This window comes from Ochotona princeps, unplaced genomic scaffold (genome assembly GCF_030435755.1).
Source record: "Ochotona princeps isolate mOchPri1 unplaced genomic scaffold, mOchPri1.hap1 HAP1_SCAFFOLD_129, whole genome shotgun sequence".
Lineage (NCBI taxonomy): Eukaryota > Metazoa > Chordata > Mammalia > Lagomorpha > Ochotonidae > Ochotona > Ochotona princeps.
This window is the reverse complement of record NW_026699562.1, coordinates 12,317-79,954: the sequence shown is the minus strand read 5'-3', so window position 1 is coordinate 79,954 and position 67,638 is coordinate 12,317. Positions and strand designations below refer to the sequence as shown.

Below are 67,638 nucleotides of genomic sequence, written 5' to 3'. Positions count from 1 at the left end.
TGAGGAAGAGACCCCCCCAAAACAGCACTCCTTATAGATCAGTGCAATTTCCTAAGGCTCAGGCAACAAGTGACATCGCTAACAGCAATGCTGCTGCAGGGTAACCCCTATAGAAATTCAAAGTACTTTGTAATATGTATGGGTCTTCCTTGCATAAATTCACTTACTTTTCTTTGGTTTCTGTTGATTTTGGTGGCATTCCCAGGAAGTTATTATTGAACCCAAGGCTAATAAGCACATGAAAAGTTGCTCAACATCACTAATTATTAGGTAAACAAAAATCAAAGCCAAAAAGAGATATCACTTCATACTTGTTAGAATGGTTGTTGATAGAAATAAATAGGATCCTTTTTATTTAAAAAAATGTGTTTATTTTATTTGAAAGTCAGAGTTACAGAGAGAAGGAGAGACAGAGATATCTTTCATTTTTGCTGGTTCATTCCCCAAATGGTTGCAAAGGCTGGAAATAAGCTGGTCTGAAGCCAAGAGCCAGGAGTTTCTTCTCAGTCTCCCATGTGGGTGCAAGGGAACAAAAATTTTGGCCCAAATAAAAGGCTCTTTTTTCCCCAAAAAGATTTATTTATTTTTATTGAGAAGGCAAACTTACAGAGAGAAGGGGAGACAAAGATCCTTCCATCCACTGGTTCACGCCTCAAGTAGCCTCAACAACTGGAACTGAGCCTATCGGAAGCCAGGGACTTTTTCCAGGTCTTCCATGTGGGTGCAGGGTCCCAACAGCTGCCCTCGACTGCTTTCCCAGGCCACTATCAGGGAGCTGGATAGGAAGTGGAGCAACTAGAATATAAACCAGCATCCGTATGAGATCCCAGCAGATGCAAGGTGGTGATTTAGCCACTAGCCGATTGTGCTGGGCCCAAGTAGGCTCTTTAAAAAAGTTAATGTAAGTTTTATTCAGGACAGAATATGAGTGGCCTAGGATGGGAGACACGAGTCTAATGATATTTATTTATTATTTGAAAGGTGGATTTCCAGAGAGAAGGAGAAACAAAGATCTTCCACTTGCTGGTTCACTCCTCAAATGGTCACAACAGCTAGAGCTGAGCCGATCTGAAGCTGGGAGCCAGGAAATTCCTGTGGGTTTCCTACATGGGTGCAGGATCCCAAGGCTTTGGGCCATCTTTCACTGCTCTCCCAGGCTATAAGCAGGAGTTGTATGGGGAGTGGATCAGCTAGGACACAAGCTGACATCTATATAGGGTGCTGGTGCCATAGGTAGAAGCTTAGCTTGCTACAACACATGCCAGCTCCCACTCTATTACTTTAGTAACTAACCCCCCATGCTCTGTGTGAACTGCTGTCAGTAGCACGTCTGTCTACCATCTCTGTGGTATGTCCTTTCCCTTGATGCCATATACAAGGGACGTATAGTATGAAACCTCTTCAGATTGGTTTCTTTCAACTCCGCAACATGCACAGTGTTCACCTATGTCTGCACTGCTTCGTGGTGTGGTAATGAATGACGCACCTCAGCTTAGTTACTCCATAGCTATTAACAATCATGTAGATTCCTTAAGTTATTTGCTAATTATGAGGACATAATTCTATGCTGCTCGCTTGTGGGTATAATGATTAGAGCATTGTGAGTGTGATTATGGCTGTTAAACCCAGACTGTTTCCCTTTGGAAGAAGTTACCATTATCCATTCTTGCTTCAACTGCCATTGTATCTTCTTTAAAAAAAGGTTTTAGTCACTTTAAGATGTATAGCGTTATCTCTTGGTTGTCTTTGTTTACCTTTACGTCATGCAGATTGTTGCTGATGAATAATTTGTGTGTCTGTCACTTGTATGTCGTCTTTGTTGAGACGCCTCCCCAGAGTCACCCTTATGCGACGGGCTCAAGCCGGTTTGTTGAGGTTTAGAGCCTCTTTAAGTATTTGCAGATAGGTCTTTCTTCAGATATGTTTCCCGGGTATTTTCTTTCCCAGTCTGTGATCCGTTGCTTGGTTATTTTACCAGGATCTTTAACAGAGTCGAACTTTCTGTTTAATAATGCCTATGCATTATCAGCTGGTCTTCCTTTCATGAACTGGTTTTCGTTATTTTATCTAAAAAGTCATTACCCAAGGTAGATTCTCTTCTATAAAGTTTACAAATTTGCACCTCAAAATTTATATTAATGGATGATTTTGAGTGAGATATTTTTGAGTGAGAGAAGTTTGTGTTTATGGGCCTGGCATGATGGCCTAGTGGCTAAATGCTCATCTTGTATCCACTGGGATCTCATACGGATGCTGGTTTGTATTCTGGATTTTCCATTTCCTATCCAGCTCCCTGCTTGTGGCCTGGGAAAGCAGTAGATGCCAGCCCAAAGCCTTGGGAACCTGCGCTAAGTGGGAGACCCAGAAGAAACTCCTGGCTCTGGCTTCTGATAGGCTCAGCTCCAGCCATTGTGGCTACTTGGGGAGTGAGCCAGTAGATGGAAGATCTTTCTTTCTGTATCTTCTCTCTGTTTATATGGCTTTCCAATATAAAAATGTTTTTAAAATGTTTATGTTTATGCTTTTTCTGCGTGGTTTCCACATGGTGCATTTCCACCCATGATTTTTCTATGGTGATTCATGGAACAAATGTTTTTCTCTACCCAGCGAGTTGTTCTTGTACCTTTGACAAAATTGATTGGTCAAATTTACACAGGTCTATTTTAGGATTCTGCTTTCAATTCGATCTTTCTCTTCAATTGCTCTGTTGAGTGCTCCCATTGGGATGTGAGTTCTTGACCTTTTCCTCATTTTTTTTTTTTTTTTTTGCCAGCTGTTCTAAGTCCAGGAAGATTTGTTGGAATTTGATCAGGATTCACTGACTCTATAAATCAAATCAGAAAGAATTGTCATCCTAACACCCATAATGAGCGCACCAATCCTGAACAAGGCAAATTTCTGCGTTTACTTTAATTTCTTTTCTGTCAATCAATTTTGAAACCTTCTGAATAGGTAAATCTGTATGTGTTTTCTTAGATTTGCACTTAAGGAGTTCAGTTTTTGGAGTGCTGCTCTGAATATATTTTTTTTCTTTTCAAGCACCAATTATCCACCTATTCTGGAGATAGGAAATGCATTTACTCATCTACTTTGTTTCTCACCATTTCCATCTTTCTTGGTCATTTTCTGTTACTCTCTGAATAGCTGATACTGGGTAAACTCTAAAGAACATTGTGTTTCTCTGAGTCTGGAGGCGAGGCTAAGGCAGAGGGCATGATGTGGTGAGGACTTTGCTGCTTGGGAGGATGCCTTGCAGAATCCCAAGGCTGCACCACAGTGGGACACAGCAAATGAGCCCGAGGGAGTTTGCAGAGAAAGTCGCTGTCTTGGTAATCCAGGAATCCAGGAGTCCATGAGGGCTGTTTTCACTTTCTAAAGGTCCTTCCTGCAAATAGCATCAACATGGGAGGGAACCTCAATCAGGAAAAAGGGTACTAAAAGATATGAAAAATTTGCATCATTTCTTTTTTTTAAAGATCTATTTTGATTTTTATTGCAAAGTCAGATATACAGAGAGGAGGAGAGACAGAAAGAAAGATCTTTCGTCCAATGATTCACTCCCCAAGTGACCGCAATGGCTGGAGCTGTGCCGATCCAAAGCCAGGAGCCAGGAGCCTCTTCTGGGTCTCCCACACAGGTACAGGGTCCCAAGGCTTTGGGGCCATCCCCGACTGCCTTCCCAGGCCACAAGCAGGGAGCTGGATGGGAAGTGGAGCTGCCAGGATTAGAACTGGCTTCCATATGGGATCCCGGTGCGTTCAAGGCGAGAACTTTAGCCGCTAGGCTACCGTGCCGGGCCCCCATCATTTCTTTGTAATAGGAATTTTCCATAATCTTACTGAAGACCTTTCATATGAATGTATTTCACATGTGAAAAAATTTGTTTATCTGAGAGGCATTTACAGATGGGGAGAAAAAAACAGAGAAGTCTAGTCCACTCCCTAAATGGCTACGATGGCAGGAGCTGGGTCAGATAGAAGTCAGGAGCCAGGAGCTTCACAGATCTACATTGGTGCAGGGGCACAAGAACATGGGTTATTTCTGGCACATTCCTAAGAGTTAGCAAGGAGCCGGCTACAACCAAGAATGCTGGCGGTGGCTTACCTCGCTGTGTCACAATGCCGGGTCCTTTATTTCAAAGTTTTTGGTGCACAAAAATAAGCTGTTTCCCACGGTTTTCTCAAGGACCTTCTATGACTGCTGATTCGTCTCCTATACAGGAATTCTGAGGGACATTCAAATCACAGTACCATCCCCTCCAACCCAGGTAAGAAAGGGCGAGCACAAACTCAGCCTGAATTTCCAGGGTCCTGGATGCACTTATTGCCCAGGCGCGCCCGGGGAACGGCAGAGGGCGCGAGACCCCATTTCTCGCGGCTCCGCCCCGGGCGGAGCCTCCGCCCCCTCAAACCCAACCCGGCAGACGTCCGGGCCACGTCCGCGGCAGCGCCGGCTTCTTTCACCTCGGGACCCGCTCCGGACCTGGCGGCGGCCTCGCGAGGCGCGGGTGAGGGTGCGCCCCGGCGCGGGCTGCGGGCTGCGCGGGCGGGTGTGTGTGTGTTTTGTTCACGTTCAGGATTTCTCCTGGAAATCCGGTCGAGTTCTTTTTTCAGTGGGGCAGCAGCTTGATGGGCAGGTTTCACCCGTGTCGTGGACAGTGGTGCGCGGTGGAGTCGAGGGCGCTGGGTGAATTCTGTCAGGTTTCCATGTCAAACGCAAACCGAGCTGGAGAATGTTGCCGCTGGCTCCCAGACCTCGGCCGGAGTCCTGCGGGCCGTCTCGGGCTTCCTTCCAAGTTTCCGCGGCCGTTCGGTTCCTTTACGTTTTTCTTACTTTAGTGCCCGTCATATTCCTGTGGATTTTTGTTAAGAAAGCTCCTTTGGGATTCCAGCCTCATCCAGTGGGTTTCCCTACTGGACACTTAGTCTCGCTTTACTTGCTAGTTTTCTATAGGATTCTTTTTTTCTTTTTTGAGAGGCAGAGAACGGATGGATCAAGACAAAGACACTGAGACCGCACTCCCATCTATCTCTTGGTTCACTCTCCTTGCACACAATGGCCAAAGCTGCGCCAGGCCCAGGCTCAGAGCCAGCAGCTTCATCCGGGTCTCGCACGTGGATGGCAGGAACCCAGGGACTCGAGCTGCCACCTGCTGCCTCCCTGGGTGTGCGTGAGCAGGAGCCAGCAGCCCCATCCCGGGCTCCCACAGGGTGGCAGGGACCCAGGGACCCAGCGGCCACCTGCCGCCTCCAGGGTGTGCATGAGCAGAAAGCTTGATCTGGGAGCAGGGCAAGGGTGTGAACCCCGGGTGTTTCCATATGGGACACTACAGTGCAAGTGGCAGCTTGACCGCCAGGACAAATGCCAGCCCTAAGGGAATTCTGAATCCTGTGTGCTGCTATTTTAAAAATCAAGTGAAAGTATTTCTCTACTTGTTTTGTCTAAGAGACTTGTTATATTTGATAACTTCTCCTGACAAGCTTAAGTTGTTTTAAATTTATCTTTAATACATTTCTTATATAGCACCAAATTGCTTGTATGGTTAGAAAATTACATGTTTACACAGAGAGAGAAAGACTTGTTTCAAATTTGGGTGAGATTTTAATAGGCAAAATTTGTTTATACATTTTAGAAGACAGGAACAGGGTGGTTATGTTTTGTCATGCCTAGTGCCCTTTAGGATACAATTTCTGTAGCATTTAAATAATTAGAATTTCTAAGAGGAAGGCAGTGACTACTTTTTTATAAATTAGATATGTTTACTTAAAATATTTCTTCTGTTAAAACAATAACAGTTGAAGGTATTTTATTCTAACTTCCTAGGTGAAATTAATCTGACTATAATTTCACATATGTATCTACATTTTTGAAAGGCAGAGTCACACACACACATAGAAAGATAGAGACAAATAAAATCTTGCATTTGCTGGTTCAGTGTCTACACGTGACAGCCAGAGCTGAGCCAGGCAAGGGCAAGAGTCAGGACCTACCCACGTGAGAGTCAGGAACGCAACACTTTGAGCCATTACTTGCAGTTCCCAGGCTCTGTCTCAGCAGGAAGCTGGATTTGGGGTCAGAGGCAGCAGTCAAACCTAACCCTGCCATACCTGACTGGGACATTCTAATTGGCAGCCTAACTGCTAGGCCAAATGCCTGCTCCTACAGAATTCTTGATCTTATATGCTTCTGCTAATTTCTCATCAATATTGTCTTTTTGAGATGCATGTATGTATTTGTAAGGCAGAGAGAGAGAGAGAGAGAGAGAGAGAGAGAGAGAGATCTTCTATCCACTGGTTTACTTCCTCAATGGCTACAATATCCAGGAATGGGCCTGGCTGCATCTAGGAGCTTTGAACTGCATCTGGGTCTCCTACATGGATGGCAGGACCAAGAACTGGGCCATCTCCCCCTGCTTTTCCAGGTATATTTGCAGGTATATTTGCAGGGAGTTGGAGTGGAAGTGGAACAGCCAGGGCTTACTGGTGCCCATGTGGGATGCCAGTGTGACAGGAGGTAACTTAACCTGTTGCTCCACAATGCAAGTCCTATCCAACAATGTTTTATAAGTGGTGTTTGACTTATTTTAGTTTTTTAGCTTAGTTTGAGAGAATTGTTATATTTGGCATTTCATGAGACAATCCTAAGTGATTTTTAATTAATTTGTACTTAGTAAGAAGTTGTTTGCACATATAAACATTGTTTGAAATATTATATGCCTATAAACACACCCCAAGATGTCTTTCAAATTTGTATGAAGTTGTTCTGAGTAAATTTTGTGAGTCCATTTTGGATGGTGGTGTTTTCTCACTCCAGTTATTAATATTGCATGATACCTAACATCATTTTTTAAAAATTCATTTTTTATTTGAAAGGCAGAAAGAGAGAGAGAGAGAGAGAGAGAGAGAGAGAGAGAGAGAGATTGATTCATGTTCCATTTGCTGTTTCACTTCCCAAATGGCCACAACAGCTGGGCCTGGGTGAGGCTGAAGCCAGGAGCTAGGAACTCCATCTGGATCTCGCATGTGATGGGCAGAAACCCAATTGGTTGGCCGTCAAGGCCTCTCCCCAGGGTTTGCATTAGCATGAAGCCTGAGTCTGTAGCAGAGCAATTGAACCCAGGCACTTAGACATGAGATAGGAGTATTTCAACTGGCATCTTGCACTAGGCCAAACACTCACTTCTCCATTTTTTTTATTTTTAAAAAGATCTATGTTAAAAAATTTTAATTGAAAGAATTACAGAGAGGTGGGGAAAGGAGAAAAAGATCTTTCGCTCACTGGTTCACTCCCTAAGAGGCCACAGCAGCCACATCTGAGCCAATCTGAAGTCAGGAGCCATGAACTTCTCCCACTCCCAAGTGAGTGCAGGGTCCCAAGTCTTTGGGCCATCCTTGACTGTTTTCCCAGGCTACAAGCAGGGAGCTGGATGGGAAGTGAGCAACTGGGATACGAACTGAACCTGTGCCCATATGGGATGCTGCTGCTAGTAAGTGGCTCCAGTAATGGAAACTTTCATCTGATAATTTATGTATTTCCAGTTTCTCTTCTTTTTCAGATATTGAATGTGTATTCATATGCTTAATTAAAATGTTTGGGGCTGTTGCTGTGGTACAGTAAGTTAAGCTACTGCCTATGGTGCCACCAACCTGTAGGGATGCTGGTTCCAGTCCCAGGTGCTCCATTTCAAAATCCAGCTCCCTGTTAATGCCCCTGGGAAAGCAGCAGAATATGGCCCAAGTACATGGGCTGCTGCACTCACTGGGGAAACCAGGAGGAAGTTCCTGGCTTCTGGTTTTGGCCTGCCTCCTCCTTGTCTGGTTGTGGCCATCGGGGAGTGAACCAGCAATTGCAGGATCTCTCTCCCTCCATTTTTAATTATTATTTTATTGTTTAAACTTTATTTTTGATAATTTTTACATATTTGATTAGGGTGCAAAGGGTCAAGGACTAAAGGAAAGTGAGTAAGACCATTGTTTCCACATTCTCTAACCCTAACCCAGCCTCCCAACCATCCCAGGGTCCTCGATGTGGGGCATGCTCCAAGGGCCCTGATCAAGTAGTTTTAATAGTTTATTAGTTCTGTATTGCTGCCAATCTTGCCACTCCAATCATGATGAAATCTCCAGAATCCACTGGCTGACATAGTCCATCTTAGAGTCTCTGTTTGCACAGGTATTCATTGCTAACTCTTGGCTGGGGTAGTTGATCAATTTGTTCTATCCTCCATCCTCTTCTATGGTACCAGGTGTCCTCTGTAGGCTCCAATGTACTGCCAAATCCTCCATTTGCATCTCAATATGCTGTCCACTGCTCCTTCTAAGCCCCTGAGGGAAGTCCAGCTCTGACACATGCATTCCATGGTCAGACCATGAAACCTGAAACTTCCTCCATGGTTGGAGTTTTGAGTCCAGTGGTTCAGTTGGGGGGATTCCCAAAGAAACTTCATCTGAGGTGATCCCAGACCTGATTCTTTTTTTTTTTTTTTTAACTTTGAACAAGATAAAAACCTTTATTTATAAGTATTATATTTCTTTAAAATCAAATAATTTGAATAAAACATGGTAAAATTACAGAAAGCAAAGCCAAATTATGCTAAACCAGAGACATGTCAAGAGAAATAAAGCGATGAACAGTATGTCGAACTGAGGGAAACTCCTGCCAACAGAGTTCTTATTCCAAAACAAACAGGCCCAAAATGTCCACGTTATATGTGGTCTTCTTTCTACCTTTTCACATCATCATGCAGTCATTTATTTAACAAATATAGTATGAAAGAAAGAGGCTGCGTCCATCCAGAAAATACATTAGTAGAGATACTTGTTCAAAGTGACGAAGAATTCTCTTCTAGAAATAGTTTCACATAACCTGAGAAGCAGTGTAGGAAATCCAGGCATATTTTCTAATACAAGCTGTTACTGCAACTCCAAACCACATTCTTATTCCTCTCTCTTACAACGAAGGGGATTACATATAGGAAGGCTCTCCACCCGGATCCCAGTCCATAGGCCAAACCTCAAGAGCTGTTTCTTTTTTGTGACTCAGCCAGCCATATTTTTCCAATTTGATTTGTAAATATTAGGATTATGACAATTGGGAAGAGGAATGGCAAGTAGTTAGTCTACCAAGCACTGTAGATAACAGGAAGGCCTTTGTAGCTTTAAGATTTTAGCTGTAGATGCTAAAATGGGAGGGATTTTGAAATTCCTGGGCATTCAAGTTGATTTGTTTTTCCATGTTATAAGAAAAAGATTGAGATGGTCAACATTTATTTATTGGAGACTTAGCGGCAGAAGCCTCTTTGGTATAGCTGAGTTCTTATGGGGAAGATTCCCCAAGGGTAAAGCTGAAAGACTTGCCACTGTTTCTTCCCACCAGGCGCCTTGTGCTTCTTGATCTTGCGTGAGTCTCGGAGACCCCAGGGTTGCCGTGGAAGGTGTCCCCTGGAGGGGACAGTGCCTGCTGCACTTGTCTCAATTCCCTTGAGCAGATCTTGAAAGTCTTCCGAGAGTTTCTGGGGAATTTCTGGAAGGTTACCCTTGCGGATGTGATGCCACGCCTCCCCGTTGGCTGGTAACGCCCCGGCTCCCGCAGCCACCGCTATTGTTAAGCCCAAGGCAAATATGTCTGCCTTGGGAAGATGTCGATAATCTTCTTGCAAAACCTCATTAGCCAGGAAGCGAATATCTCCTTCTTCTACACTGGGATCACTTATGGATGATACGTGGCCCAGGTCACCAATTTTATATATCACACTGGCAGAGATGAACCAATCAGCTTCATTTTCAATCTCTTCTGGCACGTCAGTAAAATCGCTTTGCACCTTATGACAAATGAAGATATTGCTAGGTTTGATGTCCAGGTGCACCACCCCCGAGTTGTGGATGTATTTAATTCCCACGGAAATCTGCAGAAGGATGTCTCTGAGTGTGGGCTCTTGGAAATGATCACCAGACTTAGTATTTTCAGATATAACGGCTTGCAAACTCCCACCATTGCAGTATTCATTCTGAATGATCATGTAGTCATCTTCTGACCAGGCAGAGTAGTAACGCACTACATGGGGGTGATGGCCTAGCACTGCATGGGCATAGACTTCTCGCAAATCTGAATTTTCATTGGAAGATGCTGTGGATGGCTTGGTAGCACGCTTTATTGCATAGACACATCCATCCAACCTCTTAATGCATTTGTAGACTGTACCAAATGACCCGACTCCAATTTTTTCCACCTCCAAAAATTCCTTTTCATAGCGTGTGTCCATGTTGGTTTCTCTCATGACACATCTCTTGGCAGGTAACCCTTGTTTTAATTTGCCTTCTTCTGGACCAGTTTCCTCAACATCTCCTCGGGTTTTCCTCTTGCCATTGGGTGTAAGCAATAATTTTTTCAAGGACTCTGGAGTGAAGGGATTAATATTGACCAAAGCCAGCAAAGCCATCTCATCCCTGAGGGAAACAGGCGTGTGCCTGAAATGCTTGGAGCCTCTGGAGGAGAGCTTCACTGTTGAAGAAATTGCTGGGGCCCGGCGGCGTGGCCTAGCGGCTAAAGTCCTCGCCTTGAAAGCCCCGGGATCCCATATGGGCGCCGGTTCTAATCCCGGCAGCTCCACTTCCCAGCCAGCTCCCTGCTTGTGGCCTGGGAAAGCAGTTGAGGACGGCCCAAAGCTTTGGGACACTGCACCCGCGTGGGAGACCCGGAAGAGGTTCCTGGTTCCTGGCTTCGGATCGGCGCGCACCGGCCCGTTGCGGCTCACTTGGGGAGTGAAACATCGGATGGAAGATCTTCCTCTCTGTCTCTCCTCCTCTCTGTATATCCGGCTTTCCAATAATAATAAAATCTTTAAAAAAAAAAAAAGAAATTGCTGGAGGCTGGCTCTGCAGGTTTTTCGGAGTGGAGGGGCTCTCAGCATGCAGCATCTTGCTCCTTTTCTCCAGCAGAGCTGGTGTCTCAGGACATGTGGGAGAGGCTGACACTGGAGTCCTCAGAACTGGCCTAGGATGGGTTTGCCTCTTTTCTGAAAGGTGCCAGGGACCCCACTTACGCTCCTCAGGGGTGTCCTGAAGGACTCCGAGTCCTGAACCTCCTCCTTCTCCGGAGACTGGCTCTGGACTCCCTCACCCTCTTCTGCTCCCCTCTGCGCTTTGTTCTCTGTCCCCTGTTCACAAGGGAACAAGCCTAATTTCCCACTTAGCTGTTTGTTACTGCTCTCCACATCCATTTCAGCCTAAGAGCTTTGCAATTGTTACAATATGGGCAGAAGCCAGACCTGATTCTTGTGTGTGTATGCCAGTACAGGGTCTGGCACAGTCCATCTCCCAAATCGGCCTTCGCACACACTGTGTGTTACAATTGCTGGGTCAGTTGTCTCCAGCCCTGTCTGCTACACAAACTAATGGGTGTTGCAGTCAAACCCGATCCTACTCACCACACACTCAGCCCCCACTGAAACCAGTGGGAGTTGTAGCCTCGTCAGAGTGATTCACAATAACCTCCATCAGGCCTGCTCCCTGCTCTGGTTTCCATTTACCTTTGTTTAAAAGTATGATTTTAAAAATATTTATTTATTTTTATTGCAAAGTCAGATATACAGAGAGGAGGAGAGACAGAGAGGAAGATCTGTCCAATGATTCACTCCCCAAGTGACTGCAATGGCTGGAGCTGTGCCAATCCGAAGCCAGGAGCCAGGAACTTCTTCCAGGTCTCCCATGCGGGTGCAGGGTCCCAAGGCTTTGGGGCCATTCCTTGACTGCCTTCCCAGGCCACAAGCAGGGAGCTGGATGGGAAGTGGAGCTGCCGGGATTAGAACTGGCACCTATATGGGATCCCGGGGCAGATACAAGGCGAGGACGTTAGCTACTTAGGCCACGGCGCTGGGCCCTAAATGTATCATTTTCTAAAAAGCACGAACAATGCTGTAGGTTTCAGCACTGTATGCATCATCTTCTGTGATGTGGCATAGTAATGACATTTTCTGTGGGAGGTGCCATAGGTGCAATCTTATCTTTATCCGTTGGGTGTCCTGTGTGTTCCTAAGAGTTTTGACAGCAAAGATGATAACATCTCATGCTTATTGAATTTAGAAATTTTCGGGCCTGGCACAGTAGCCTAGCAGCTCAAGTCCTTGTCTTGCAAACACCAGCATCCCATATGGGCGCCTGTTCTAATCCCGGCAGCCTTACTTCCCATCCAGTTCCCTGCTTGCAGCCTGGGAAAGCAATCAAAGATGGTCCAAAGCCTGGGGACCCACGTGGGAGATCTGGAAGAGGCTGCTGGCTTCAAATTGGCTCAGCTTTGGCCATTGTGTCCACTTGGGGAGTGAATTAGCAGATGGAAGTTGTTTCTCTCTGTCTCTCCTTCTCTCTGTGTATCTGACTTTCCAATTAAAAAATCTTAAAAATAGTTTTCCACTTTTAAGAAATTCAGAAAGTTTATTATACTTGAATTAGTAGAATTAGATGTTTAATATGCTAATGTTAGGAGCTATATAAAATACAGATGTAGTTTATTTTGGGGAGGGGACATCATGGCTTTCCGCTTTTCTACTCTTGCTGTTGATTTCCATTATTAAATGGAAAACATTATTAAACAAATATTATTATTAATCTAAGATGTTCTTGGCCAGTGTCATAGGTTTTTTTTTTAAAGATTTATTTTATTTTTATTACAAAGTCAGATATACTGAGAGGAGGAGAGATAGAGAGGAAGCGGAGCTGCCGGGATTAGAACCAGCGGCCATATGGGATCAAGGCGAGGACCTCAGCCATTAGGCCACGCTGCCGAGCCCCATAGGTTTTTAATTATCAGTAATTCCCTGGAGCTAGAAAAGTTCCTGTTCTTTCTTTGCAGCAAACAACTTCTCCCACTGCTAGAGCAGAACGGTTAATGTGAGCACATTCTATGGCACAACAGTTAATGAGAGCTACTTTATATTTTTTACAATAAAATAAAAGGAGCAATATATTTATTCCAATGTTTTCAATTGTATGCAGGTCTTCTGAATACAGTAATTCCTAGAAGTATTAATTATTCATTATGTATTGTATTACACAACTAAGATATTTCTTTTTTTTTAAAGAGTCATTTATTTTTATTGGTAAGGCGGATATACAGAGAGGAGAGACAGAGAGGAAGATCTTCCGTCTGCTGATTCACTTCCCAAATGGCCGCAGTGGCTGGAGCTGAGCCAATCCAAAGCCAGGAGCAAGGAGCTTCTTCTGGGTGTCAGATGCTGATGCAGGGTGCCAAGGCTTTGGGCCATCCTCGACTGCTTCCCCAGGCCACAGGCAGGGAATTGGGTGGGAAACAGGGATGCTGGGATTAGAATCGGTGCCCATATGGGATTCTGGCGAGTTCAAGGCGAGGGCTTTAACTGCTACACTATCGCGTTGGGCCCATACAACTAAGATATTTCTAAATCACTAGTTTCATTGTCATTGATTACAAGTTCAAGTAAAGTTGCAAACATTTCAGTTTGAGCTTCAGCAATTGTGAGTCTCTGAAAGGTAAGTTATTTTTTCCCTGTAAAATATAACAATGTCTCAAAGCACTCAGACTGCTGACTCAGTTTAAAATGATGTATTTATTCCTATTTGTAAGGCAGAATTATAGGTAGAAGGAGAGAAAGAGAGAGAGAGAGAGAGAGAGAGAGAGAAAGGGAAAAGAGAGAGAGGAGAGGAGAGAGTCAGAAGAGAAAGTCTTCCTTCTACTGGATCACTTGAAATGGCAGCAGCAGCTGTAGGTGGACCCTTCTGAACCAGAAACAGCAGGTCTACCTGGGTCTCCCATGTGTGGCAGTTGACCAAGTACACTGTCCAGGTGTAGACTGGAGCAGAGGTGTTTGTGGATGGTCAATGCCTGGATCCACTGTTGTTTTGTTTTTCATTCCTCTGGTAAGGAAGTGCTGATTCCTTAAGGTATTTGAGTATTACAAATAAAATTGTGGTGTTGCATCAAATACTGTTGTACAAATTTATATCCTTAAATCATTTTAATTGTATTTGATTTAATAATATGGAGAGTTGTTTCTGAGAAGGCCACTGCAGCTCCCTTGCTGGCCTGCCTCCTCCCATGTCCCATCCTTCCTTCCCTCCCTCAGTAGTATTTGCAGTCATAAAATTAATGTACTCTGCAGTCACAGGCTTCATTGGCCATTGATCACGTATTTAATCAGTGAAGTGTAAAAAGACTGCAAGAATACATTTCTGCTGGAGTATAAGCATGGAATAAAAATGACAATCCTATCCCATAGTGACCATCGCATTTCTACCCTTTTCTCTGCATTGTGTATTAGCCACCACACATCAGAGAAAGCAAATGCATTGTCCAAATTTGTAGGGTTGGGGCGGGGTCGGGGTTGGCTCCCATGCTGAGACAGTGTGTTGGTAGACTGTCTCCAGGGTGCTGAGCTCCCGTGTTCCATCATCAACTATTCAGAGTTCCTGTGGTCCACAGCACTCAACGTTGCATTCTAGATTTTACTCATTTTTATATGTATACAGGGTTATCTCCCTTCAATTTAGTTTTCTTCATTAAAAGTGATGTTCAGCTTTATCCTGTATGCTTATTTGACATTCATATGTCTTCTTTGCTGAGGTGTCTGTTCAGATCTTCGCGCATTTCTCACTTGGCTGTTCTGTTATTCTTAAGTGTCAGGGTTTCTTGCTGTAGTTTGGATCTATTGTGGATGGACTGACAGGTTTATCTGAAGAGTTTCTAGCTCAGTGATTACCAGACACTGGAACCTTTACGTGTACAATGGGCTGGCCTCAATGCCACTGTCTGCAAAGCTTTCCAAACGGGTGCCCCTTTGTGTCTCAGCTGCTGCACTCCTTCTTTTGGCTTCTTGCAAAAGGCTCACGTGTCCAGGCCCCTGCTGCCCATACAGGGACCTAGGTGGATGGAGCTCCTGGCGTGGGCCAGCACTGACGGATGCAGCCCTGTAGGGAGTGAACCAGCAGGTGGAAAAATCACTCTATGAAACTCTTTCAGAATAAAAGTAGTAAATCTTTTAAAAAAAATAATAGTTTGAACAATGGCTTGGAATGTCTCTACCTTGTGACCTAGCTATTTGTTCTTGCGTGCAAACCAGCACAGTCCTCCAAACTGTTAAGATGACCCGTTGATGGTCCACACCTTGTTTTACTAGATGAGCTCAAACGTGTTTTTTTTTTTTAAAGATTTATTTATTTTTATTGGAAAGGGGGATATACAGAGAGGAGGAGAGACAGAGAGGAAGATCTTCCATCTGATAGTTCACTCCCCAAGTGAGCGCAATGGTCGATGCTACGCCGATCCAAAGCCAGGAATCTGGAACCTCTTCTGGGTCTCCCACGTGGGTGCAGGGTCCCAAAGCATTGGGCCGTCCTCAACTGCTTTCCCAGGCCACAAGCAGGGAGCTGGATGGGAAGTGGAGCTGCCGGGATTAGAACCGGCGCCCCATATGGGATCCCGGGGCGCGTTCAGGGCGAGGACTTTTAGCTGCTAGGCCACGCCGCCGGGCCCAAACGTGTTTAGTAGTAGTATTAGTTTACATGATTAAGATGCAGTTGTGGTTTTCGCATTCTGTAGCCAGCGTCTGTAACAAGTAGATACGGGTTCTAGACCTACACTGCAATGAGGAGAACAAAGCGAGTGAAAATCCCGTTTCTTTGGAACGTAAATGTGGTAATGCACGACGCCATGAAGACCAGGCCGTGCGTCACATCCGGTCTCCCGGCAGCCTCAGCGTCCTGGGAACGTGGATCCCGCGCCCCTGTGCTGAGGGACGCAGAGGCCTGTGGGAAACGTAGTCGGCTCCTCTCATGACGTAGCCAGCATAGGACCTTGGGAATGGTCTCCTAAGTTCCTTCTGCGCATGTGCCACCCTCTCCCCCAGCCCCGCCATCTTCCTGGGAATGGCAGCGGGCTCACCCCCCTGAAGCTGGGTTGCACGGTGGTTTGGGATTCCGTGCAGCTGAAGGTCGGTGTGCGGGTGCTCGGGGGCGCCCAGTGGAGCGTGGCGGGTCCTCGGGCGGGGGGAGCTGGTCGGAGGGTGCCGCTGGGGTCAGCGAGGGCGCGGCCCGGGCGCTTCGGCGCCGGCTTTGTCAGACGCTGGCTGCTGTCCGCCGACCGACTCGGGCTGCTGTCCGCAGGCCTTGTCTCCCCGCGGCCTCAGCCGTGTCCGCGAGCGGTGCTGTGCTCCCAGCTTCGCTGGCGGGCGGGGTTCCCGGGACGGACCTTCTCCTCGTGCGGTGATTGACAGCTGCGGGCATGTCGTCAGGTTAGAACTGCCCCAGTCCCCGGGAGCCCAGGGATGGCCGCGGTCCTCATGTTGCAGGGCAGTCCAGCGTAGCTCGTGATGCTGACTGAGGAGACAGTTGCTTTTCTCGCTGGCGTTTCCAGTTCTTCCACCTATGGTGGGCATTCTGGTTGGCGATGTAATTCCGCCTCCGCCTGTGGTGTCCTGTCCAGCTGTGTTCCAGTCGGCAGGCTGCCTGCGCTGTGAGGTGTGTTGCACGCGGAGTCCACACATACAGCTCTGCCCCCGGACGTCCTGGGTCTGCCCTTATGTTCACGATTGATGCCGCTGATGTCCGGAGAAATTGGGGCTCAAACCAGGCTCACTGTGGGGGACGTTCAGTGTGTTTTCAGCCAGCGAAGTGTTTGGCCCTCCTCTGTTTCCAAGAACATTGTGTTTTTTTAGGTGAGGTTGGGTAGCAGTTGATGGTTGTCGTTTCTTGGAAGCAGAGTATTTCTTAGACTCTGTAAAGGGGACTTCACTTGCAAGCAGTACCTCTCTAGCCAAGTCCCCAAAAGGCGTGGCCCAAATAATTACTCATCTTACCCTGGAGTGAACAGGGTTCGAGTGCGGTTGTCTTGCCTCCGGCACGGACTTCAGTACAACACTTGTGAATGCTGTGAAGCGTTGGCAAAGCTGCGCAGTGTTTCTCACTGGAAGGTTCCTTTGGAGAACCTGCCTGCACAGCCTCCTGACACACCTGGTGACTTCGTTTTCACGATTTCCGGAATTGGTCCTCTCAAACCTGGCCCGTCACCACGTCTGCAGAGCCTTGACTTGATAGTTCTTTGTAACTCAGGGTCACCCTGAGTCGGTCTGGTGTTGACCAGCGTCCCATGATGTGTAGGTATCTGGCGTCCTGAGCACTAGTGAGAGGACGTCAAGTTGCCAGACGCCTGTGGCGCTGTAGCTGGCCAGACTTCAGTCCTCCCAAGAGGGTGGTGGGAGCGAGTTTCCTGAGCCATCACTGTTATCTCCCACATTGTTGGAAGTGGAAGTAAGGAATTAGAGCTGGATGTGGCACACAGATGTCTTCACTGGCTAAACCCTCCCTTGACTTTTTGAGTAGTGTTTGACATTTTGCCACAGTTCATTCAAAACTCATGTTTGTGGCTTTGAGATCAATTCTAGGAAATACAGTCCATTTGCAGTAAACATTGTTTTAGAAAACTCTGCCTTGAACATGCATATCCTTTATCCCCAAACACTTTTTGTGGATTGTGGAGTTCAAAAGGTTTGTAATATAGTTTTCCCCCTTAACTGTTAGTCATACTATGAGGCTGTTTTTGATGATTTAAAATAGGGAAATTACATTGAATCACACTTTTACTACTAATTAGTTGCTTAAAATATAAACAAAACAATATAGTTCTCACATACAAATAAACATTTAAAACCTATTCTTCTGGTCTCCAATTTCTCGTGTGACTCACTCGGCCTTCCCCAGCTCCAGCAGCCTTGCTGGGCTCCCTCCTGCTGACTAAGAGTGTGAGGTTCTGCTCATTGTATGTGGTGTGCATGTCAGTTCTTTCTTCCCTGCTCACCAGTGTGCCAGCATTTATAATTGTGAGCAGTTTTGGGTGGATTCGGCCAGGCAGTTGCTAACCTGGTGTTGCTTGGGCTCTCCCGTGAGGTTCAGTCCTTGGGTGTCATGGAGATGATTTTAGTCACAAGCCTGGTACTCTGTGCTGTCTCCCACAGGCAAGCCCAGAGTTCACAGGATAGCAGTATTACAAGAAAACACTCCAGCAGGCAAATACTTTTGAAAACTCTGGTTGGTGTTTATTGCTGTGCTATTGGCTGAAACACAGTGGGGAAGTGCTTTGTGATGGATGTAAGTTAGTGTGTTGGAGTCATTCCTGAAAAGTGCACTGCAGTAGACAGTGTATGTCATTTTCTTATGCAATTTTGGACAGAAAATGTTGCAGGATGCATTGTTTATGACGCTTAGCTAAATAAAAGTAAAAATAAAATGTGTTTTATTGGAAATACTAACACAGTGTCCTGTGTGATAGTCTGTATTATTAGGAAAATACTAATATTGCCCAAGCGTATTTTTCTGTAATATAAATGTTGATGGGGCCTGGCTCAGTAGCCTAGTGGCTGAAGTCCTTGCCTTGCATGTACTAGGATCCCATATGGGTGCCGGTTTTTGTCCTGGCTGCTTCACTTCCCTTCCAATTTCCTGCTTGTAGCCTGGGAAAGCAGTAGAGGACTACCCAAAGCCTTGGAACCCAGCACGTGCGTGGGAGACTCGGAAGAGGCTCCTGACTCCTGGCTTCAGATCAGCTCAGCTCTGCCACTTATGGCCACTTGGGGAGTAAACCAGTGGATGGAAGATCTTTCTTTCTGTCTCCTCTCTGTAAATATGGCTTTCCAAATATATATATATATATACACACACACACACACACACACACACACACTTTTTAAAAATGTTGATGGTAATGTTTCTTTGGTATAGTATAATTGATTTAAACATTCTTAAAATTTTAAAGTTTCTTAATAAAATTTTACAAAATCAGTAGCAGATAAATGTTTTTGTTAAGATCCTCTATCAAGTAGAATTGTGAGTGCTCCTTCAGTGAAGGCTGTCCTGCTGCTCTCATGTACAAAGAACTCCTCTCCCCCTGGAGAAGTTCTTGGTGCCCTGTTCTCCATATAACTGCCTTTGTTTTTAGTCCCGCCCTTGTCTTACTGTGTCCAGGAGTCTAGGAATGTATCTGGTCGTTTCTCTCACAACGCTCTTTCACCTTCTGTTCCAGGTGTACCTTCAGAATCTACGTATTTCCAAGAACAAAGAAAATGAACACCTCTCAAGTAAGCTGTTTATTTTTTGGCTTGTTTTACATTACATTTTAGGAGTTTGATGAGGATTTATTAATTGAAGGAAAAGTAAAAATAAAATTCAGCATAAATATTCACAGCAAGATAGATTTGGATGGCCATAAGATCTGTGAGCCATCTAATTTGAGCGCAGATTAGTTTCTGGCTTTTCTGATAGTGAAAAGGCATACTTGTTAGTTACTTCAAATTGAGCACAGGATGAGAACATTGTAAATTATCTTGAGATATTAATTCTAAAGCAGAGTTTTTTATTGATCGTATACTTGACGTAGTAGACAGTATTTTAGTACCAACCTGGAAATAAACATTTTGTACCTGTAGTAGTAACAGTGTAGTGCTGAAACACTAATCAGTTAATAAGGTGTTTTTGAAGATGCTGAAATAGTGTGGTCCTGGGTGGCTTTTGGAAAGCTGTACTTGATTCAGAGAGAGAATAGGAGAGTGTGTGGTATGATCCCTTAAGTAACCCCATACAATTCTCTCAGCTTTTCTGTGTGTATGGTTAGTGTGATATAATGACCAAAGTTATGTTTTCAGGCAAATATTTCCATTACTCACGTGTACTTAAACCCTTGCAGTATAGTGTTAGTTTAGTTCTTTAGTTTAAATCAAATCCAAAAACTGTTCCCCAGTTTTTGAGTTACTTGGATCTTCTGCTGTGTTTGAAACCACTGTTCTAGTTGCCCATGGCAGTTTTTTTGGTTAGGTATTATCATGTCCTCACTGGTTGTCTTCTTTTTCTCTGAACACACACAGCCCATGCAGGTGCTCCATCTGACGCCCTGTTCATCCTTCTCCACAGTTCTCCTTCACAGAACTGTCTCCAGCATGGACCTGTTCCCTGGCCTTTAGGCTATGGGTTCCGCTCCCTCTTGAATGCTCTTTTGTTGATGTCTACAGATATCATCAAGCTTAGCAAATCCCAAGTGAAATCAGATGCTTCCACCTTCCCTTTGTGGTGTTACTCCGTCCCACTGAGACGGGACTTGTCCTGAACTCTCCTCTCGGGTTTAATCTCATCTCCTGTCAAGTCATGCTGCTTTTCTGTAGTCTTAATGTTTTTTTCTAACGCATGTATGCATTGGGTATAAAGGATAAGTATCCATTTGTGTTCAAATTTATAAATATATAGCTTCGTGGCATCAAATACATTAAAATTACTTTGCAACATCCATCTGCAGAATGTTTTTGTCTTCCCAGATGAAACTTTGTATGCATCAAACATTAAATTTGTTTTCCACCATGACTCTAGCAGTCAGTAGTCTACTTTGTGTCTCTATGAGTCTAAGTCCAGTACCCTCATGTAAGTGGAATCATACAGTGCTTCTCCTGTTCTGGCTTCTAGTTCCTGTAGCATAATGCCTTCACGGTTCATTCACATTGTATCATTTGTCAAGATTTCTTCACTTTTCAAAGCTCAGCATTATCCCACTGTATGTTGCTGTGATTTGTTCCCCAAAAAACTCATTTTGGGCTTTCATGTCATTGTGCTGTATTCAAAGGGTAGATCTATAAGACTGTGGTGTTGAGAGATGGAGCCTGTGAGTGGTGACTGGGGTGAGCAAAGTCTGCTGGGTGGAGTACTCCTGATGAAATCCTGGCAACTGTGAATGCAGAGCTCTCAGGAGACACATATGCACTGCTGGTTCGCTCCCCAAGTAGCTGCAACAGTCAGAGTTGAGCTGGTCTGAAGCCAGGAACCAGGAGCTTCTTCTAGGTCTCTTACACAGGTACAGGGTCCCAAGGCTTTGGGCCGTACTCGACTGCTTTCCCACGCCACAGGCAGGGAGCTGAATGGAAAGTGGGGCTGCTGGAATTGGAATTGGCGCCCATATGGGATCCAGGCATGTGCAAGACAAAGACTTTAGCCATTAGGCACTGCACTGAGCCTGCTTTTCTTGTTTTTTTTTTTTTTTTTTTTTTAATTTCTAATTCTGTTGTGGTTAGGGAATACGCTTATATGGCTCAAGCATATCTTGGATCCTCGGGGATGTTCCAGATAGTGCTTTGTAGTGCCAGTTAGATTAACATACTGCAGCTGTATTTATATTTTGATTTTTAAAAATCTAGCTGTTTCATCAGTTACTAAAATAGGAATAGTATTGTCAAACTGCAATTGTGAATTTTTTGTTTTGGTGTTCTGTGGTTTTTATTTTGTGTCATTTGAGAGTTTGGTGTGGGTCACATATACATTGATAATTTTAGTATTTATGATTAATGTATCTGTTTCCAGTCTTATACTTTCAACCTATGTCTTTGTGTTAAATGTGTGACACGGATCCCAAGCATCTGTTTTATGGTGAAAAGACATATATATTTAGAATTAGCCAGCCACAGGATGCCTTCTTTTCTCCGTCAGGTCTGATCAGGGTATTATGTCAGTGTCAGAGTTTCTTCACAGCTTGTTTGATCTGGTGCTTGTTGGTCTTGACATTCACAGTGAACCCAAGTATGTTAGGGTTAGGGTTAATCTTTGGTATTCTTCATAGCAGACTCTGTTCTGGGGAAACTTGATGATGGCGGAGTGATCAGCTTGTCTCCCATGGGTGCCTCTCCTGGGTGCTCATCTCCCCTGGGTGTCCTTAGTGGGTGTTTGTTGCCACTGAAGGTCTGTTGGATGCAGAAAAGTGTCACTGGGTGTTACATGGATCTTCTTTCTCTTGTGGCATCTTTTTCCTTTCAGCCTGGTCTTTCTGGCCTTCTGAACCTTCAGCTTTGGGAAGGGCGGGAGCTTCCTTTGCCTTAACACCAGCTTGATAAATGGAAATGTCTTTTTTTTTTTTCTTCTTTAAACCAAGTCTGACAATTCCCTGCCTTAGCTAGTCCATTTACATTTGAACTAATTTTTTAAAGATTTCTTTTATTTTTATTGGAAAGTCAGATATACAGAGAGGAGGAAAGACATAGAAAGAAGATCTTCCGTCTGATGATTCACTCCCCAAGTGAGCGCAACAGCCGGTGCTATGCCAATCTGAAGCCAGGATCCAGGAACATCTTCCAGGTCTCCGGGTGCAGAATCCCAAGGCTTTGGGCTGTCCTCGACTGCCTTCCCAGGCCACAAGCAGGGAGCTGGATGGGAAGTGGAGCCGCCGGGATTAGAACTGGCACCCATATGGGATCCCGGGCGTTCAAGGCGAGGACTTTAATTGCTAGGCCATGCCACCAGGCCCTGAACTAATTGTTGATATGTTTGAAATTGTGTGATTTGATTTCTTGATACTGAACTTTTTCTTGAACTTAGCATAAACTTCGAAAGTTTTTCTCTATTGTCATATCATACTAGTATTTTCTTTCCTGTGTCAGTAAATGTCAGTATTCCCTCAGATTTTATACATGTTCCTTTTCTTCTTCCAGTCTCTTAGCTTCTCTTTGAGCCCATCATTTACCCTGATGGTTTGGGGTACCCCTGAAATTCTGCTGTCTTCTTAGTCTTCATCTTCACTGTAGAGGTCTCTTTTGTGCTCTAAGGTACATACTCACGCATTTTACTACAGAAACATCTAACTCAGTGTATCTGAGATCAGTCTTCGTTCCATCACAGACCTTGCCCTTTTCGCCAGTTCCATTCACCAGAGCATTATCTATCTGTTTCACTTATGCAGACAATGAGAATTGCAATCTGCTTTTCACCCTTTGCACAAGTTACTGGTGAATTCTCTTTTGGGCTCCATCTTTTTTTCTTTCTCTCAAAAGAGTTCCCTGTCCTATGTTCTTATTGGTCTGTATCCTAATAGTACTGGTCACATCTCACTGTGCATCCCTGTCTCTTCTGTTTTTTTTTTTAAAGATTTATTTATTTTTATTGGCAAGTCAGATATACAAAGAGGAGGAGAGACAGAGAGGAAGATCTTCCGTCTGATGATTCACTCCCCAAGTGACTGCAATAGCCGGTGCTATGCCGATCTGGAGCCAGGAGCCAAGAATTTTCTCCAGGTCTCCCACACTGGTGTGGGGTCCCAAGGCTTTGGGTCATCATCGACTGCTTTCCCAGGCCACAAGCAGGGAGCTGGATGGGAAGTGGAGCTGCTGGGATTAGAACCAGTGCCCATATGGGATCCTGGCACGTTCAAGGCGAGGACTTTAGCCACTACACCACCGCACCGGGCCTCTCTGTCTCTTCTGTTAACATGTAAATCTAGTTACAGAACCTGTAATTTCTTAGTGGCCCCTCACTTTTTATACCCCATATTTTATAAATAGGTAGTAACTTTGATGTAGTTCTTCTAGATATTGGAGAGAAACAAAGATATTTATGAACGTAATTCATGAAAATTTTTTTACTGTTGGAATGAAGTCAAGTATGTTAATGCAGAGTCTCTTGCACACCTCCCCTGCCTTTCCTGTCCTTGTTGCCCAAGGGCGTTCACCTAGGTGGGCCATCATTTATACTTCTATTCACTTAGTGTGCGTTCCTCGTGCTTCTACCACCTGATTTCTGTTGGTTCATTTCATTAAAACACACTTATGTAAAAGGACTAAAGCTGGTAATATAAAAACACTTCTTTGTTACCCTGATATATGCATCGAACATGTGTCTCTGTTCATCTAACTTGTTATTTGAAGTGTGTATTTTTGATTCATGTCATAAGAGTAGGCGAGGTCCTTTTGGAATCAGAATTTTACTGATCCTGTTCTGACAGGAACAAGAACAGTTCCAGATATACAAGGGAAATTTACCATGCCATGTTTGGGGGGGATGCTTCAGAGGCAAAGTATTTTTGTTGTAAATATTCTTTGTATGATCATGTGGAATATAAAGTAAGCCATGTCTTACATAAAACACATTTAGGATGCACAGAAAACCCGCGGCAGGATTGATTTTCTATCATCCTGTCTTGTGATCCAAAACTAACATGTTGAGGAGAGATAATGCTGTTTGCTTCAGGGTTTGGTGTCATTTGAGGATGTAGCTGTAGACTTCAGCTGGGAGGAGTGGCAGGACCTGGACGATGCTCAGAGGACCCTGTATCGGGACGTGATGCTGGAGACCTACAGCAGCCTGCTGTCATTGGGTGAGCAGAACTCCCTAGTAACTCTTGAGTGGAACATTTTCTTCTTTTTGGACAAATAAGTGAAAGTTTTATGCATGCTGTTTATATGTAAGTTCCAATTCTAGCAAACACAGGTGTCAACACTAGTGAAATATTCAAATGCACCCTTTAATTGCACAGTTCTGGAAGCCTGTATATCATCCTTCTTTGAAAGCCTGAATTAGCAATTTGGCAAAATCTTCCATTGTTTCTCTGTAACAGGATCCTGCATCACCAAACCTGAGGTAATCTTCAAGCTGGAGCAAGGAGCAGAGCCTTGGATGGCAGATGAGCCCTCCAACCAGAGCCTACCAGGTCAGTTAGTGGGTGCTGTACAGGGGCCATGGGACACAGAGAACTTGTGGACTGCATTCAAACGCTTTCACAGATTGTTTTTCCCCAAGCCCTAGTCCTGAGGACTGCTGATTTCAGCATCAGACATGTGGATTATAGACTCATGGAAGGCTCTCATGTGTATCCACCTTCCTTTGACATTTAAGGGGAGGCAATTTTAGAAATATATTGTCTATCTTGGGTTAGCTTAATTTTAAGTTGACACTTCCAAATTTGCCTTGCAGTATGGGGGCAGGGTAAAGTCAAGAGTAGTCATCACTACTGGAGATAGATATTTTCAAATTGGTAACTTAAAGGTAATATTTTAACTTCGTACTTCTGAGGCATCTCCTAGGAAGAGGGTGAAGGAAGGATCCATGAGAATGAGTGTTTCACAGCATCAGGACGCAGCATAGCAAATGGACAGGGAGGGTTACCAACAGCTTGGTGTTGAAGGGATCAGATTTGTTTAGAAGTGGATTTTGAAGTTGGCATTCCCTTTTCTCTATTCAAAATCATTTTAAAACAAGATAAATACATAAAGAGATTTGATTTTCAGTGACGGTAGGATTCAGCTGCAACTCCTGACACAGAAAACAAATCCTTGAAAACCAGTGAATGAGTGGAGTGTGTGCACCAGTTAGTGAGGGGAGAATGTCAGGACTGTCTCAACTGATAAAAATGTCAGAAAAACATTTTTGAGAAGCACTGGGCATAGACAAAATTGCAAAGCCGAATCCATTAGAGCAGCAGGAGAGGGTGCCCTGAGCAGTGCCTGGGACTTTCCTGTTTCCTTGTTAGGGTTCTGAGCAGCATCAGGTGTCAGATTTCTTTATGAGTGTGGAGGAAACTGTCTTTATCTGACGTGGAAGAACAGACTATATATTTGGAAAGCCCCACATGCTTATAGCCATTCCCTGGAAGGAGTGAGCAACAGAGATTCAAATCCTGTTTCTAAATCATGTTCTTGCCAAGAGAATAGCTGAAAGGCCTCACCTGAACCTGCAAGCAGAAAATCTGAGAATTTTGCCATCTGTAGAGCTGAAGCAGCAGCAGTGAGGGGCATGAAATACACTCAGTTATTACTTTTAAAATTAGAGAAAGAGAACAGGCAAATCAAGTGGCTGATGGAATGTACTCAGCTTAATACCACAGATAGGAGGCAGTAGGTGAGTACTTGGATGTAACATTTCCTCACATTTAAAAAGAAAAACATTTAAGAGCAATGGAACCTCAGTGCTTTTTATTGATATTCTAAAATGCTCTGCTGTTAGGGTAGGAAGAACCATTTTTACCTTTCCATGAGTATTTCATGGGAGCTGGTTTCTGGAGATAACTTTTCCCTCCTCTGATTTCAGTTATCCAGAAAATGAATGACACAATCGGGAGCAGCCAGGAGAATCGAGATATAATTTTGTGGCAAGTTGTAATCACAGACAACAACACATCAACTGAGGACAGAGTTGAATTAAAAAGAACAGTTAATTTGAGCTCAAATCACATTTCGAAGCTTATTATAAAGAGTGAAGATGATTCAGAAATAATGCCTGAGATGTATAATGCATGTCAGAATGTGCTCTGCCCTAGTGAGCCCGGTGAGCTGCGTGCTGGACAGACACCCGATGTCTGTGACAGGACTGGAAAACCCCTCAGGTGGTGTGAGGATCTTAGTCGGCCTCATGAGCTTCAGCGTTGGCAACAGCCTTTAGAGTATAGTGGGCAAGGGAAAGCCTTCAGCAGGGAGGAGGTATTCTTTGCACATCAAAGAGTGAATATGAGAGAAACCCTCTACAAATGCAATGAATATGGGATAGGCTGTGATGAGTCAGCTCTCATTGGTGGGGAAGCAACTCACATAGGAAAGGAAACTTTCTATGAAACAGCTAATTTCACTGAACATCAGGAAGCACATGCAGGAGAGAGACTGTATGACTACATTAAATGTGAGGAACCTTTGGTTAGCAAATCAGATCTCAAAATAAATCCGGCATATACAGGGAAGAAGCCTTATGATTGGGACCAGTGTGAGAAACCTTTCAGTTATAAATCAAGCCTTAATAGCCATCACAGAATTCATACTGGGGAAAAGCCCTATGGATACACTGATTGTGTGAAAGCTTTCTACCAGAAGCCAGTCCTCACTGTGCTTCCAAGAACTCACACAGGGGAAAAGCCCTATGAATGTGATGAATGTGGGAAAACCTTTTGTCAGAAGTCTAACCTCAGAAAACATCAAAGAATTCACACAGGTGAGAAACCGTATGAATGTAATGAGTGTGGAAAAACCTTCTTCTGGAAGTCAGACCTTACTATGCATCAAAGAACTCACACAGGAGAAAAACCCTATAAATGTGATGAATGTGGAAAAACCTTTTGCCGGAAGTCAAGCCTCAGGAAACATCAAAGAATTCACACAGGTGAGAAACCATATGAATGTAAGGAATGTAGGAAAACTTTCTCTTACAAGTCATATCTCACTCAACATCAAGGAACTCACACAGGGGAGAAAGGCTATGAATGTGAGAAGTGTTGGAAATCCTTCTACCATAAGTCTCAGCTCATTATGCATCAGAGAATTCACACAGGGGAAAAACCCTTTCAGTGTAATGAATGTGGAAAAACTTTCTGCAGGAAATCAAGCCTCAGCATTCATCAGCACACTCATACAGGGGAAAAGCCCTATGAATGTGAGCAATGTGGGAAAACCTTTTACCTGAAGTCTGTCCTCACTGTGCATCAGAGAATTCATAAGGGGGAAAAGCGCTACGCATGTAGTGAATGTGGGAAAGCCTTCTACTGGAAGTCACATCTCATTGTACATTATAGGACACACGCAGTTGAGAATCCCTATGAATGGAATGAATATAGGAAAGCCTACCAGATGTCAGTTCTTGGTATGCATCGGAGTACTCCCACAGGGGAGAAACCTTATGAATGTACTGAGTGTGGGAAAACTTTCTGCAGGAAGGGGGACCTCACTATGCATCACAGAACTCACACAGGAGAAAAAGCTTACAAATGTAATGAGTGTGGGAAAACATTCTACCGGAAGTCAGACCTCATCATACATCTGAGAACTCACACTGGGGAGAAACCGTATGAATGCACTGCATGTGGAAAGGGCTTCTACCGAAAGTCACACCTCATCAGGCATCAGAGAACTCAAATAGGAGGAAAACTCTATGCATGTAATAAATGTGCAAAAACCTTTTGTCAGAAGTCAAACCTCAGGACACATGAGAGAGCTCATACAGGTCTCAAAACATATGACTGCCTCGAATGTGGAAAGGCTTTTTGTCGCAAGTCACATCTTAGCAAACATCAAAATATTCACAGAAGACAAGCATTGTGACCGTGGGAAAACACAAGTTAGGAAAGTTACACAGAAGAGACACTCGAGGACTGTAATGAATATGTAATGAAAAACTGCAGGAATTTTGCAAGGAAGTAGCCCTGTATGGCAGACTGGCCATGTGTTCTGAATATTCTGTCTTTGTCATGCAGACTACATTTTCATTCTCATCTTATTGTGGATAGGACCATATAGCTGAGCTCTGCTTTCGCATACAGATTTGGTAAAAATAAATACCCACTCCAAAATGCCATCTTTATCATGTACTAAATTATTGTTTGGAGTGGCTGCTTTTTTTTCTGCCCATCATTCCTTCCACACATATGGTCCTAATACAGACCAGTTGTGTGGTCACAGGGGCATCGTATGACGCGGTGGCAGCATCATGCTGTGCATGCAGCTCTGCATGGTGAGTTGTGTTCAAGGTGGGGTGACCTCTGTAATTGTGACAATCACCAATCACTTTGTTAATGTGTAGGTCACCAGCTGCCTGTGCTGAGTCTGTTTTATAGGGAGAAGAGAAGCTGTGAGCAGAAGGACCTGGCAGCCTAACATCCAGGAAGTCTTCAGTGATTAACATTGTGCCAGTACTTATTTTTTCCTTTGTTTGTTTTGCTTACACTCTTTTGAAGTGAATTGCTCCTGTTTGTAATTGAATATTGACTAGACAGTTTATACGACCTGTGTGATTTCCTGATTTTGCTAAGCTGTTTTCTGACACTTGTACATGATACAGTAGTCTGTTGTAGTTGCTTTATGTTGTTTTTGATATCATCATTCCCCATCTTCCTGCCGTTGTTTCGATTCTTAGTTTTATTGAAGGTTAGTAGACTTTGTCATCCATGAAGCCCAGACGTAATCCTGACTGTTTTACATTCACGTTGCTCTGCGCTCACCCTCAGGATGACAACTTGTGCTGAGGGTTGTGGCCGACTAGGTGACTTGGCTACAGTGATGGTTTGTTGACTACAGCTGCTGCTTTGCTCCCATCCTCCAGGTCATCCCTGCCTGCACTAATGCCGCTGGAGACGGCCCCCTGGGCCACATGCTGGTCCATCACAGGATGCAGACCTTGATGATCAGGATCAATAAAGACTTGTAGGAAGTAAATGGTTGTGTGTATGTTATCGGAAAACTGGAAGACAAAGTCAAGTAGCTGTGCTTATTTTAGCCAGAATTGATTTTTGAAGCAGAAACATTGTGAGAGAGCAGAATATTTTCTGAACAGGTTCAGTCTGGATTACAAAGCAGTTCTAAATGTGTTTCTTATGACTCACCAATATAATGTAAAAGCCAGCCTAAAGGAGTGTTTGGAAAGGGAATGAGGTTTAGAAAAACATCACCGATGATTAGGGAAATCTTGAGTTATCAGCTTAGTGTAGCTCCAGTTGACTTTCACTAACATTTTTTTTTACCAAGCCAGGAGAATGCCAGCTGGCCACATTGCAAGCATCTCAAGGTGTATGAGACGTTGCCTCATGAACTGGAGGAGTCCTGGGGAGCATCAGCTGTCAGGTTCTTCAACACCCAGAAGAGCTGCAGGACCCATGCAGCCCGCTGACCTAGCAGTGGCCCCACTACAGAGTCTTTCCAGTAGAGGAGCCCCCTGGAGTCTGGTAACCCCTTCACTGCCCCCATCACCCCAAGGAGGGAAAGAGGTGGGAGTGCAGAGATTTGCATTTGAGGCCATCTGGGGCTGAGGTCTCAAGGAAAGACATCTCTGTGCTTTCTCTTTCCTGGGTCCCAGTGCGTGAGTCTGCAGATGGCAGAATGTGGTCAGGAGGAAGGAGTGAGTGCATAATGACCACTGTGCATTCAGCTTGGATTGTGGGTGCAAAATCCTCATGTTCTCTCTAGAGTGTGAATTTGTTCCCACACCCTAATGCAGAATTGTGTCACACATAGCTCCACTAGGCAAGGGGCTCATTTTGCCCTATACTGTAATATGAGCAGCTGCTCATGGTACTGGACTGGGTTCATGGGTTGCTTGCATCCCTTCACCCCCCTTGCTCACCGTGCATACAGCTTCCATCTGGGCCCATTGTATTTGTACTTGGTTTCAGAGCAAGGGCTACAGGTGATTTTGCTGACAATGAAGTTACATGCTGGATCATGAGTAGTACGACCTTTGGCTCTAATCTCTTGCCAGCATTCAGGAGATCCAACAAATAGGCTCACTGCTTCTCAGCAGAATGGTCTGGATGTACAATCCTTGACCCAGATGGAGCAAGCCAGGCCTGAAGCCATTTTACAAAGTAAGTAGCTGATAAAGGCTGACATGACTTCCTGGGTATAGTGCTGCAGTTAGTGTCCATCCAGGAGCCCAGAGAGGGCAGAAGTGACAAGGGCAGGATGGAGTCTGTGCTGGGTGCTGAGGTTGTGGGGTCTTGGTGGGCAGAGAGGTCACTGCAGCCCACCCACAAGTGGCACCATCATGTCTGTCCTTTTCTGGTCTTGTTTGTCATGCCCTCCTGTCTGTTTTGGGTTTAGTCTTCCCTTTTTATAGTCCTCAAGGTAGGTTAGTTTATTAAACTCAGTCTTTTATCTCAAAATGCAGGTGGTCACAGCAATAAATTTCCCTCCAGTATTCGTAAATTTTTGTATGGGGTGTTTTGATGTCCAATTATCTTGTATAACACTTTCTGCTTTCCTGTAAGGTTTCTGTGGTCCACTGGTTATTTGTGTGTTGCTTGTTTTCTATATATTTCTCATGTGTCTTTCTGTTTTTGTTTATCCATTATTGCTGGAGCACATACTTTGTATGATGTTACTCTTTTTCAACTTATTTGCTTGCTTTATCGTCTTTTCTGGATAGTATTCCATGTCTAGTTTAGCACAGTATATGTTCTGTTATTGGTTGTTTATAGATACACTGTTAGGTTGCTGTAATATTCAAATCTGTGCCCTTGTTAGTCTTACTTAGAGCTATCCATTATTAAAACTGGGATATTAATGTCTTTGAGTTCTGTTGTTAAGCAGTATACTGACCCCTAATTTTTGTCTTTGTCATTTACTCTTGAGCTCTTCTGTTACATACATGTGTCATTGTTGTGTTGTCCAGATCAGTGAACTCCTTTGTTACTATAAATGTCCACTATCTCTTCTTTTTGTTCTGACTTCTGTTGTGTCTGTTATATGGATGGGAGTTCTTGTCTGTGGTGTATCTTTTTGTTATCCTTTAACGCAATTCTTTGTATTTGAGATTTTCCCTTGTTGAGCATTTGTTGCAGTGGTGGAGATTCCATTTTGTGTGTATGTGTTCCCAGTGATGGCAGGTTTTAGGGCAGGGAGGGTTAGCTCAGCGTTGTCTGGCAAGTGTAGTTCCTCCCAGTTCTGGCCAAACTTTGAAGTCTTTGGTGTGCTCCCTCACTGACTGACCATGTAGCTCCTTCAGCAAGATTGCCTGGATTCTTTCTAAGAAAATCTCTGCCAACAGCACTCCAACAGCTCATCTGAACCACTCTCTCATTCGTGGTAAGGCCTGAGGCCAGGAACATTTTGGTGCCTTGATCCGGCAGCTACAGCCCCTCATGGTTTGGTGGGCATTGTGTAATTGTTGTTGACCCCAGTGGAGAGATGTGTGCAGAGGCTGTGGCCATACTGGGTGTGACTCTGTGCTAGGGTCAGGTGAATGTTTAAACCATGTTTAAAACCTATCTCCAGATTAATGGGTCTCACTTCAGCTTTTCTCCTCTTCTTAGGCTCTTAAGCTTTTATTAGGTGCCAGGATTGTTCTCGGGTAAAGCACTTGACTGGGGAGTCCCTGCTGCTCAGGCTCAGTACCTTGCCAGGGCTCCACCCATCCTTCCTGCTGTGGCTTCCTCAGCTGTGGTTCCTGGCCATCTGTAATCATTCGGCTTTTCGCATCCATTTCAGAGGTCCTGAATTTGAGTTCTGGCCAAGTGTTCCCTATGAGGAAGGAGGTAATGGCTGAAGAAGTTGGGTCCCACAACCCGTATATGAGACCAACAGGGCTCCTGGCTCAGTGTCAGCTGTTGCAAGCAGTTGGGAAGGAAAGTAACAGATAGAAGGTCTCTGTCTCTGCATGTTTTCTTTCTATCTTGTAAGTAAATAAAAATAGTTTCTCCTAAACACTATGTACAACTCTATCCTATTTTTAATATGATCTGACAATCTCTAAGCTCTTTTATTATTTTCTCTTTTTTGGATGTATTTATTTATTTTTTAATTATATTGTTGACAATCTTTACATAGTTAATTATGGTAAAAAGGTTCAGGGGCTATAGGGAAGTGGGTAAGACTATTATGTCCATATTCTTTCCTTCTTGTATCTGAGGTAAAGGGGGATATTGAGGGAGAAGCCCCACCCAGTTTCCCACCCACCCCAAGTCCCGGATGTGGGGCATGCTCTGAGATCCTTGCTCAAGTGGTTATAATAGTTCACCAGTTATGAATTGCTACCAGTTTCGCCACTCCAAGCACAATGAGGTCGTTGAAGAATCCACTGATTGACATAGTCCTTCATAGAGTCTTCATTTGCCCAGTATTTCGCTGCCAACATATAGCTGAGGTGGTTGATTGACTTGTTCTTTCTTCTGTCTTTTCTTGGCTGGGGTTCTGAGTCCAGCAGTTCGATTGGGGAGATCCCCAAAGAAACTCTGAGGTATTCCCAGACCAGATTCTTGTATGTTCTAGCAAGCACAGGGCCCGGCACAGTCCATCGCCACGGTCAGCTGGTGGTTGCAATTGCTGGGTTGGTTCTGGTTTCAGTCCCGACTTCCACTGGAACCAATGGGTGTTGCAATCCAGTCTGGTTCTGCCCAGCACATACTCAGCCCTCACATAAACCAGTGGGAGCTGCAGCCTAGTCAGAGTGACCCATAATAACCCCCACCAGGCCCACTCCCTACCCTGGTTTGCCAGTATGTATAGCAGAATAGTCCAGTCTGTCCCACATCCCATTTGGCTCTTGTACTTGTCTATGGGTATTAAACCTTAGTTCCATTTAACCAGCTCAACTATCCAGCCCTCACGGATGTTGTTGAGTGCCTCTCTGTCTAGCCACCCCAGCCCGCATCCTAGTTTTCATGCCCTCCCATGGGAGTAGTAACCCAAGAGGGAGGAACCCACTATTTCCCTCCCAGGTCTCTCTCAATCCCGGTTTATGCATTCTTCGGGTGGTTCTGTGGTTTGACTTGACAGAATTAGCCCCCAGTGCCACCTTCTGCCAGCTAATGCTGTGGCTAAGCCCAACAACTCTCACCCACTCTAATTTTGTTTGCATCAGTAGGAATCATCAGCCCAGCCTGGCTTTTCCCTGATCTAGTCCACATGCGGCGCACAGGTGTTATAGCCCTGTAGTCTGGTCTGTCCCCATCCCAGCCCACGCTCTCCAGTGGGAGTAGCTGTCCAGCAAGGGGACCAGCCCCTTAATCCCCCTGCTGACTCTTGCCCCCTCCCTTCCTGGTTCTCATGTGTGCTGGTTGGGTGCTACAGTCACATCCAGTACAGGCAACCTCACCCTGACATTCCATGTTGTGCACTGGGTTTTGTCGTGACCAAACCTGGATCGACCCACACTCTGTTCTGGTGTTCGGATTTGCCAGTGGATGACATGAACTGATTCAGCCTGGTCTGCCCCCGACCCATGCCAAATGTATGCCAGGGGGAAACTTTCCATGGCCTATTCTGGGCTGTTTCCTATCATGTTTCTTGTGCTTACCTGCAGGGATTGTGTCCTGCCAGAGGAGTTGCCCAGGCTCCTCCATCAGAACCCCTCCCAGTGTCAGATTTTGCGCATACCAGGGGGTCCATGAGCTAGCCCTACTCAGTTCACCTCCTGTCCTAACAGGAACAGTGTTTTTCTTGGCTGGCTTTCACCCTATTCTGGTTCTTGTTGGATGTTTCAGCCGAGCCATGGCTTGTCCATACCCACATACAGCTCACACATGGCCCAGTAGGGGGTTGAGACCTAGCCTAGTCCGTCCCACATCTATCCTGGTTCTCCAGGACACCAGACGGTGTTGGGGTCTGGGCTGGCCTGGTGCATCCAATCCCAGCCCACACTTGTGCCACGGGAGACTACAACTGTTTCCTAGTTAGAACGCAGCCCCCTTTCCAGCACATGTGCCCCTTGGTGGGAACCTCAACCCAGTTAGGGTGTCCCCTAACTGTTGTTCCCAGCCATAGATCACGCGCCTGCCAGTGGCTGCTCTGACTCAGCTTGGCTCAGTCCCTCACTTGTCCTGGCTTCTGCCTTAGACACTGTGGCTTAGCGTCCTTGACTCACGTAGACCAGTAGGTGCAAGAGCCTAGCTTGGCATGGTCTGTGCTCCATCATGGCTTCTAGTTTGGCTTGTAGGCTAAGGTTTGCTCAGTCCTGCCCAGTATATCCCGTTCCATTACCAATTTACACATTAGCCAACTGTTGGAGCTACTTTGCCCAACTTGTCCGACCCCCAGGTCTGGGCCACATGTTCACCAGCAGGAGCTATTACTCCCCAGGAGAGTTTCCCAAGTTCCTCCACTTGATCCACTCCCAGACTCAGTTCTCATACATGACAATGGGTTTTAGGCCAGTGCCTGGCGCAGTCTGGCCTTCCATTTGGCTGTATATGAGCTGGTGAATGTTGCAGCCTAGCCCACCCCACACCCTATTCAGGATGCACATTCAGGTGCTGCTGCCTTGACAAGTCCAGACTGCTGCGGGTTCCTTTACCTGTGATTGATGCAGGCTCCTTGGTCACACCTAGCTTAATCCACAACCACCCAAACTCTTGGGCTTACCAGTGGGGCTAGACTTTCCACAGGGTGTGGCCCACACATCCCGCAGAATCTACCCCGGATATGGTTCTCGAGTGCTAGTTAATGTTATGGCCTTGCCTAATGTGACCAGTCTCCTGATCCATCATCATGTCAGGTAAAAGGATATCCTGCTGGACAAGCCCTGAGCCTTGGCTTTTGCATGAACTGGTGTTCAGCGCTCAGCATTGTTAAGTGGTTACAAGTTCTTCAGAGGAAGAGTTACTGCCATTGGGAATCTTTAGGATTGACTCAGATCGCAGAAGCACAGTGGGATCAACCTGGAGCTACCTAAGCAGCAATTCAGACAACCAATACCCCAGAGCTCCCTGCCCTGGCGGCCAGCAGGAAGAGCCTGGTGCCAAATGGCGCATTGGCCGCCTGGGGACAGCTCACCACGTGCACATGGTGGCTGGAGTTGGGATCCGAGCAGGATTCCCCATCCTGGAGCCCACCAACAGCCTCCCCGCTGCTGGAAGTTTAAATCCCCAGGCCCAAGATCACGCCCCTCCCCAATCCCATTCACCGCCCAATGAGGGTGGTGGGTGGGCCCCAGGCCTTCCCAGTCACAGAGACTTCCCCCTTCGATGTACTCACCCCGAAAGGGAGCAGCCCCCGAGCCCAGGCAGGCCCGGGGACAGCTCACCACGTGCACATGGTGGCTGGAGTTGGGATCCGAGCAGGACTCCCCATCCTGGAGCCCACCCTGTTATTTTCAATGAATAGATAATAGTGGTATATATTTATGGAATGAAATACAGTGTTTTGATTAATGCATACATTGTAGAATGACCAAATCAAACAAATATCTGTCTCATATACTTATAATTTCTTTTTGATGACCACATTTGAAATCCACTTTTTGCTTTAAGTGTATTCGTTTTTATTGGAGAGATAACTTAAAGACAGAATGAGAGACAGCAAGATGTTCCATCTCTGGTTCACTTCCCAAATGGCTGTGATGGCCAGTGCTGAGCTGATCTGAAGCCAGGAGTCAGGAGCTTCTTGGTCTCCCACACAGGTGCAGGGTCCCGAGGGTTCAAGCCATCCTCTGCTACTTTCCCAGGCCACAAGCAGGGAGCTAGAAGGGAAGTGGAGCAACTTGGACACGGACCAGTACTCATATGGCATCTCAGTGCTTACAGTAGGGACGACTGGCCAGTTGAGTCATTGTGCCAGGCCCTAAAATCTGCTCTTAACAGGTGGATGTTTGTTACAGCAGATGAGATGCCCACATCCCATTTAGTCTCTGGGATTGAATCCTCTCTCTTCTGTTCCAGCTTCCTGCTAATGTATACCCTAAGGGAATAGCATCTGATGGCTCAAATACTAAGGTCCCTACTACCCTTGCAGGAAACCTGGAATGAGTTCTGGGCTCCTAATCCTGTCCACTTGTACACTTACTTCCACCCTTTGCTGCCCACCATGCTGTTCTGTGGATTTGACTTTCAGAGTCCACAGGTAATGAGACACAGTATTTGTCTTTCTGTGCTTATGTTATTTAACAATCTCTGTTCATGTTACTGCAAACAACACAATTTTCTTTTTTATATAAAATATTTATTTTTATCTACTTGAAAGGCAAAGTGACAGGAAGAGAGACCTCTTATCTGCTCCACTTCCCTACTACATCCAGGAATAGGCCAATCTGAAGCCCGGCACCTTGAGCTTCATTTGAATCTCCCACATGGATAGCTGGGGCCGGGGCACTTACACTGTTACAATCTGTTGCCTTCCAGGATGCTTTATCAGGAAGTTGGATCAAAAATGACATGGCTGAAAATCAACCCTGTGTTCCAGTGTGGGGTGTGGGCACCCCAAGTAGCAGCCTAAGGTGCTGCACCACAGCCTTTTCCAGAATTTTTCTTCTTTTCAAAGGGCGACTAGGGTTCCATTTTGTGTCTATATCACATTTTATTTGTCCGTTGGTAGCTTCTGTACCCTAACTATTACTAATGCTGCTGTAAAGAATGTCGAAGTATGGAGATTTCTTTGACATACTGGTTTGAATTCCTCTGCATATATATACAAGTTAGGGTTGTTGGATTCTGTGGTAGTTGTGATGTTCTGACAACCCTTGTAGTATTTCAGAGTAGCTGTACTGAGTTACATTCCCATCAGTGGTGTCCACACCCTCCTGAGCACATGCTGTGGTTTTGGATTTATTTTTTATTTTGTGGTAATAACTTCTCTGACAGGCATAAGGTGATAGTTTATTGTTTTAATTGGTATTATGCTAATGATTAATGATGTGGAGGGTATTTTTTTCCATGAATCTGTTGGCCATCTATCTCTGTTCTATTTAGAATTGTCTGTTCAGGTCCTTTGTCCATGTGTTAATGGGGATATTGATTTCCTGTTATTGAGTAATTTGAGGGCTTTATTTTTGATGTTAGTCTCTGATTTGACTTTCAGATTTTTTTTATTCAGCGTGAGGATTTTCTTTACTCAATTGTTTTCTTTGGTGGAAAAAAACATTTCAGTGCCATGCAGTCCCATCTATTTATTTTTACCAGTTTTATCTGTGTTTGGAAGCCACATGCAATAAATTATTTCTAAGACTGACACCTTGGAACGTATGCCTTTTTTAGTAGTTTCACAGTTTTAGGCTGTGTGTTTCAATACCTAATCTATGTTTTGTTGATTCTTACATTAAAGTTGAGAAGAGGGCCCGGTGCAGTAGCCTAGTGGTTAAAGTCCTCACCTTGCATCCGCCATTCATGTCCTGGCTGCTCCACTTCCTGTCCAGCTCCCTGGGAAAGCAGTAGAGCACATGGCCCAAGGCCTTGGGACCCTGCACCTGTGTGGGAGACCAAGAAGCTCCTGGCTCCCAGCTTCAGATCAGCTCAGCTCTGGCCATTGTAGCCACTTGGGGAGTGAATCAGTGGATGGAAGGATTGTTCTGCCTCCTTTTCTCTGTAAATCTGCCTTTCCAATATAAATAAATAAATCTTAAAAGAAGTCAAGAGGAAGTTTCAGGGTTTTTTTTTTTTTTCATGCAGATGGCATTTTCCCAACATAATTTTTCTGAAGAGATGATGCTTTCCCCGTGGGCATTCTTAGCTGAGAATTTGTAGATTCATGAGTTTTTTTTGTGTTTTCTAGACTGTCTTTATACCAGTACCATATTGTTTAGATTTTATATTTTGAAGTCATGTAGTATGATATCTTCAATGTTATTCTTTCAGTTCAAGATTTTTGGGGGTATTTCTTTTTTGTGTGGTTCTTTTTGATTTTTTTTTTTTCTGAGAACGACACTAGAATTGTGACTGTGACTGTTGCATCTGCACATTGCTTTGAGTGGTGCGGACGTTTTTTTTAAAAGATTTATTTATTTTATTACAAAGTCAGATATACAGAGAGGAGGAGAGACAGAGAGGAAGATCTTCCGTCCGATGATTCACTCCCCAAGTGAGCGCAACAGCTGGTGCTGAGCTGATCCGAAGCCAGGAACCTGGAACCTCTTCCAGGTCTCCCACGTGGGCGCAGGGTCCCAAAGCATTGGGCCGTCCTCGACTGCTTTCCCAGGCCACAAGCAGGGAGCTGGATGGGAAGTGGAGCTGCCGGGATTAGAACCGGCGCCCATATGGGACCCCGGGGTGTTCAAGGCGAGGACCTTAGCTGCTTGGCCACCATGCTGGGCCCTGGTACGGACATTTTAACCATAGTAATTCCTCCAAGCCGTGAACATGTGCTATCATCACTTTATTTGTGTTGCATCAATGGTTCGTAGTTTTTGTATATAGATCATTCACCTCCTTGAGAAAATTAACTCTATTTTCTTTCATTTTTAATTTTAAAGTTTGAGGGGGTGGGTGTTTGTAAAACGGAAGGTTAAACTGCTGCCTGGGACGCCTGGGACACCTGTTTCCCATGTAAGTCTTGAGATCTGCACCTGCGTTGGAGACCAAGAAGCTACTGGCTCCTTGCTTTGGATCAGCTCTGCTCAGGCTGTTGCAACCATCTGGGGAGTGAACTAGTGGATGGAAGATATTTCTGTCTCTCCTCTTTTTAAATCTGGCTTTCCAGTAGAAAGAAACAGATCTTAAATAAAAAAGTATAGAATGCTTAATGTAGGTCTTGACCTTAGTGGAAAAGCTTAGTATGGTGTTAGCAGTGGGCCAGCGCCCACTTATGGTCTTGATTTTATTGAATATACTTCTAATATAATTTCTTGGGAATTTTTTTGTCATGAAAGGATGCCAGATTGTGTCAAATGCTTTTTCTGAATCTGTTGAGATGACAATAATTTTTATTCTTTGTTCTGTTAATATAGTGAGTTGATTTGCATATGTTGGACCATCTTTGCAGCCCAGGAATGAATCTCAAATTATGTTAAATAATCCTTTTAATGTACTGTTGAATACAGTATGCTGAAATTTTCATGAATGTTTTTGTATCTATGTTCATTTGAAATAATTGCCTTAATGTTCTCGTAGTGTGTATCTGGTTTTGGTAACAAGGTGATGATGCCTTTATAAATAAGTTTGAAAATCTCCTTTTTAAAAATTTTTAGAAGACTTTAAGGCTTGGTGTTAGTAGTAGCTGTCTTAGTGTTTGAGAACATTTGGCCATGGGACTCTCTGCCCTTTGACCTTTTGATGACTGATTCAGTCTCCTTACCCATTATTGAGCTTTAATATTGGTCATACTTTGATCTTACCGAAACTACCCTTTTCTTCTATGTTGTTACTTTTATTGTTTGTAACTATTTCTAATAAGCTCTTAGGAGCCTCTGTACTTCCTTGTTATCAGTTGCAGTATCTCCTTGTTTGATTTCTGATTTTATTTAGGTTTTCTTTTCTTTAATAACCTAGCTAAGAGTTTTTGAGTTTTGTTTAGTTTTTAATAAAAACTCCTAGTGCTGTTGCTGTTTTCTATTTTCTCTCTCTCTCTTTGTTTTTTATCTAATTTATACAATTTATTTTAGGAAGAGAGAAACAGAAATCTCCCATATTCTGGCTCAGTCCTCAGTTGCTCACAGTAGGCAGGGTTGGGCCAAGTCCAGTTCTGGACCCAAGAACCCAGTCCAGATCTCCTGTGGTCAGCAGTAACCCAGCTTCTAGAATCATCAGTGATGCCTGGTCTGCAGTGACAGAAGCAGATCAGGAGCAGATGGTAGACTCAGTCCAGGCATTCCATGTGCATGTGACACCCCAGGTGGCATTTTTTCTGCTGTGCCAAACACCCACCCCTATTCTGTTTCTTTATGTCTATTTTAATCTTTATCATTTCCTTCCTTCTGCTAACTTTGTTGTTTTTCTTAATTCCCTGAGATACAATTGTTACATTGTATTTGAGATCTTTTTTGATATAGATTTGCAGTGCTGTAAACTTTCCTCATAGATCTGTTTATGATGCACCCCTTGAATGATGTTGTTTCACTTGTATTTATTTTTTTGACTTGTCTTAGGTTTCTGTCTGATCCACTAGGTTTTTTTTTTTTTTAAAGATTTATTTTTATTTGAAAGGCAGATTTTACAGAGTAGAAGAGATGGAGAGGTCTTCCTCCTGCTGGTTCACTCCCCAAATAGCTGCATCAGCTGGGGCTTAGCTTACCTGAAGCTGGGAGCCAGGAGTTTCTTGGTCCCCTACATTGGGTGCAGGGCCCAAGGCTGTAACCAGGGAGATGGATCAGAAGTGGAGCAACCAGGACACAAACTGGAGCTCATATGGGATCCCAGTGCCAGTAGTTGTTTAGGAGCTTATTAATTTCTACATATTGGGAACTTTAAATGGTTGTTCTTGTTTCTGATTTCTGTTTTCATACCACTGTGGTGATACTTAATATGATTGCCGTTATGACAGAATAGAGGTGACAGACCCTGGAATATTCCATGAGTACTCTGCATTCTGTTGCCGCTGGATGGATTAAGTCCATTTGGTGTCATGGATAGTTCCAGTCAGATTTTCTTTCTGAATGATTTGTTGTTGAAAGGGGAGCATCTAAATCCCATATTTGGTTGGAATCCGTGTCATCCTTTGGATCTCTTCATGTATAATTTCTACATTTAGGTGCTTTGCTGTTGGGGACCTAGATACTTGTAGTATTTGTATCTTCTTGATGGCCTTAGCCTTAACCACTATATACAGATCTTTCTTGTCTCTTTACAACTTTTGATCTGGAGTTGATTTTTTTGTCTTTTGCAGTTAATGTATCTTTTTCATCCATTCACTCTCCATCTGTGAGTGTTCTTCAAGGCAACATGAATCTTTGGAATCAGCATGTATTTGGGTCGTATTATTCTTGTCATTTAGCCACTATGTGCCTTTTATGTGGAAAATTTGATCCATTTACAGTCAAGACAATTATTGATAGGTAAAGACTTATTAGTAATATTTTATTATTTGTTCATTATTTTGTGTGTGTATGTGTGTGCATTTTTTTCATTCTGTAGATCCTTTGTGGTTTCATGGTTTTCTGAAGTGGTATGATTTGAATATTTTATTTGTTGTGTATCTTAAAAAAGTATTTCAAAGTTTATGAAAAATAAAATTATTTTTGGTAGAAAAATTTTGAGATATGTGCATAACTTTTTTTAAAGATTTATTTATTTTTATTACAAAGTCAGATATACAGAGAGGAGGAGAAACAGAGAGGAAGATCTTCCGTCCACTGGTTCACTCCCAAGTGAGCGCAACAGCTGGTGCTGAGCCGATCCGAAGCCAGGAGCCAGGAGCTTCTTCCAGGTCTCCCACGCGGGTGCAGGGTCCCAAGGCTTTTGGGCTGTCCTCAACTGCCTTGCTAGGCCACAAGCAGGGAGCTGGATGGGAAGCAGGGCCTCCAGGATTAGAACCAGTGCCCACATGGGATCCCGGCATGTTCAAGGCGAGGACTTTAGCCACTAGGCCACCATGCCGGACCCATAGCTTTTTCATGGTATTCATTTTCTTTTTTTTTAAAGATTTATTCATTTTATTACAGCCAGATATACACAGAGGAGAGACAGAGAGGAAGATCTTCTGTCCGATGATTCACTCCCCAAGTGAGCCGCAACGGGCCGGTGCGCACTGATCCGAAGCCAGGAACCTGGAACCTCTTCCAGGTCTCCCACGCGGGTGCAGCGTCCCAAAGCTTTGGGCCGTCCTCAACTGCTTTCCCAGGCCACAAGCAGGGAGCTGGATGGGAAGTGGAGCTGCCGGGATTAGAACCGGCACCCATATGGGATCCCGGGGCGTTCAAGGCGAGGACTTAAGCCGCTAGGCCACCATGCCGGGCCCCATGGTATTCATTTTCTATGAATGCTTTGAAGATTCCCCAGTCTTTTTGCTTTCAGGTTAGTCCTGAGGCTTGCATGAGGCATCTTAAGCATGCATCTCCAAGCTGTTTACATTAATTTTGATTGTGGAAATAATTTTTACTCCTCCTTCTCCACATTTTTTGTTTTCCTATGTCAGCATTTTATCTTTTTATGAGTTGTACTCTTCAGAAAGTACTTAGCTATCATAGTTTTTCATTTGTGTTTCTCAACCATGTGGCTAAGTGATCTAATTTTGTTATTTGAATTTATTTTTTTCCATTTTTTTTCCTTATTTTTGACAATCTTTACATAGTTAATTAGGACACAAAGGTTCAAGGGCTACAGGAAAGTGGGTAAGACTATTATTTCCACATTGTTTTTTTTTTCCTGCATCTGGGGAAAAGGGGGAAATAAAAGGAGAAGCCCCACCCAGTCTCCCACCCATCCCAGGTCCCTGATGTGGGGCATGGTCTGAGGGTCTTGCTCAGGTGTTTTTAATAGTTCAACAGTTATGAATTGCTGCCAATCTCGCCATTCCATGCATGATGAGGTCGCTACAGAATCCACTGATTGACATAGTCTCCCTTAGAGTCTCTGTTTGCCCAGTTTTTCACTGTCAACATATGGCTGGGGTAGTTGATTGAATTGTTTTGTTCTCTGTTGTGGTGCCAGGTGTCCTCTGCAGGTTCTGATAGACTGCCATATCCTCCATGTGCACCTGGTTATGCTCTCCACTGCTCCGTCTGAGCGTCTTAGGAGGCTCAGCTCTGGCATTTGCACTCCATGGCAGACCGTAGGTTCTGAGTCCAGCAGTTCGGTTAGGAAGATCCCAAAAGAAACTTTGAGGTTTTCCCAGACCAGATTCTTGTATGTACTAGCAAGTACAGGACCTGGCATAGTCCATCGTCCCAATCAGCTGGTGGTTGGAATTGCTGGGTCTGTTTCCAGCCCTGTCTTCCACTGGAACCAATGGGTGTTGCAGTCCAGCCTGATTCTGCCCAGCACACACTTGGCCCTCAGATAAACCAGTGGGAGCTGCAGTCTAGTCAGAGCAACTCACAGTAATGCCCACCAGGCCCACCCCCTCCCCTGGTTCCCATGCTTGCCAGTATGTGCAGCAGACTAGTCCAGTCTGTGCCGCAGACTAGTCCAGTCTGTCGCACATCCCATTCAACTCTCATACATGTCAATGGGGATTGAAGCCTAGTTCAACCCAACCAGTCCCACTATCCAGCCCATAACCATGCTGTTGGTTGCCTTTCTGTCTAGCCACCCCTGCCCCTGTTCTGGTTTTTGTGCTCTCCAGTGGGAGTGGTAGCCCAAGAGGGAGGTGCCCACTATTTCCCTTCTGGGTCACTCCCATTCCCTGATTATGCACCCTCCAGGTTGTTCTGGAATTCAACTTTACAGATTTAGGCTCCAGTGCTAGCCCCTGCCAGCTGATGCTGTGGCAAAGCCCAATCAACCCTCACCCACTCTAATTTTTGCAGCAGTTGGAACAGTCAGCCAAGCCTGGCTTTTCCCTGATCTAGTTCACATGAGGCCCACAGGCATTGTAGCCCTGCCTGGCTTGGTCTGCCCCCATCCCAACCCATGCTCTCCGGTGGGAGTGGTTATCCAGCAGGAGAGCCCACATTCTCCCTGCCGGCTCTGCCCCCTCCATCCCTGGTTCTCACATGTGCTGTTTGAGTGCTGCAGCCACATCTGGTATGGATCATCTCGCCTTGGCATTCTATAATGTGCACTGGTTTTTGTTGCGACAGAACCTGGCCCAACCCACACACTATTCTGGTGCTCGGATTCGCCAGCAGGTGCTGTGAACTGTTATTTGAATTTAAAAGTGAACTTACTTTTGCCGATGAGATTTGTACTGTCATATATTTTCATTTCTTAGTTAACTTCCTCTTCTTTCTGCTTGATGTGCTCCCTTTAGCGTTTGTATAATACAAGTCCAGTGATGAGAACTGCCTTCTCCCTTTGACAAGTCATTGCCAACTCTATATTAAAAAAAAAAAAAAAAGGTTTATTTGTTTATTTGACAGGTAGATTTATAGGAAGAGAGACCTTCCATCTGCTGTTAGCCTCCCCACATGTCCACAATGGCCAGAATAGGTGCAGTCTGAAGTGAGGAGCTACTTCTGGATCTCACATGTGGGTGCGGTGGACTGATCACCTGGGCCCTCGTCTGCTGCTTTGCTGGACCATTAGCAGGGAGCTGGTGGAGCAGCTGGGTATGTGCCGACACCCGTATGGGATGCTGGCTTCACAGGAGACAGCTTTGTTCTCTGCCACCTTTTTGGCATGCAGGATTACTGAGTGTAGTGTTGGCCAGCGCTTGTAGTTCAGTTCTTTAGCTGAATGACTTCTTTATATTCTCTCACTTGGAATTCTCAGTTTGTTCTTGCATTGCTTACCTGATCTCTGTGAACATCTTAATGACCTTTACGTGAATTTCCATCTGGGTAAATCATGTATCTCTCTTGCATTGGGGCTGGATTCTGAAGATAAAGCTAGTTTTTGTTTCTTCATTTTCCTTGACTCCCTGATTGGTTTCTGCATATTAGGTAGAATAACTGCCCCTCCATGTCTCACTAGACTTGTCTGGTATGGGAGAGGAACTCCTCAGTCTGTCCAGTCAGCCCCTTGGAGCTGTCATTCAGATGTGTGTATGTCTAAACCACGGTTTCTATTTCGTGGTATCCAAGTACTAGGAAGTAGCATGTCTCTTCAGTCCCCCAAGACATTATGGTAGAAGCCATATCCTCTGCGTGTAGCTGATAAGCTTGGGCTATTAGATATGTATTCTTATTCTTTCCATCTCAATAATAATAATAATAATAATAATAATAATAAAAGACATATTTATTTGAAAGGCAGAGAACTAGAAATACCTTCCATCTGCCTCACTTCCCAAATGCCTGCAGGCCAGGAGTCAAGCATTTCATCTTGATCTCCCACATAACTGGTAGAAACCTAAGCCCTTGGACTGTTGCTGCCTTCTTAGGCACACTAGCAGCATGCTTAGTCGGAAGCAGAAGAGTTGGGACACAAGCCAGCACTCCAATGTGAGGTGTGATCACCTGAAGCAGTGCTACAATGCCTGCCCCTTCACAGCAAAACTGTCTCCTGTTTTCTTCCCTCACCTTTCAAAGGCATTTGTGGCAGTTGCCTGCTCTCTTGACCTAGTGACCTAGTGAGCTCTGAGCTGTGGTCTAGGAAGACACCGAATGCAACAAGAACTGGCAGTGAGGAGCTAGCTGTTAACGTCATGGCCGACTCCTGCCTGAAGAACTGGCCTTGTACTGCAGCAAGCTGGAAAGTATGCAGTGGCTGTTCAGGCTGTCTGCTGTGTACTCACAAAGTGTGCTGTGCTGGGAAAGGGAGCTCTGCTTTCCTTTTTAAAAGATTTGTTTATTTTTATTGGAAAGGCAGATACGCAGAGAGAAGGAGAGATAGAAAGAAAGCTCTTCCATTCTCTGGTTCACTCCCCAAATGGTCACAACAGCTGTTGCTGGGCTGATCTGAAGACAGGAGCCAGGAGTCAGGAGCTTCTTCCTGGTCTCCCACATGAGTGTAGGGTCCCAAGGCTTTGGGCTGTCCTCTCTGCTGCTTCCCTAGGCCACAAACGGAGCTCGATGGGAGATGGAACAATTGGAACATGAACCAGTGCCCATAACAGATGCTGGTGCTTGCAGGCAGAGGATTAGCCATTGGAACCATCGTGCTGTCCCTGGAGGTAGGCTTTCTTCAAGCCCTTTTGTTGCTGTTGGGGATCATAGCCCTGAGTGTGTTTGCACACCATTCATAATCAGTCTTGTGTGACCTGGGGAGATGCCTACTCGTAGTTCCCTCTGACCCCAGAGCTTGAGATGTTGTTTCTTGCATGGAAACTACAATCTCAGACAGATGATGCATGGAAGTCCCTTCCACGGGTGTTGGTGGACCTGGTGTTTCCATGATGGCATTCCTGGTGAGAGATCTGGGAGAGTGCTGGGCTTTTGTTGAGGCCACCAGGCTGTACTGTGTGCCTCTTGGGATCCTGAGGCAGGATGGATGACGGAGTGGCTGTCAGAAACCTTCCAGAGAGAAATATGGACCTTTGCTCATAGTCTTAGCTGCCCTGGTCCTGGGGGATGAGGCCCCTGTAAATACCTGCATGATTGCATGAAATTGCCAATTTGTCCCGTGGTCCAGGGGACTTGTGCATGGTTATTCCTTTGTGCTCTCAGAGCTCGTGGAGGAACGTTAGATGTAGGTGCTGTGCAATCGGACCTGCTGTTTCCTCTCCTGTTTGGCGCAGTGCCTGGAGCAGGATCCACACCTGGCTGACTCAGCCCTTTCTCTCTTCTGTGTGGATGTTTCTGTTACCTGGTGAGTTGGCGTCTCTCACCTATGAGCAGAAGATCCCGAAGCCCCATCGTGGATGTCACGCCGCTCCACAATAGCTGCCCTTCTGGTGCACTGCGTAATTCACATATACCGTACTTGTGATGTAGGATGGTGCTGGTTTCTCTCTTGCTCTTCTTTGCTGTTGTAACACACCCACACATGCCGAGAAGGGATTTGTTCACACTCTGATCCTTGGGCTCCATGGGTTATCGTGATGTTATAGTCCTGTGTTTCTGTCAGGTAATGGTCGTTAATAAGTTTCCAGAAATGTATCTTATGAAAAAATTGTTTGGATTTCAGAACTGTGGCACCAAAATAAACTTAAAATTCCGTTTTCTATGAAATTTTTGAAGTGCCCTTAAATATATAGCCATCTGGATGAATTTTAGAATAATCTGTTTGGATCCCTTCTTCCATTAAAATGCCAGAGCGATAATGTTGTATTTATAAACTAGGGGGAGTGTGATTGCCTTTGTAATGGTTGCCTGCACTCATGTTAGCTGTAATTAAATCTTTGTGTCCCTCTGTAGACATTTGTTTTCTCCTAGAGTATACAATTTTTTAAAGACCATGCACATTTGTGAAATATCACCTGCAAATGATACTTACATGAAACTTATGTGGTGTTTCCGACTATTTATTAAACTGGACATGTGAGACCTAGAATGTGGCTGTGCCTGCCTGTGTTACAAGCACATGTATGCTGGAATTTCTTTAAGTCCATGCCTGTATTTTTTGAAGGGCCAGTTTCTCCCAATGGAATAACTCACACGCCTGTGTCAGTTGATGCAATTAAAGTACTCCATTTTTGAAATCAAAGAAGTCAGATTTCTCCATGTGAGGTGGTTTTAGTTTGCACTTGTTGATCATGTTTCCTCGGACTACTAACACTCGGGATTTGGGGATGGCATGGTGACATAGTAGGCGAATCCTTTATCATCAGCACTAGCAGTGCATATGGGCACCAGTTTGAGCCCTGGATGCAGCACTTCCAAATTAGCCTCCTCTGTTCTCTTTCTATAAAGGTCTGTATTCCAAATAAAAAATAAAACAGCAACAAAAACCATACAAATTAAGGTGAGGGGAGGCATGTGAGTAGCACTGAAGATGCTGTGTGGGATGCCTGAGCTCCATGTTGAAGTACCTGGTTCAAATCCCAGTTCCTCCACTTGCACTTAAGCTTCTCACTCCTGTACACCCTGCATGGCAGTGGACGATGGCTCTGGTACATGAGTCCCTGCCACCCAATGGGGGATTCAGAGAAAGGGATTGGCGTCAGCCTTGGCCAACCCTAGATGTTGTGGGAGTCCAGGAATGAACTAGCAGATACGGTATGTGTTTATTTTTTAAACTGAAGGGTCCTATAAATAAAACATATATTTATTTGTTTTTGAAAAGATCAGGGTCAGGTTTTAGGGTTAAGGTCAGAGTCAGGTTTTAAGGTTAAGCTCAGTTGGTTAAGGGTCAGGGCCAGGTTTTAGGGTTAAGGTCAGTCAGGTTTTAAGGTTAAGCTCAGGGTTAAGGGTCAGGGTCAGGTTTTAGGGTCAGGGATAAGGGTGAGGGTGAGGGTTTAGGGTGAGTGAGGATTATGGGGTTAGGATTAAGGTTTGGGGGTTAGGGTACGGGTTAGGGTTGGGGTTAGGGTGAAGGTCAGGGTTAGGGTGAGGGTCTTATGATTTTGAAGTAATAGCAAAAATAGGGCTTTCTCCCTCTCAATATTTACAGTGGAAAATGTGGAGAAGTGATATGGCTAAGGAAAAATTGTGATCCTTAGAAGCATCAGGTTGGCAACTTGCTGGAGGTGGGCAATTGACTTATGATATGTTGGTTGGAGATGGAAAGTGGATTACTACAGAGCAACAGATACAGCTACCTCAAGCTGCGCTCACCCATATTCGAGAGGTAGCATTGTGGGCCTGGGAGAAAATTAAAACTGGGTCTGAATTTGCAGGCAGTTATACAAAAATCATCCAAGGAGCCAGAGAATCTTATGCTGATTTTATAAGACATTTGACAGATTCTGTAGAAAAACAAGGTAGGGGAGAAGGTGCTAGGAAGTTGTTATTAAAGCAACTGGCCTTTGATAATGCGAACAAGGACTGCCAGGCTGTTATTGGTCCTATAAAAGAAAGAGGGGATCTTCTGGGTTACCTCAAAGCCTGTGGCAACATAGGGACATTTAAACACCATGCCTGCCTAGCAGCACTTGAAACTTTTGTCATTCAAAAGCAAACGAATGCTAAATGTTTTAATTGTGGCAAGCAAGGGCAGCTTAGAAAAAATTGCCAAATGCTTCCTTCAACTCGAAAATACCATGCTAATACTTATAACAGTCACTCCCTGGGAATATGTCCTAAGTGCCAAAGAGGCCGGCATGGGAAAAAAGAATGTAAATCCAAATTTGATTGTGATGACAGATGCCTGTGGCCAGAAGACTCCTGGAGGGGCCAGTCCCAGGTCCCAAACATTCAGGAATATCCTATTCAATTTGTGTCTGCGGAGAAGCTACAAACTTAAAACTGCCACTGTCTCAACCCCCCACCAGTGCTCATCACCCTGCAAGTATAAATCCTAGAGGATGAAATTCCAATCAATTGTGGTGAATGCATGTTATTCATATAGCACTTATTCCTATTATACAGCAATGCTTTACCATATATGCTAAATTTAAGTACAAGTTTTTATATTAAGTTAATCTTTATGTTCTCTGTCTCATTAAGTCCTCAATGTTTAAAATTAACAAAAGTGATGTTTGGGGCCCAGCACCATAGCATAGTGGTTAAAGTACTCGCTTTGCGTGCGCCAGGACCCCATATGGTCTTCAGTTCTAATCCTGGAGGCCCTGCTTCCTATCCAGCTCCCTGCTTGTGGCCTGCGAAAGCAGTCAAGGACAGCCCAAAGCCTTGGAACCCTGCATCCGCGTGGGAGACCGGGAAGAGCTCCTGGCTTCTGGCTTCGGATTGGCTCAGCTCCAACTGTTGTGGTCACTTAGGGAGTGAAGCATCAGATGGAAGACCTTCCTCTCTGTCTTTCCTCCTGTCTGTATATCCGCCTTTCCAATAAAAATAAATAAATCTTAAAAAAAAAAATGTTATGTTCTTGCTTTAAGGAGTATTTGGGTGATGGCATTGTATCATTATAAGGTGAATGTTTGCTGTTTTGTTTGCTATTGTACCCTGGTTTTTCACTGCATGTCTTTTGGAATATTTTATATTGCTGAGGAAGCTGTAATACAGGCCTTCAGTTCAACAGCTAGATTTCAAAGTAACAACCATTTTTCTCTCTCAAGGTTTTGATTCTGTTACCTGGACACCCACATTTTAAATATCTTTGTAAGATGAGAAAAAATGTTCTCTGGGCTTGTGAATTCTACCTTGGAGGGTCTTTTGTTGTGATAAATGTTTAGCTAGCTGACTTTATCTGCATATCCATGGCAACTTTTGGAAACTTGGAATTCAAAGAACATACTAAGCTCTTATAAATCTTGAGGGTTTTTTGGGGGGACATTTTCAAATATGTGTGTCCCGGAGACAGCCGGAGGCCTCCCAAGTGCTTTCACCACAAAAACAGTGGATACTTTGTCTGGGATTGTCGGTATGGACACCGAGAACCATATCCCCACAGCCAAAGAGACCAAAGGGGATGTGAATGCCCTTGGAGGCTGAGAACTCTGAGGTCAGTCATTTTTTTTAAAAAGATTTATTGATTTTTATTACAAAGTCAGATATACAGAGAGGAGGAGCGACAGAGAGAAAGATCTTCTGTCCATTGGTTCACTCCCCAAGTGGCCACAATGGCTGGAGCTGAGACGCTCCAAATCCAGGAGCCAGAAGCTTCTTCCAGGTCTCCCACGTGGATGTAGAGTCCCAAGGCTTTAGGTCATCCTCGGCTGCTTTCCCAGGCCACAAGCAGGGAACTGGATGGGAAGTGGAGCTGCTGGGATTAGAACCGGCACCCATATAGGACCCCAGCGTTCAAGGCGAGGACTTTAGCCACTATGCTATTGCGCTGAGACCTGGTCAGTCATTTCCTATTGGATTTCCCACAGGGGATGGTAGCAGCCCAGTTCCTCATCATAGGGTCTGGTGATTACAGCCAGGAGCCCTGGCTGGTTCTCAGAGATAAAAGGGTTGTAAATTTCTTTCTGGTCTCAGGAGAGGTGCTTTCTCTGGTCCTTACTTAGTTCCAACTTTGGTTCCCAGACCTCTCTTACATCAACCATCAGGGTCGGTCGGGAGCCCCAAAATTAGTTCAGATAGACAGAGACTAATAAAAGTCAGCTAGTAGATAATCACTAGGCCTGTACCTTACTGATCATGCTTCCTATTTGGCTTTTCAAATAAACAGAGAGAGACACTAATATAGAAAGTTTGGAACAGCCAGGAAAAGGGCCAGCTAGCCTATAATTGCTCAGCCTGTACTTACTGGTCAAGTTCCCTGTTTGCTTTTCTGGACTTTACTAGGTAGGATGTAGAGTTAATTTCTTCTTCACTTAGTGGTTGGAGATTTCCCTGCAAACCTGCCGAAGATTTTTCTATTTTTCAATTGTTAACACATGACTTGTTAGAATTATAAAACTGTTTTAGGTCTGGCGCTGTGGTCTAGTGGCTATAGTCCTCGCCTTGAACGCACCAGGATCCCATATGGACACTGGTTCTAATCCTGGCAGCTCTGCTTCCCATCCAGCTCCCTGCTTGTGGCCTGGGAAAGCAGTCCAGGATGACCCAAAGCTGTGGGACCCTGCACCCACGTGGGAGACCTGGAGGAAGTTCCTGGCTCCTGGCTCCGAATCGGCATGGCACCGGCCATTGCAGTCACTTGGGGAGTGAATCATCTGACAGAATATCTTCCTCTTTGTCTCTCCTCCTCTCTATATATCTGAGTTTGTAGTGAAAATAAATAAATCTTCAAAAAAATTATAAAACTCTTGAGTATCCCAAAATGCATGCAGTTCTGTTATGGGGTGCAGCCAGTGATAGCACCCATTGACAGTGGGCAAATGAAATGTGGCTGTGTCCCCTGCCCTCTGTCCTGAAGGTGGGTCCTAACAGCAATGGAATGTTAATTACATCCTCAGGCACTCCCCCCCCCCACTTAGGTATTCACTCCTGCCCACCTGTGACTCACCTATCAACTGAGAGCAGACCTTATCGCATTGTTGTGTAACCACTCCCCTCACAAGCCCATTTAAAAGGTCTGTGAAACCAGGACTCGCTCTCTTTCTGGTCAGGTGTTTCCAGTACTCTGGCACCTCGACTCTTGGCTGACCCAGGACCGTTAATCCCCTGAGCATGGTCTCTGTGTACTGCCTAGATGGGACAATGGATATAGTAATGTTGTTTCTGATTTGTGTGCTGTCAGGAGTTCTAGGAGAGATGAGGCCTAGCAGTGATGGAATGTGGGCAGAGAAGCCAGGGAAAGGTGAATGTCTGCAGCTTTGTAAGTGTGTCCAGGTTATTCGTTGCATGTCTCTTACGATAACTTATATTGTTGGGGAAGCTGCGACATAGGTCTACAGCTTAATGGATGGACTTAAGGATAATTAGCATTTGTTCCTTTGGGGATTATGTTTGGTTGGATTATGATTGTTTGGATTGCCACATGGACTTGTGATTTATTATCGTGCTCTATTATCACCAATCTTGATTAATAAAGACTCCTTAATAAACCTTAAACATGTCTGGTGTGATCTTGCTCACACCCAGTACCAGTTCTGTAAAGTCATGCTTGAATACTATAAAATGCAAAGTTTAAATTTTGAGTTAAGAATCTCCCTAAAAAAACTTTTACTAATTTAAAACTGTTAATGCTAAACAAGATGTAACTGCATAGAAACTTTGATGTTAAGTTTATACTCAGCTGTTATATATTTTGGATGTTAATGTTGAACCTTTTACTGTTCTTGTGCCACTCTGATTTAGGTTAAACTCAAAAACATGTTACCTCGGGAGAAATTACCGCTGTTATTTTTCTATCTTCTGCCAAGGATTCCTAGATGCATCTCCTGGAGAATACCTGGCTGCTGTGGCCCCCTCTCCCCCCCTTTCTCAGCTTGAAGTAGCCAGAGGGACCTCCGGACAATTATCCCTGACAGGCAGCCAGGGTCCAATCCGTGGGGAAAAAAGGATGTGGAGGACAGAAAGTAAAAGTGTATGGGGCATCTTCTAAAGGGAAACAAATGTGAACCCCCTCAAAATGGCTTAAAATCTCAACCTTATACTGGCACTTATATTTAAGTAAAAAAAAAAAAAACAGTTTATAAAGATAAAAGGAAGTTTCTTGTAAAAGCCCTCTGTAGATTGGCTGAGTTGCCTTGATCCCTTTCACTGCCCTTTAACAAAAGAACAAAAAACAATTGAATCTGCACTAGGTGAAGGTGACGGTAATTAATGCATGATTTGATTATAAGATTTAGCAGAGAATCTATGTTATGTGCTTTTATAAAATCCTTTCATTCATGATCTTTTAATTCTGTACTCTTAATATTATAAGCAATATTAGTTAGTGTTTAGTAAAAATTGATTTTGAGTATAAGTAAACTACTTGTCACTATGTAACTGCATGCGCTGCCAACCGTGTAGTTCCTGGCCTCAGCCAGGTGACTGCAGGTTTCAATGAGTAATGGTTCGCTGAAAATGTTTTCTTTAAAGTAAATAATAGGGCCCGGCGGCATGGCCTACTGGTGTGGCCTAGTGGCTAAAGTCCTCGCCTTGAAAGCCCCGGGATCCCATATGGGCACCGGTTCTAGTCCCGGCAGCTCCACTTCCCGTCCAGCTCCCTGCTTGTGGCCTGTGAAAGCAGTCGAGGACGGCCCAATGCTTTGGGACCCTGCACCCTCGTGGGAGACCCAGAAGAGGTTCCTGGCTCCAGATTGGATCGGCGTGCACCGGCCCGTTGCGCTCAGTTGGGGAGTGAATCATCTGACGGAAGATCTTCCTCTCTGTCTCTCCTCCTCTCTGTATATCTGACTTTGTAATAAAAATGAATCTTTTTTAAAAAAAAGTAAATAATGTTTTTTAGGATTGTTTTTTGCATTTTCTTAACCATGATGTAAAAATGAAACAATTGGATATTGTGCAAAACTTGTGATGATTTGTGTATAAATAAAGAAGGCAACTTTTCTGAGTTGTCCATTATGAGCATCAAAAAAAAAAAAAAAAAGGATGTGGAGGAGTTAGATGAGATAATAGGTGGTTGGGGTATGTGGTCTCTGGTGAAGTTATTTTTGCATAACATATAGTATCGCTTCTCCCCATTTTCAGCTCTTCCAAGGGCATGTTCTCCCTAGCTACATCTTTTAGGCCTAATTTTACAAAACACAGAAGAGGGAATTGAAGAAGGACCTTCAGAATCTTTCCTATTGTGGGAAACAATACCCAGTTGAATCTCCCCTGAAGGAGCAGGAGCAATTGATAAGAAGATGAATGAGCAGGGTACATGCTGGTTCACAGGTTTAGATAAGAACCTGTTCAGGAACTAGCTGTGTTTTGGGGAACAGTACCTTGCTGTTGAGATGTAAATGGCCCAAGCCCCTGCTCCATGGAGACCTGCCTGCCAACCTTCCTTTAAAAGTATGGTGTTGTTAATAAACATTGGCTTTTGATCATCAGTCAGTGGTCCACACTTGTTACTATAAGCTCTGTGAACGAATCCATCACTGTGGGAGAGCAAAAGCCTCCCATGCCATCTCTGGGCATGGACTCACAAGGACCCCTTTCCCTTTGTCAGGGCCTCCTAGGAAACACTTGGAGGCATCAGGCATCCCAGTTGTGTGCATTTGAGGCAGGAATTTGGCCCCACAGCCCCCAGTCTGATGTTGCTGCCCTCTTGTTCATAAGGGAATGCTTCACCCTCCTCCAGGGATCATCCTGGATTCAAGACTGTTTCCTGCAGGTCAGTCGCGGACCATCGGCTACCGCTGATGTGCCAGCTGCCACAAGCCACCTCAGCAGCTGATGTCTGTTCTCCACCAAGGTCCTTCTCACCAGGACAGGTAGAGTAGCAACATGCCTGGATCCCTCGTTTGTGCCTGCCGCTCCCACAGCATGGAACAGCCTAAGTTGTGCAAGCCAGGGGGACAGGAACCTGGCGGACACCTGGCCTGGTAAAGCAGCTGGTGAAAAAAACAGCATGGGGTGGGGTGGTGCAGTGTGGTGTCCGAGTTGTCAAGCCTCAGCCTGCCAGGCACATGGCCTGTATGGGTGCTGCTTCATATCCTGGCTGCTTGCCCTGCAGTCTAGCTCCCTGCAGATCCTCCTGGGAGAGCAGTGGAGGATGGTGCAGGGGCTTGTGGCCCTGTGGCCCTGTGGGAGATCTGGAGGAAGCTCCTGGTTCCTGGGCTTGTCCTGGCCCAGCCACAGCTGGCTCTGGTGGTGGTCCTTGGGGAAGTGAGCCAGGAGATGCAAGAAAGGATTGCTCTCTCTCCCTCTGTTCCTCTGTGCTTCAAAGCAAAAATAGGGCAGAGGGAGGCAGGAGGGAGGAAGGAAGAGACAGAAAGCTGCTGGCCTACTGGGAGGAAGCATGCTGTGTGCTGTGCTCTGCGCTGTGACTCTAGACTGCTTTTGTCTGCCAATGCAGACCCCAGGACGTGCATAGGGCTTCCATCATGGGACCCCTGTGCAACAGCTAAAAGTGAGTGTCCTTGACAATGAATGCCTCTCTGGCCTGAAGTGCTTTCCTTGATTTGGCAGGAGAGCCTTGGATGAGCATCCTGCAGTGAGTGCTGGTGGCCACGAGAGGGCATGAGACGCTGCCCTTTCTTTCTTTTTTTTTTTTTTTTTTTTTAGCAGATTTATTTATTTTATTACAAAGTCAGATATACAGAGAGGAGGAGAGACAGAGAGGAAGATCTTCCATCCGATGATTCACTCCCCAAGTGAGCACAATGGCCGGTGCGTGCCGATCCAAAGCCGGGAACCTGGAACCTCTTCTGGGTCTCCCACGTGGGTGCAGCGTCCCAAAGCTTTGGGCCATCCTCGACTGCTTTCCCAGGCCACAAGCAGGGAGCTGGATGGGAAGTGGAGCTGCCGGGATTAGAACCGGTGCCCATATGGGATCCCGGCGCGTTCAAGGTGAGGACTTTAGCCACTAGGCTACGTCGCCGGGACCGAAGCTGCCCTTTCTACTCCTGGTGGGCTCAGGCTTTCTGAACTCAAGCCAGCCTAACCCAAGCTGTCCTAACGTCAGGTGGGGGTTTCGGACAGTGTTCCCGGACCGTGTTGCTGGAAGTTCAGGGTTCCATGGCTGAACGGCCCACATACCAAGGCCTGGGAGGGGAAGGAGGACACTTGGTGCCTAGCATCAACTCGGGCCTCTATGATAGAAAGTGGTAGTGTGCCTTTAACAGGAAGGTACTATGTCAGGGCACCGAAAGAACACTCACAGAGTTGGACCTGGAGTGGCACGTCAGCGTCCCCACAGGCCCTCTGGGAGCTGGAATCCCACACCAGCTGACTAGCGTTGAGCTTTCACAGATGAGGTTCAGGGAAACCTTACCACCCCCCCATTCCTCGCAGAGCACCCTCAGGTGTAGGCCCCAGGCGTTCTTATGTAAGTGGAGCAGCTCTCAGATGGACTGCGTAGAGGGCTTTATGTATTTTTGCATGTGTGGGGTGGTGGTTACAGTGCTCAATTACTCGGCCTTCCTCTGCCTGACTGGGTGATATCAGGGCATGTGAACTCCTAAGCCAGGAGCAGGTGGATGGAGAAGTAGGCACCAGAGGTCACCAGCCATCTGCAATAGGAAATCCCAGGCCCTAGCTGCTCCGAGAGCACCCTGGAACATGAATTCCCTTTGCCCAGCAGGTATGACGGTGGCTGGGGAGACACCAAGGCCTGCACAAGGGAGGGCTTTCAGGGCCTGTGCTGCCTGCACATGACAGGGTGCACGAAGCTGCCCTTTCTACCTCTAGCTAGCACTTGAGGGGTCAGCCATCCCTGTCATGTGCTTTGGAGGCAGGAATTTGGCCTCACAGCCTCCAGCCAGATGCTGCTGCCCTCTTGTTCACCAGGGAGTGCTTCACCCTCCTCCAGGGATCCTTCTGGATTCAAGACTCTTTCTCCTGCGGGTCAGCTGTGGACCGTCGGCTGCCGCTGATGTGCCACCTTCCACAAGACATCCCAACAGCTGACGTCTGTTTTTCACAGAGGTCCTTCTCCCCAGGACAGGTAGAGTAGCAACATGCCTGGATCCCTTGTCTGTAGCGGCCGCTCTCACAGCACGCAACGGCATAAGTTGTGCAAGCCAGGGGGACAGGTACCTTCAGCAGTCTGGTGAAGGAGCTGCTGAAGGGTCCAGCAAGGGTTGGTGTGGTGTGGTGTGGTGTGGGGTGGGGTGGGGTGTCCGAGTGGGTCAAGCCTCAGCCTGAGAGGCAGATGGCCTGTATGGGTGCTGCTTGAAATCCTGGGTGCTTCCCCTGCAGTCCAGCTCCCTGCCGATCCTCCTGGGAGAGCAGTGGAGGATGCTGCCAGGGCTTGTGCCCCTGTGCCCCTGTGGGAGATCCGGCGGAAGCTCCTGGTTCCTGGGCTTGTCCTGGCCCAGCCACAGCTGGCTCTGGTGGTGGTCCTTGGGGAAGTGAGCCAGCAGATGCAAGAAAGATTGCTGTCTCTCCCTCTCTGTTTCTCTGTGCTTCAAACCAAATAGGACAGAGGGAGATAGGATGGAGGAAGGAAAAGACAGAAAGCTGCCGGCCTCCTGCGAGAGAGCATGCTGTGTGCTGTGTGCTGTGCTGTGGCTCTAGACTGCTTTTGTCTGTCAATGCAGACCGCCAGGGCGTGCGTAGGGCTTCCGTCCTGGGTCTCCTGTGCAAGCTCTAAAAAGAGTGTCCTTGAGAGAGAAGGCCTGTGTAGCTGGGGCTGCTTCCCTTGACTTGACAGGAGAGCCTTGGATGAGCGTCCTGCAGTGAGTGCTGGTGGCCATGAGAGGGCACTTGAAGCTGCCCTTTCTACCCCTGATGGGCTCAGGCCTTCTGAGCTCTAGACAGCACAGCCCTAGCCGTCCCAGCATCAGGTGGGCGTCCCGGACAGTGTTCTGGGGCACGTGTTGTTGGAAGATCAGGGCTCCAAGGGCGAACAGCCCACATACCAAGGCCTGGGAGGGGAGGAGGACGCTTGTGGCCTTGCATCAGCCCGGGCCTCACTGGTAAAAGCGGCAGGGTGCCTTGACCAGCAAGGTACTATGTCAGAGCACCCAAAGAACCCTGGGAGATAGAGTCCCACGGCAGGGTACCCATGTGCACTGTGGGAGCTGCAGTCCCATGGCACTCTAAACATACCCATGGCACTCTAAGAGCTAGAGTCCCACATCAGCGTGCCCACGGGTGTTCTGGGACCTGGAGTCCCACATCAGCGTTCCCAAGGGAACTCTAGGAGCTGGAGTCCCATGTCAGCGTGCCCACGGGAACTCTGGGTGCTAGAGTCACACGTCAGAGTGACCACAGGCACTGTGGGAGCTGGAATCCCATGTCAGTGTGCCCACGGGCGTCTGGGAGTTGGAGTCCGACTTCAGCATGGGCAAGCACACTGTGGGAGCTGCAGTTCCACGTCAGAGCACCTGAGTACTCTAGCCGCTGGAGTCGTGAGGCATTTTGGGAAAAGATGTTCCACTAGGTAGCCTTCGAAGGGGCGCTCTGGGACAAGAGACACCATCCCCTTGTCTCTTGATGTGCATCGTGGGACGTATATTTCCAGTATCTCTTTTCCCGCCGAGCCGAGGCACAGCGGGGCACAGCTGAGGCACAGCCAAGCACAGCCGAGCACAGCCGAGCACCTCGGAGCACAGCCGAGCACAGCCGAGCACAGGTGAGCACAGCCGAGCACAGTCGAGCACAGCCGAGCACAGCCGAAGTCAACCGAGCACAGCCGAGGCACCTCCGAGCACCTCCGAGCACAGCCGAGCACAGCCAAGCAGGCACAGCCGTGCAGGCATGCAGTGCTGTGTCCATGTTACAGTGCAAGCAGATGGTCAGGGTTTTTGGAGCACATTTGGGAACTTGTACTGTAGGTGGCAGAAGTCATGAGCAGGTATGATGGTGAGTGGGGAGGCACCTGGGCCTGGACAAGGGAACGCTTTCTGGGCCTGTGCTCCTGGCAGCACAGGCCTGGATCCCTAGACTAATTCCCCGCAGCCTTTCCTGCATTCTACCCTGAACCCTTCTTTTGGGGAGGTGCACCCGCATATCCCTGCCCTCTACTCAGGCACCCGTCACCCATTCCCCGCTTGCCCCTGCCTTGGTCATGCACGCCAATCCCCTCCAGGAGGCCCTCACAACTGCCCTGTGTGTGTGGTATGGAGTGGTGTTTGGTGGTGCATGCTGCTGTCCCAGTGGGTCAAGCCTCAGCCTGCCAGGCGGATGGAAGGATGGGTGCTGCTTCAAATCCTGGCTGCTTCCCTGCATGCCAGCTCCCAACCGATCCTCCTGGGAGAGCAGTGGAGGATGATGCCAGGGCTTGTGCTCCTGTGCCCCTGTGGCTCTGTGGCCCTGTGTCCCTGTGCCCCTGTGGGAGATCTGGAGGAAGCTCTTGATTCCCGGGCTTGTCCTGACCCGGCCACAGCTGGCTCTGGTGGTGGTCCTTGGGGAAGTGAGCCAGCAGATGCCAGAAAGATTGCTGTCTCTCCCTCTCTGTTCCTGTGTGCTTCCAAGAAAAGAGGGCAGAGGGAGGCAGGAGGGAGGAAGGAAAAGACAGAAAGCTGCCGGCCTCCTGTGAGAGCATGCTGTGTGCTGTGTGCTGTGTGCTGTGCTGTGGCTCTAGACTGCTTTTGTCTGTCAATGCAGAGCCCCAGGGCGTGCGTAGGGCTTCCGTCCTGGGTCTTGTGTGCAAGCTCTAAAAAAAGTGTCCTTGAGAGCTAATGCCTCTCTGAGCTGGGCTGCTTCCCTTGATTTGGCAGGAGAGCCTGGGATGAGCGTCCTGCAGTGAGTGCTGGTGGCCACGAGAGGGCGCGCAAAGCTGCCTTCGTTTTGTTTTGTTTTGTTTTGTTTTGTTTTGTTTTGTTTTGTTTTGTTTTTAGCAGATTTATTTATTTTATTACAAAGTCAGATATACAGAGAGGAGAAGAGACAGAGAGGAGAAGAGACAGAGAGGAAGATCTTCCATCTGATGATTCACTCCTCAACTGAGCTGCAACGGCCGGTGCGTGCCGAATCAAAGCCGGGAACCTGGAACCTCTTCCAGGTCTCCCATGAGGGTGCAGGGTCCCAAAGCTTTGGGCCGTCCTCGACTGCTTTCCCAGGCTACAAGCAGGGAGCTGGATGGGAAGTGGAGCCGCCGCCGGGATTAGAACCAGTGCCCATATGGGATCCCAGTGCATTCAAGGTGAGGACTTTAGCCGCTAGGCTACGGCGCCGGGTCCCAAGCTGCCCTTTCTACCCCTGGCGGGCTCAGGCCTTCTGAGCTCTAGACAGCCCAACCCGAGCCATCCTAGCGTCGTGTGGGGGTCCCGAACAGTATTCCGGGGCACGTGTTGTTGGAAGATCAGGGCTCCAATGCTGAACAGCCGCTAGGCCACGCTGATGGGCCCCGGCTCCATGTATTTTTGCATGTGTGGGGTGGCGGTTAGGGTGATGTGATACACTACTCGGCCTTCCTCGGCCTAGCTGGGTGGTGTCTGGGCATGTGGGCTCAAAGGCAATGAGTAGGTGGATGGAGAAGTAGGCACCAGAGGTCAGAAGCCTTCTGCAATAGGAAGTCCCAGGCCCCAGCTGCTCCGGGGAGCACCCTGCACCATGCAGCCCTGCTGCCCAGCACATCTGATGATGGCCAGGGATCCTCCAAGGCCCGCACAAGGGAGGGCTTTCAGGGCCTGTGCTGCCTGCACACGACAGGGTGCATGAAGCTGCCCTTTCTACCTCCAGCTAGCTCTTGAGGGGTCAGCCGTCCCTGTCATGTGCTTTGGAGGCAGGAATTTGGCCTCACAGCCTACAGCCAGATGCTGCTGCTGCCCTCTTGTTCACCAGGGAGTGCTTCACCCTCCTCCAGGGATCCTTCTGGATTCAAGACTCTTTCTCCTGCTGGTCAGCTGTGGACCGTCGGCTGCAGCTGATGTGCCACCTTCCACAAGACATCCCAACAGCTGACGTCTGTTTTTCACAGAAGTCCTTCTCCCCAGGACAGGTAGAGTAGCAACATGCCTGGATCCCTTGTCTGTAGCGGCCGCTCTCACAGCACGCAACGGCATAAGTTGTGCAAGCCATGGGGACAGGCACCTTCAGCAGCCTGGTGAAGGAGCTGCTGAAGGGTCCAGGGAGGGCTGGTGTGGTGTGGTGTGGTGTGGTGTGGTGTGGTGTGGTGTGGTTTGGTTTGGTGTGGTGTGTTGGTGCGTGGTTTAGTCGCAGTGGGTCAAGCCTCAGCCTGCCAGGCGGATGGCCTGCATGAGTGCTGTTTTAAATCCTGGGTGCTTCCCCTGCAGTCCAGCTGCTTGCCGATCCTCCTGGGAGAGCAGCGTAGGATGCTGCCAGGGCTTGTGACCCTGTGCCCCTGTGGCCCTGTGGCCCTTGGATGATCTGGAGGAAGCTCCTGGTTCCTGGGCTTGTCCTGACCCAGCCACAGTTGGCTCTGGTGGTGGTCCTTGGGGAAGTGAGCCAGTGAAGAGCCTGGAAGTTTTCTGCCCTTTGTGATCCCTCCTTGATGGCTTGGCTGGGAGCTGTGTGGATTGTAGGCCTGACACCCAGCAGGACACCTGGCAGGTCACGTAGGCAGACCACTCCTCCGGAATTTGTACTTTTTGAAAGTTGCTAGTTTCAAACCCACCAATAGAAGCCTGCTAGATCATGACTGTATAATTAATAGCCTGAAATGTATAAAAATTGGGGAGCTTGGGCTCTCGGAGTCTTTTAATTTCTCTCTCTCTGGCTCACGGGCCTGCTGCGGATCCTGCAGCGGCTGCCCCTCCCCCGCCTGGCCATGCTGGGCTGGGGGAGGTGGCTGGGAGACCTAGGTTAGTTTGAATAAACCACCTTTTTGCCTTAACACGGACTTCAGGCTTGATGATTATCTGGGGATTTCAGAAACCCTCACAACATTTAGAGGTTCCACCGAGATCCCCAGGTCATCAAGTCTACAACATTTTGGGGTTCTCTGGGATCCCCAGGTCATCAAGACTAAGGACGTGTGTGGTGAGTGTCACCTAACTTTTATTTGCCAGCTAGTTTTTTTTTCAGCTGAATTTTGTTTTTGCGCCCAGCATGTGGGCAGGGATCCCTGAATGTGTTCAGTGTTTGTGCCTGGTGAGTGGGCCGGAAGGCCTCTCCAGGTGAGGCACCTTTTTGCCAAGGAGGAGCTGGTGCGTTCCCTCCCAATGTTTTTGTTATCTTTTAGTAGGCTTTTTAACTGTGTGTCTGTTTTGTCGTGAAACTGTTGTATGTTTTTGTGTCTGCCGGCTATAAGATAAATGCTTGCTAGGATAATATAGCGAGGGAAAGTTTCTCTAGATTAATTTTCTGAGCAAGCAGGACGCCCGAGTCTCCGGAGGATAGGGAGTCAGCAGCTGACATTACAGGGTCTGGGCGGGCACGTAATTCGGCCCTGTTGGCTGGGGCTTCCTTGGTGACGACCGGGCCCCGACGGCTGACTTCCCTGGGTCCAAGTGCCTGACCTGAGGGACTGTGGGCTCTCCCTGGTTCCGAGGTAGACGAACCAGCCTGCCTGGGTTCCGAGTCCGATGAGTTCGGAATCAGCCTTCTAACTGGGCGTCAGGTTCAATAAGGCTTCCACCTGCAGAGTCTGATGGGAAAGGCGGCCTCCTAGCTGGGTTCCGGATTGGAGGGGTAGGTTGGTTATTCCAAGCTCTAGAGGGAAGAGCCAGTGGCCAGGTGCCAGGTCAGAGGGACCGGTTTGTGTATGTGTAGCCTGAGTTCCGAATCCGAGTGGTTGAAAGGTGCCCTTTCCACCTGAGTTCCGGGTTCGAGAGGCTGTTATGTCTTTGTCTTGAATTGGATGTGTCCCTGTCCTGCAGCCCTGTTCTCATTTAGGGCTTGAAGCCTGAAAGCTTTCTCCAGGTGATTCTGGGTTTGGAGTCTGAAAACTCCCTCTGCTTCCTGGTGTTGCAGGTCGGCCTCAGCGTGGCTTTTAGGCATTGATATGCATATGTAGCAGGACCTGCCCAGAGACAGCCTTTAGCCATCCAACCACCCCCCTGCTGGGGAAAGGCCTGGGATAATTTAACTCTTTATAGTCTGGCTTTAGTCCCCTCTTTTTAGAGTTTCTATGCTAAATCAACGTGTTTTGTGTTACAGCAACTGACTTCAGGAATAAACTTTAGGGGTTTTGTAATGCTTTCTGCTCCTTTTTGATTTTGAAACTTAATGTGGCTTCTAGTGTTCCAACATTGATCAAATCTGGCCTACTTGTTAGCATGCTCAGTTAAATGTACATTTAACCAACTTATTTGAATCTCTAAATGTTCAAAAGTCTGAACCAAGTCTCCTGACTGGGAATTCCATAGGATCCATGGAATCCTCAAAGATAGAGACAATTTGGATAATTTAATTGTAATTTGAAATAATCTGGATTATCTCACAATGTTATGAAGTTATGCCAAGTTGGTTGCTACTTACGTTCTATTAAAGTGATGGATATTTGCATGGTTGCAGAGAATGTATATTGATGTGTATGTTTATTAGTCAAAATATTTTTTAATCACGAAATTGATTCAGGATGTAAGTTATCTGTGTTCTTATTTACAAAGTATTGTTTATGAGACTTTGTCTTACAGGAAGACAACAAATTCCTAAAAGAATGTGTGGTGAAATTGTCTATATTGTGTAAATTTTCTAAGTGTTTAACCTTTAAAGCAGCAGAACTGAAATTGAAGTTTGATGCCTAGTCAGAGAACAACAGCGTTTTAACATCTTTTCAGTTATTCTCATCTTATTGATGACTAACCCTGCTAACTAGGTTCAGTAAATTCTTCTGGCAGCGGAACTGGAGTTCTTCCATTCCCTGAGTTGAATGAAACAGAAGATAAGAAGATGCTTCAGGCCCTAAAGGGAGGGGCGTGCTTGGAGCCTGGTCTTTGACTTTGTCCCTGCCATTGTGTTGCTTATCTGCCTTAATTCAAGAAAGAGGAGGTTCCCAAGTTTGCTGGAAGGTGGTAACTGCTTCTGGTTCCAAAGTGAGTTTGCATTTTAAAATGTTTTCATGGATTGGCTATATTTGAAAGATAACTGAAGATTGCCTGAAACAATTGTGTTTAAAATCTAACCTGCTTTTATTTAGAAAATGTAGATACAGAGAATTAGGAGATGAAGGATGGTTGCAAGCCTGAGAATGTGTTCTTGGTGAGAAGGTTATAAAAGAATTATGAAAAAGAACATTGCTGTTAAAATATTTTGTCCTACAGGAGTATGGCTACCATAAGATGCAAAAGGGAAGGTGAAGCAAAATACTTAAGGTTTAAGCATGTTAGTATTTCACATTAATATCTAATGTATGCTGACATTTGAATTTGTTGCAAAATGCCTTTAAAATGGACATCTATGGAAGTGCTCCTGAATATCTGACAATGGAAGTTTCAAGTTTTGAGGACTGTTAATGAAAACAAATTGGTAACTTTGTCAATTGTCTATTCAGCCTCATTTCAATAAGCTCTGTTGTTATTCCAACCTTTGAATTTGTTAAATTCTTAGAAGTAATGTGATGATATTATGCACTAATTCCTGTGTTTAAGGTTATATCTGCCTTTGGTGACTGACACATTTCGTGTCTCAGAAAGGTAACTTAATTGTCTTTGTTGAATTCTCATGGTTTAAAAGAGCTGCATTTTTCAAGAAATATTTGTGTGGTCATTTTATAAGTGATAAAAAAAATCTGATCTGCTACTGTTTGAATGAATCTGATCCATTACTGTTTGAATCAACCTGACTCTTCTGATTTTTGGAATTCCTAGATGGGCCCCTAGGAATCTCAAAATCATAAGAATATTTGTCAAAGATTGCATCTTTTGGTTGGTAAAGATAATTGTGTAGAAAAATTTGGTTACAAAAATGACTTTAGGAAGCCTTGTGTACAAGGAGCCAGGATTAGTTGCAATCCTGCTAGGAAAGCTCCAGAAATGATTGATGTAAAAATTTACGTGAGAGGAACTCCCTCATCCTAAGTTTTAGATAACAGATCAAAGAGGTACTTTCACCCCCAAGTAGGGGAACTGACAGACTAAGAAAAAAAAGAATCTGCTAGAGAAACAAATTGTTTGTTGGTATACTCCCTCTTGTTATTATGTAAATTCCTCAAACCTTCCCTCCTGATGTCTAAGTGACCATCTGGTTGTGGTGTTATCTGTCATAGTGGTTAGGCCCCTAGGTCTAAAAAGTGCAAGAGTGTGCAAAATTCTGCAAGTGCACAGCTGGTTTCACAGTGCTATGTAAATGTGACAAGCTATGTCATCTATTTTAATTTGCTTATATATAAAAATGCTCATGAATGAGAATTGTTAAGCTAAATCCTTTTGAAAATAATGTATGGATGCACAATTAAGCTCTTGGAGAGTCATGTCTGTTTCTGTTTTCTCAGGACCTACGAAGTCTGTTCTGCATGCATTTAAATGGACTTACTACTAAGGGCACAGTTTCAAAACACCATAGGATGCCAAATCCTCATGAACTAGGTGGTAAAATGTATGGCTATGATAACTCAGATGTCAGGTAATGTTAAAATGCTCCAACATGGGAAACGGTTCTTACACCAGACTCATAGACTATCTTGAGTAGCACTCAGTGGCCTCAGAATCAACCCAAAGGCATTCTGGTCTGACAGAAGAGCCAGCAAGAGAGCAAACATATCAGGTGTGGAATGCCAGGACACTGCTGCAAAGAGTGTCCCTCCGTGAAGGACCTCTGTGGTCCATACCCCTGTGCAAAGAAGCAGCCATTGAAGATGGTTGTGCTCTTCTCTCAGTGGAGGAGAGAACTTCCACTTTGTGTGTGGCCTTGTCTAATGCCTTGTGGGGTTGTTGTGGATTCAAGAAGCTTCCACAGCCTAAGCATCGTGTGTCAGGAGCCTCAGGTGATCACTGACGTCACACATAAGAGTGCTAATTTATTAAATTCATTAGAGTCACTGTGTACTGACTTCCCATGCAGGACCTGTAACTTCAGAGTTATACTAGAAAGATATATTATTAATATTCATAGATTTCTCTAAGTAGTGTCTTGAGGATCTAAAAGGCCTTATTAACAAGAAGAGCTTGAAATACATTGCTACCAGTGGCCTGTAAGTTAGTTGGCCTATGACTGCTCAACCAGTGCCACAACTAAGCCTTCTTGGGGTAGGACACCCTGAGTGCTCTAAAGTGGAGCTCATCACTTCCTCACTTGCCAAACTGTTTGGAATCTGTTTGCTCTCCTACTTAAGATTCTTGTATTCTTGAATTGTAAGTACATAGCTTGTTAGACTATAACCAGTATATTGCTTACCTCTGCCTTAAAGTGCATAAAGTTCTGTAACCTCTTGTCAGAATACTACAAACTACTGAGTTATTGTAAATGAAAGCCTGTTTAAATCTTTTGCCATCAATACCATGACTAGAAGGTCTTGCAACAGAATGCTTTCAGTGCTGTGCTTTACGTTCTAGGCTGTGCGTGTCATCCCGAAACTCTTAGGGCTTGCAACAATTGGTAAAGTATAATTGTTTTAGAAAAATCTAACACTTGCCTGTTCCCTACTGTTGGATTTGCCGATTTTCAGGGAAAGAACTGTGCCAAGTATATAAAGGGAATCTGAATGGCCTTTGTCTCAGGGAGCCATGGTCACGGGCTTCCCTTCCCCATGCAGCAGACAGACCTGGAGTTAAAGGCTGCGGAGGAAAATGGGCATGGAGGAGATGAGGAAGAGGCCTTTTTGGACTCTGCTTGGCATGGAAGCTGAAATGAGGGTCACCTCGACCCTTCTTTGGAGTGATGTGGGTTTGTGCCCCTCATTAGTGCTATGGTGGTCTCACAACCTGAGAGGGGCCCCACCAGAGTTCTGCCATGCATTCCAGGTTTGATTGGAGGCAAACTCCACCTCCCTCTGATTACTTTGGTGGACATCACCTACCTAGATATAAAACTACTGTTGCATTTTCAAATGTCAAATGCAATAATTTCCAAGAAGTCAGCTTGCATTTACCTGTCCTGTGATGGGCTTATATCCTGATGCTGCATGCTAATCCTTGCATTGTTACTGTGCCTTCTGATTGATCTAGGTCAACTATTTATGCAGCTCAGGGGGAGTTTCATGTGTTCCACTGAAATATTATTTGTTGAAACAAAGGTTAAAACCTAGCAATTCTTTTGCATCTAAGCTCTAGAACTCAAGTATTCAAACTAAAGTTTCTAGCTGAACTCACAACCTACTAAGTTGGAAAAAATTATAATTATGTTATGTTTTGATATCTAGACTTCAACAAAGAAGGGCCTTTCAAGTGCCAGGCTGTACATCGAACACCTGATGACTTCTGCCTTCTATCGGGAACCGTTAGATGGACCCCCCCAACTGCTGCTGTTACTCAACTGCGCCCCCCTGTCAGCAGGAAGTAGTCAAGAGCGGACGACGACGTCCCCTTTCCCTAAACTGTTGGGGTCTAGTCCTCTGTCTGGAAATATAGGAGCCAGATGGGATGATAGGCAGTTAGGGTCTCCGGTTCCTGACAGAACTGTGTTGTATACATGTAACATCTTAACACTAAAAAATTCTTAAATGTTAGTATTTTCAATGATGCTTGTACATTGTTAATTGTATTACTAAGTGTGTTATTGAATCAAAGATTTGATTAGTTACTAGAAAGAGTGGGGAATGAAGAGCCTGGAAGTTTTCTGCCCTTTGTGATCCCGCCTTGAGGGCTTGGTTGGGGGCTGTGTGGATTCTAGGCCTGACACCCAGCAGGACACCTGGCAGGTCACGTAGGCAGACCACTCCTCCGGAATTTGTACTTTTTGAAAGTTGCTAGTTTCAAACTCACCAATAGAAGCCTGCTAGATCATGACTGTATAATTAATAGCCTGAAATGTATAAAAATTGGGGAGCTTGGGCTCTCGGAGTCTTTTAATTTCTCTCTCTCTGGCTCACGGGCCTGCTGCGGATCCTGCAGCGGCTGCCCCTCCCCCGCCTGGCCATGCTGGGCTGGGGGAGGTGGCTGGGAGACCTAGGTTAGTTTGAATAAACCACCTTTTTGCCTTAACACGGACTTCAGGCTTGATGATTATCTGGGGATTTCAGAAACCGGCACAACATTAGCAGATGCCAGAAAGATTGCTGTCTCTCCCTCTCTGTTCCTGTGTGCTTCCAAGAAAAGAGGGGAGAGGGAGGCAGAGGGAGGAAGGAAAAGACAGAAGCTGCCGGGCTCCTGCGAGGGAGCATGCTGTGTGCTGTGTGCTGTGTGCTGTGCTGTGGCTCTAGACTGCTTTTGTCTGTCAATGCAGACTCCCAGGGCGTGCG

The 67,638-nt window shown here is 45.8% G+C and overlaps 1 protein-coding gene and 1 pseudogene across 1 annotated transcript; one reads left to right on the top strand and one right to left on the bottom strand.

The window, feature by feature from the left end:
• Positions 1 to 9,315: 9,315 nt before the first annotated feature.
• On the bottom strand, positions 9,316 to 11,218 carry LOC101521285 (wee1-like protein kinase 2; annotated as a pseudogene).
• Positions 11,219 to 15,819: 4,601 nt separating this feature from the next.
• LOC101516892 (zinc finger protein 717-like) lies at positions 15,820 to 27,872 on the top strand. Its single transcript, XM_058659797.1, has 5 exons — positions 15,820 to 15,958; positions 19,042 to 19,096; positions 24,009 to 24,135; positions 24,376 to 24,468; positions 25,845 to 27,872. The coding sequence occupies exons 2-5, from the start codon at positions 19,082 to 19,084 to the stop codon at positions 27,836 to 27,838; spliced, it is 2,229 nt and encodes a 742-aa protein (XP_058515780.1). The 5' UTR covers positions 15,820 to 15,958; positions 19,042 to 19,081; the 3' UTR covers positions 27,839 to 27,872.
• Positions 27,873 to 67,638: the final 39,766 nt, after the last annotated feature.

Bases quoted from the DNA above. Each gene is read 5' to 3' on its own strand.
- LOC101516892 (XM_058659797.1), top strand. The intron at 24,136-24,375 runs GTGAGCAGAACT...TCTCTGTAACAG, and splicing joins CAGCAGCCTGCTGTCATTGG to GATCCTGCATCACCAAACCT. The intron at 24,469-25,844 runs GTCAGTTAGTGG...CTCTGATTTCAG, and splicing joins CTCCAACCAGAGCCTACCAG to TTATCCAGAAAATGAATGAC.